Here is a 72,089-nt window from a genome sequence, read left to right as displayed (position 1 = left end):
GTTTATTTGTGAACCATTCCATTGTAGATTTTGCTTTATGTTTGGGATCATTGTCTTGTTGGAAGACAAATCTCCGTCCCAGTCTCAGGTCTTTTGCAGACTGCAACAGGTTTTCTTCAAGAATGGTCCTGTATTTGGCTCCATCCATCTTCCCATGAATGTTAACCATCTTTCCTGTCCCTGCTGAAGAAAAGCAGGCCCAAACCATGATGCTGCCACCACCATGTTTGACAGTATGGATGGTGTGTTCAGGGTGATGAACTGTGTTGCTTTTACGCCAAACATACTGTTTGGCATTGTGCCCAAATAGTTCGATTTTTGTTTCATCTGACCAAAGCACCTTCTTCCACATGTTTGGTGTCTCCCAGGTGGCTTGTGGCAAACTTTAAACAACACTTTTTATGGATATCTTTGAGAAATGGCTTTCTTCTTGCCACTCTTCCATAAAGGTCAGATTTATGCAGTGTACGACAAATTGTTGTCCTATGGACAGACTTCTCCCACCTCAGCTGTAGATCTCTGCAGTTCATCCAGAGTGATCATGGGTCTCTTGGCTGCATCTCTGATCAGTTTTCTCCTTGTTTGAGATGAAAGTTTGGATGGCCGGGTCTTGGTAGATTTGCAGTGGTGTGATACTCTTTCCATTTAAATATGATCGCTTGCACAATGCTCCTTGGGATGTTTAATGTTTTGGAAATCTTTTTGTAACTAAATCCGGCTTTAAACTTATCCACAACAGTATCACAGACCTGTGTGCTGTGTTCCTTGGTCTTCATGATGCTCTCTACTCTTTAAACAGAACACTGAGACTATCACAGAGCAGGTGCATTTATACGGAGACTTGATTACACACAGGGGATTATATTTATCATCATCAATCAACATTGGACAACATTGGATCATTCAGAGATCCTCAATGAACTTCTGGAGTGAGTTTGCTGCACTGAAAGTAAAGGGGATGAATACAATTGCACGTCCCACTTTTCAATTATTTATTTTTTTAAAAGTTTAAAATAAGCAAGAAATTTTTTTCAACATCACAATTGTGTCCCACTTGTTGTTGATTCTTCACCATAAAAAGGGAAAAGGTGGGAAAAGGTTAAAAAGGGAAGCCAAATACTTTTGCAAGGCACTGTATGAAAAGAGCCAAGAAGTGAAGGACTTGTTTTTATTTATTATCCGAAACGTGTAAGGTGCGCTTATGCGTCCTCTCTCAAGTTTTGGATCCGTTGGATTTTTAATACCCAATAAATTTTCAATATTTTAATATACTGGATTGTGTTGCTGGGTCCACCCTTCACTTCTTCTCAGCTACATACCAGCCTGGCCGGTCTGGAGGACCACGAGCACCTGCAAGTCCTGGAACTCCGTTGCCTATGGAAAGCTGAAGTCTCATTACTTTTTTCTTACTGTATGAAAAGATCATTCACTGGAAAAGGAAATCATGGTCAGAAGAATATAAGAGACAAGGCAAAAAAAAAGACAAGCAACCAGATGGCTTGATATAATTAAGAACATGGTGCAGGAGACCATCTTGGACCTATCTAGGTTTGCACAAGATCAATCTTCCCACAGAGCATTCATACATCAAGTTGCCATGTCTCAAGATCGAGCTGAAAGCTGTTGTATACATTTTTTTAAAGCCACTATCATCTTTAATCTGGAATTATTTTCTTTTGGTTTCTGCCCCTTTCCATTCCGGAGATATGATCCTCTCAAATTGTATGAAAATCTAGTCTTTTTAGACATGCCTACAGAGTAAAACTGAGGACCACACCTAACAATTACATTGACAAATGAGGAAGAGGAATCCATTTGTCAGAAATAGAGAGCCACAAGAACAAATGGAAAAACCACTCCGGATTCAGAATAACTTGGTTAACAAAGGATTTCAAAAGTAAAAAAATTAAATATTTTTGAAAATATTAGCTAAAAAGTGAGACAAGTTATAAAGAACCTTTATAATACAGAGTTTCATCATTACTGAGACTGATTTATAAAGTGTCTCGTTACTTTTCTAAAAGCAATTTTTACCTCTCTATTTCTTAAAGTATAAATGAATGGGTTTAGTAGTGGTGTAACCACAGTGTACGTGAGGGCAAGAAACTTGTCATAGTGACTGCCTTTAGGTTTCACATATACAATTATGGCTGAGCCATAAAACAGAGATGCTACGATGAGATGGGACGAGCACGTTGAGAAAGCTTTTGATTTACCCTCTTTGCTGTCAATCTTCAACACGGTATGTATGATATTGATATAAAACCCCACTATAACAAAAAATGGCATAACTATTGAGAAAAAAGCAGCCACAATTGTAGTCATATTACTAATAAAAGCATCAGAACATGCTAAATTTTGCAGTGGTGCCAGGTCACAGAAAAAATGGTTGATCTTGTTTGGTCCGCAGAAGTCCAAAAGAAAAGTTTCAACTGTAGGAAATAACGATATAGTAAAACCAAGTAACCAAGGCAAGACCGCCAACTCATAACAGAATCGGCTGTTCATTATAGCGGAATAACGTAATGGGTAGCTAATGGCTAGATGTCGATCAAAAACCATCAACGAAAGAAGGAAGCACTCTGTCTCTCCCAAAGCATTGAAGGCATACAACTGCATAAAACAGCCAAAAAATGAGATGGTCTTCTTAGCCTGAATGAGGATAGCCAACAATTTGGGAACTGTTACAGAAACAAACATTACTTCCAAAACTGTAAATGTGCTGATGAAAAAATACATTGGAGCATGAAGAGAGGAATCGGTCTTTACTAAAAGAAAGATAGTGATGTTTCCTAGAATACATATAACATATGCCAGAAGAACTATACAAAAGAGAAAGGTCTGAAATTTAGGAAAACTGGAAAATCCCAAAAGAACAAATTCCATTGATAAAGTTTTGTTGACATTTTGCATTTTGAAATAATGGCAAAATAACAAAAAGTTACAAAGTATATTAGTGCCACAAGATGCATCTACCCATGTTACTTTGATGTGTCATCAATGACTTCCATATATGATCTGTTCCATACTTTCAGGAAAGTTAAGGAATTTTCCATAGCAAATTAACAAAATCAATAAATCTAAACAATTCTCAGGCATTTTACCAGTACTTTTTTGGATTTGTTGAATTGGTTTTCTACTGCAGTCTAGAACAACATTGAAACAGTATTAGTTAGTAAATCAGTAATAATTAGGAATGAAATAACATTTACAGCATGAGTTTTTTGTAAGGTAACTCATTTTGTTAGTCTGTGTTGATCTTGCATTTTGCAAATACATTCTCAACATGAATCAGGGAAGGTTCTCAATATGGTTGAGTGATTCAATTCTAAATAAATCAAGCTAATTGAAAATTGCCTAAGATTTTTAGACTTTAGCAAGCCCACAACTTTGAGAATTAGATTCACGTAAATCCAATTTAATGTATGCCATATTTCTGCCAATAAATACAATAAAGTATCATACTCACCTTGCTCCTCTCCTGTCTTTGCCACCCCGGCTCCTTGCTGATTCTCTATTAACTTCCTAAGGCACCTGCTCTAGCTCCAGTCTTTTCTTCACTCTTTTCCTATCACTTACATTGAAAAATAAGTGATTTTTTTAGCTCCTTTTATGACAGATGAGGTACAGTTATATCATATGTCTTGTCCATGAATTTGATGCTGGCTGCCCACATCTTTCGCCTCTAACAACCATATGTGGATTGGAGCTCTGCCCATGGCTGTTAACCTATTAAATACTGCTGTGAATCTGTGAGAGTAGGATTTAATGCGTGCCAGCAGGGGATCACATCTAAAGATGAGTGAACCTGTAGGCTTGAGGCTTGGAGCTCGGGCTCAGATAAGGACATGAAAATCCCGTGGTAAGTATGACGCTGTGATTCTGGCTATCTGATGCCCCACATTGTCCACACTGCAGGATGTGTTTGTTCTTCTCAAATTTGACTTACAGTCAGCATTCTAAGCTGTATTTTTCATGGAGAATAAAAAACAAACAAACACCGCCCATCTACCTCTGGAAGTGTTTTGTTGTTGGCACATAGCAAAACACTTCTGGAGTTGGGTAGGCAGTGGTTTTTTTTGTTTGTTTTAGTTTTAATTATCTATATACAATACAGCTTAGAACACTGATTGTAAGTCAAACTTGAGACGAACAAACACATCCCACAATGTGGAGAAAGTGAGGCATCAGACAGAAGCACAGCGCAATACTCATCAAGGAGATTTTCACATCTATTTTCAAGCCCATACCCAGAGCCTCGAGCCTATAGTTCACTCATCTCTAGTCACACCAATCCACACGCCTGTGACATAGTTGCAGAGTTCCGACTGATTGCCATGACAGCCAAGGGTCTGTTGAAGACCATTATGTTTGTCATGATGGTTCTCCTGCAAATCAAAAAAGGTCCTTGGAGCCTCTCTTAGGAGTCTCTACACTGAAAATAGCCAGATATACCTCTGGGAAGGATAGCACCTAGGATTTCACTGTGTTGAGCGCCTTTGTTGGCTGCTGGTAGTGTTTTGTCTGGCTGGTCTCCCCGAGATCAGTGACTGTTTTGTCATGATGGTTCTATATTATAGAATATATATAGAATATGTATAGTACAAGCAATTGGATGTTCACATATTCAAGTTCCTTAAGGATTTAATACAATAAAAAATTAAAAATGTTTTAAAAATGGAATTTTTTAAAAAAATTAAAAGTTCAAATAACCTTGCTTTTCCCATTAAAATGAAAAAATGCACAAATTTGGTATCATATCCATTCACAAAAGATCAGTATATCAAAATATAAAAAAAATTAATCCAATCAGTATATGGTGTAATGAGAAAAAAAGAGCTGCCTCGACACTGCTCAACATGAAATTAAATAAAAGGCGATCAAAGCATCTACCCGAAAATTGTATCACTAAAAACATAAGCACAGGGCACAAAAAGAAGCCCTCACACTAACCAACATCCTAAAAACTGAAAAAATATGGGTTTCAGAAAATGGTGACACAAGCAACATTTTATTTCTTAGAATTTTCACCATCTGAAATAAACAAAACACCGATAGATGTTTGGTATCTGTGTAATTGTACTTACCTAGAGAATAATATTGCCAGGCCAATTTAACCAAATAACGAACACATAATAAAAACTTAAAATGCAATTGTAAAGTTGAATTATTTTTTTTGCAATCTCTACAAAATTGGATTTTTTCACACTTACCAGTGCATCACATAATAAAATAAATGGAGTCGTGTAAAGTACAACTTGTCCTGAAAAAGAAAAAGTATTATATTGTTGCGTGGATGAAATATACAAATAATATGACTCTTGGAGAAAAAAAAACAAAAACCAAAACATAAAATAGCAAGGTCATGAAAGGGTTAAAAAAAATCAAGGCATTTTTGATCTACTTAGTAAAAATATGATGTCAGTTGAATTCCCTGCCAAAATTTGAGCAAATACGTTTAATTCTAATTGTGTGATAACTCAGTCAGGCGAGTAACTTCTCCTGGCCTTCACCAAACATAGACTTGTTCATCAGATGCCAAATTGAAAAGTGTGATCTGTCACTGCGCAAAACACTTTTCGCTCCAATGGCGGTGGCTTTACACCACTTAATCCGGCACCTAACATTGTGCTTGTTGAGGTTCGTCTGTATGCATTTGCTCAGCCATGAAGTCCCCGTTGTGTGCTGTGTTTTGTGATGATGCTTACGATCCAAAAGTAATGATAATCGGTTATTTCTATTGAACACAGAAATTAAAATAAAATGTTTTCTTCTCTCTTAGGTACCCACTAGTCCAGGAAAAAAAATCACTTAAATAGGCCACGATTCCCGGGAGCTACATTCATTTGAATATGAATTGCCGAGGAGTGAACATCAAAATGGAAAAAAACGAGCTCAGAGCTGTCATCAAATACCTCTGCTTGAAAAAAATGACTACCAAAGACATACACAGCGACTTGGTGGAAACATTGCAGGACTCTTCTCATCCATATTCCATAGTTGCACGCTGGGCCAAGGAATTTAAGCTGGGAAGAACATTGACGGAAGATGAACATTGTGAAGGACGCCCATCCACGTCCCTCAATGAAGAAAACGTGAAAAAAGTTGAAGAAGTTGCATTGGCAGATCAGAGAGTGACTATCAGGCATGTAGCTGAGGTCACAGGGATCTCATATGGCAGTATTCAAAGAATCCTTGCAAAAGAATTGCATATGAGAAAGGTCTCCGCGCGTCGGGTGCCAAAAATGTTAACCGACGAGCAAAAGAAGAAACGAGTTGACATTTCAATAGCAAATCTCGAAAAGTTCCAAGCAGACAAGGAAAATTTTTTGTCACGTTTTTTTGACCATGGACGAGACCTGGATCCACCACTTTGATCACGAAACTAAACAACAATCGATGACATGGAAATGAGCTGACGAACCGACGCCGACGAAATTCAAAGTGTCAAGCTCAGCAGGGAAGGTTATGGCGTCCGTTTTTTGGGACCCTGAAGGAATTATTATGGTGGACTATTTGGAGAAGGGAGCCACTATTACGGGCTCCTACTACGCAGAACAAATAAGAAGATTGCGGGAGACTATCATGGAGAAAAGGCGCAGCAAACTGCGGGCTGGAGTGCTGTTTCACCAAGATAACGCGACGGCTCACAAAGCTACAGTTGCCATGGCAACCATTCAAGAAGCGGGCTTTGAACTGGTGGAACAACCCCCCTATTCGCCAGATCTAGCCCCCAGTGACTTCTTCCTCTTTCCTCGCCTCAAGGAACACCTCCGGGGCAAGAAATTTGACGACAATAGCGACGTGATAACCGCTGTTGGGGATTTTTTTGAGGGTCAAGATCAAGAATTTTTTTCGAAGGGAATTCTAAGTTTAGAAAAGAGATGGACTAAATGTATAGACTTGTTAGGAGACTATGTAGAAATATATATATATTTTTTTAATATATTCATTGTGTTTATTATTGATTATCATTACTTTTGGATCACCACTCGTATACTAGAGGAGGTTTTCAGACCTCCAGTTATTGGGTCAGCCGAGCGTTTGTGACTTTTATACTCCTCAGTACTTGACAACCCCTCCTTGTAGCTTTATGTGATCTCCAATTCAAGGTTTAGGTACTGCTTTTCTTAAATGGTTCCACTTTTCAATGATATCACTCCCGTTTGAGCATGAATATTTAGGAAAAAAGAAATGTCATAAATTGCTTTGTTACAATGGTGGCTTTTATTACACAGGTCTCAGTGAGTTTTTTTTTACCACCGCAATCTCTCACATATTGGTGAAAGCAGACGGCATGAAAAGGGGGCTGGATTTTAAAAATGTGGCAATGGGACAGAAGGACAAACCTTAGTTTAAAGATTAAAAGGGTGTGACGCAATGTATTTTACCATTCAAATCCAATTCACTTTCATGGCTTGGGGTCCCAATTTTGCAAAAATAACGTGCATTTATTACAATGGAATGGAATAAAAATAAAGAACCTTGTTGAGTGTGTAAATCCCTACTACAAGAGGTATTATTGGTAGAATTTAAATAAGGGCTGGATAGTGATGAGTAAGCATGCTCACAACGCTCATTACTTGTTCGAGCATTGGGTGCTTGAGACACTCAATCAAGTATGGCAGATGCTCGATCACAATGCTCAAGGCCCTGCACTGCATGTTTCTCATGTCTCTCATCTTCCGGAAGAATGGTTGAGTTTCCTATTGACTTGCATTATACTCTTTGCTCGATTAGAGCCCATCCAAGCATCTGACCTGCTCGATTTGAGTACTGAGCACTTGAGCATTTTGGTATTTGCTCATTACTAGGGCTGGATGCTTTTCTCACAACAAATATCACTGAGGGTAATACATAACCCAGCAATAGATAATGCAAAACTGGAGGAGAAAGCTGGAGCTTGACTGACCTATATCTTTTCTCCACACATATACTTATTACTAAGACTGAAAAATGAGAAATGTTATAGTTTTTATACTTACATAATTAGTTTAAAAATAAATTTGCACAGTACAATTTTAGGAAAGCTGATTTCAACAAATTAATGCAAAAGCTTAATTGTGTAGATTGGGTCAATATTATGTAACTGGGGATACTGAACATAAATGGGGCAAGTGTAAGGATATACTGCTAGAGTAATGTAAGAAACCATAATATCACCATAATAAAAAAACTATACTTACTTGTTTTGGTGATACAAAGTATATATTTAATTACCTCCTCACATACACATATCGCAGCCTCTTTATCCTCTCGCATCACATTAGACGAGTTTACAACATAACAAAAATGATTTATATATTCTGCTATTGGAACAGAAGGGGAATTAAGACAAAAGGGAATACAATCCTGGTGTAATACTAATTATAATGGAAATATGACATCAGATTAATAATACTGTAGTAAATTGAGACCAGAAAATTAACCAACTCATGATACTTTAGTTTACTTTTTGTTTGAACTATTTCATTCTTCTATAGTTTTATGCAATTAACCCAAGGACTGGGTGACTCATTAATTTCTCCCTTGTTGTAGGCATATGAGGACTTGTCTTTTTAGTAAAATAAGTTGTTGTTTTACTGACACTATGTATTTTTACATACAAGGAAATATGAATGGAAAAAAAGGTTTTTAAATGGGGGAAAAAAAAGTAAAAAAAGGAAATATTTTAAAAAATATAGACTTTGCAATCTCTTGAAACTCTTAACTGTTGAAAAAACTTTAGGGCTCATTCACACATACATTTTATACTGACAGGAAAAAATTATGTCAGGGCCTTCCCAATTGTAAAACTAAAAAAAGTCAAAACACTACGTGTGAACAAATGCTAAAAGGGATATATTTTTTTTCTCTGGTTTATTCAGCCGTATATACAAGTGATTATGCAGGAACAACTGTTTGTTAACCTTTTTAGCTTGTAAAATCCAATTTAGGTTAGGTTTGGTAGGTGTTCTTGTGCATCTGTAAAAGTGGCGTATTACTGTGACATCCTTATTCCCACAAACCATATGTGAAACAGAAATGCATGCAGGCATATTCTCCAGGCTCCCCCCATTCAGTTCCATCACTTTCCCATCCATTTCATCCTTTTTCTCAGATCCCCAGACCTCTTTGTTGGTTCCAGCACAAAAATTCTCGGATTTCTGTACTCAGAGGGCCTTCAGGTGTCAGGAAACCTGAGTTTGGTGAGGGTCCTGAGGTGGCCCAGTAACATACATTTGGGAGGGACTGCTCTTACTTATCCATTTTGGCAGTCCCTCCCTCATTGAGACTCAGATAGTTGAATACATATTCCATTGCAGTTTACAATGTGCCCATTGTAGCATTGTACTTTATCCTCCTCCTCCTCATATTCTCGGTCTGTAATGTAAATGTGTGTGTAAGTCAGAAGATTGAGAGCAGATTTTGTCTTGAATGGCAGACAAGGTCTCTTCGTATTGTTCAAGCAGCAACAAATCTTCCACGACCACAGAGTCTACTGTGGATACACAGAAGGCTGGCCCATCCAATCCTCAACCAGGTCCTCCTTCCTCCTCCCTTCATGAGTCACAGGAGATAAATGACCCCAAGCTTGGCTACTCTGAGGATCTGTTTTGTACGTATCCATTGCCTGGCTTTGGCCTCTTGCCGTGCAGCATGGAAGAGAGACGTGAGGAGGTGGCATGTATTGATGCTCAAGTATTTGAAGACCTACCGCCAGAAGAAAGCCACTTTGTGAAATCTGATTTACTGTCTCCAGAAGCAGAGGCTGATAAGGATGAGACACAGTTGCCATAAGATCAGCCTCAATCTCAACTGGGAAGGAGGATGAGATGGAAGAAGAATTGGTCGATGATGACTCCATTGATCTGACCTGGACCGTTGACATGCATAACCAGCACAGCAACACAGAGGAAAGTGGATATGTAGCACCAACACAGGTACCAAACAAAAATAGTGTGGCCAGAGGGAGAACTGGATCAACTCTTCTGAAATCATGACACGTCTGACGTGGGCAGGTCGTGGTGACATCAGACGCCAAAGCCGGCGATCACGGAAGTGGAGCGGGATGAGGGAGTGCTACCGTCATCATAGCGACCAGTGAGTATATGTGGCGCCCTGGACAAGCCAGGACATCACAGGTACTACAACAACACACCCCACACCCCGGCTAGGCACACCGAAGTCAAACACAAATCCTTGTTTCCTCCCTCCAGGGGCTGATGTCCACACCAGGGGGTGGGCCAGGCGGTTGGCCCCGCCCACCGAGGAGTTCACAGTCCTGGAGGCGGGAAAAGGAAGGGAGAACAGATCAGTTTTGAGAGGAGTGAAGTGAGGAGTGAAGTGGCAGTAGAGGAGACTGAAGGCGTCCAGGTGTGTGGCCCGGACGGAACAGCAAGGTTGGCAGACGGTGGTGACTGTCTGCAGGAGAGGCTAATTGAAGTGAACCGTAAGGACCGGGGACGGGCGGTGGCCCGCCGGTACCGGATCGGGGAGCAAAGAGAAGCCAGCACCATTCGGCAGGGCTTACGGACCCTGACCAGGCTAGGAGTCGCCGTAAAACCGGTCAAATCCATTAGCGAAGGAAACCTCCGAGGTTTCCCAGCAGTCAAGACCCAATTGAAGCCAACAGCTCACAATGTGAAGGGGAAACACAGTCACCGCCAAGGCTACAGTTCCCAGGGCCAGAGCCTGCGGGCAAAAGGGGCTCCCTCAGCATTCATCCAAGCTGGGGAGCGGGTTACCGGTGGGAAGCCATTGGAACCATGAACAGTACACAGGTGCAGGGAAAGGCAGTCACCACCAACCTACCGGGAGAGCTACCGCAGCCGTCTGTGGGACCCGTCCATCCAGCCGTTTGTTTTACCGGAGACTTTGCATTCATCATTGGCTGAGTGAGTACCACCGTGCCGTGCGGCACAGCGCTGCCCCGCGACCCTGCACCTCACCAGGCCCCGTAACCCGCCTGCCATCCCTAACCCTCAACGGGCCACGGGACAACCAACCCCCCTATCCACAGAAGGGAGAAACAACATCCAAGCTGCTCTCTGTCATCGCTCCCGGGATCCCCGTCCAGAGCAGCGGTGGTGTCACAACCTCACCACAACCATGGGTGGCGTCACGGACAATAAACCCCCAAAACCATCCCCCCTTTCACTCACGGGCGAGGAGCGCCGCTCGAGTCCCCGGGATCCGGCCCACCGCTCGAGCCCCCACAGAGCAGCAGCAGCAGCCGGACCCGAGCAGTGGGTGAGCGCAGCGTCCCCTCCTCCGCCCGCGACATATACACATAAATAGTCAGGGTATACACCATTTCTGCACCCCCCTGGGAGAAGCTAGATGCGAAACGCGCGCAGAGGTACTTCTTTAGGCTTCTCGGCTGTCCCTCTATCCGAGCATACGTACTTCCACAGGTATTATCCTGGTTGATCTTCCCTCCACAACTGGCTTTAACTTTGCTTTGCCACAACGCCATTTTGGTGTTACCCTCTGTAATTCTATAATCTTTTTGATGGTATTTACTCTTTACTTCTGAAGTTATCTTTGCAGCTGGTCTGCTGGTTCAAAAACGCCAATTCGGTGTGTATATATGTATGGACTAAAACTCCTCTGTGGCAGCAAGGACTTTATATATTAACCCTTTGACAGCTATTTCTCATATTTGATTGGGAATTATTTTGATTCTATTTTGGTCTGCTTTTATTCCAGCCATCACATATTTAATATTCCTCACAGGATCATAAAGATGTGAATTCTTAAAAATCTCTGTGGAAATTTTCATATTAATATTGGCATTATTGGTCTCTCTTGGGGTAATCCCTTCAGTTGCCTTTTTGGCATTACTTATCTAATCTTGTTATAAGGAGGGTTCATTCCTTACACTGGTGTATGTTCAGCAGCATTTTGCTTGTATACCTTTCTTCCAGCATTTGTTTGCATTTTTTTTCTTGAATATACACCCTTTCCTTCTAGTGAGAGATATATATGTATTTTTCTATATTCCATACTTAACATCTCTTTGAATTTTGCTGTGTGCTTGGATAATATTTGTGCAATATCTGTAATTGGAACATATCTTGTTTTGACAACCTTGGACTTTCTGTCAGTGTCCTCTTCTTTTTAAATTTTTGTTTTTAATAATATGTGTAATAAAGATTTCTATTTTATTGTATGAATTATTTGTTGCGGGCGGAGGAGGGGACGCTGCGCTCTCCCACTGCTCGGGTCCGACTGCCGCTGCTGCTGCGGCCTGCTGCTGCTCGGTGGCTCGAGCGATGGGCCGGATCCTGGGGACTCGAGCGGCGCTCCTCGCCCGTGAGTGAAAGGGGTTTGGTTTTTGGGATAGTTTATTGTCCGTGACGCCACCCACGGTTGTGGTGATTGTAGGGACACCACCGCTGCTCTGTATGGGAATCCCGGGAGCGGTGACAGGGAGCAGCAAAGTTGTTAGTTCTCACCTCCGTGGGTAGGGGGTTGGTTGTCCCGGGGCCCAGTGATGAGTTGGGGGATGAGGGATGGCAGGGCTTGGTGGGGTGCAGGGCTTGGTGGGGTGCAGGGACGCGGGGGCAGCGCTGTGCCTCACGGCACTGTGGTACTCACTCAGCCTGAGACGGTGACACAGTTCTCGGTAAAACACACGGCTGGAGAGACGGTTCCCACGGATGGCTGCTGTTGCTTTTCCCCGGTAGTTGACGGTGACGGTCCCTTTTCCTGCACCTAAGTCTATGTTGGTAGCGATGGGTTCCCACCGGTAACCCGCTCCCCGGCTTGGATATGTGCCGGAGGATTCCCTCTTTGCCCGCAGGCGCTGGCCCTGAGAAACTGGTGCCTTGGCGGTGTCTCTCTCTAACGGTTGGACTGTTGCCTTCAATCGGGACTTGGTTGTTGGGAGACCCAGAGGTCCCCTTCACTGACGGATTTGGCAAATTCATGGCGACTCCTAGCCTTGCCGGGATCCGAAAGGCCCCTGCCAATGGTGCTGGCTTCTCTTCGTATACCGCTCCGGTACCGCCGGGCCACCACCCGTCCACGGTCCTTTCGGCAACCTCCAAGCAGCCTCTCCTGCAGACGGTCACCGCCGTCTGCTGACCTTGCTGTTCTCAGTCCGGGGCACACACCCGGACCAACTTCAGGCTTTCTCAACTGACACTTTCTCTGTCACTACTCTCACTGTCCTCCTTCTCCTTCCTCTCTTGCTCCTCTACCACTTCACTTCAACTTCACTAACTGTTCTCCTCACTCCTTCACTTCCCTAGCTTAACTGCCTGGTTTTCCCGCCTCCAGGGCTGTGAACTCCTCTGTGGGTGGAGCCAACCGCCTGGCCCACCCCCTGGTGTGGACATCAGCCCCTGGAGGAAGGCAACAAGGATTTTTGTGTAGCTTTGGTGTACCTATCCGGGGTGTAGGGTGTGGTGGTGTCATGACCTGTGACCCCTGGCTTGCCCAGGGCGTCACATATTCGGCTCCTTATACTCATTCTGCATTATAGGTTTCTTCTGAAGATTACCCTCACTGTTGCAAAGTCAGGGCTAGTGGCATTCAGACGCTGTCTGGAAGTTTTTTTTCAGAAATTCCTTCAGAGTAAAACATTGTAATCTGTAGCATCTGCCATACCAAGTTGAGGAGAGGCCAGGGCAAAGGCAACCTGAGCACCAACAGTTTGTGGAATCACATGGCAGCCATGTAGCCCAGTAATCATAATATTAAAAATAATCTTTATTTCTATAGTGCCAAAATATTGTGCAGCACTTTACAATTCAGAGGTTCATATACAAGCAAGTAACAGTTATAAAAAAAGTACAATAATTATAGCAAAAAAGACAACCCTGTTCATGAGAACTTAGATTTACAATGTGGTGGGGGGGGGTATAGGTGCACTGATTTTTTAAATGACAATACAGCCATCTCAAAGAAATGGGGGATAGATAAAGGCTGCCTGAACCAGTCAGCCATTTTTTTAGATGATTTTCTGTGCACTGGAGTTTGATGGAGAGTTATGTTGTGAGAAGTTCTGGAGGGACTATGTGAATTCATTTTAATTAGAGAGTGTGATAGGCCACCCTAAAAAGATGTGTTTTTATGGAGCGTCTGAAGCTGAGTAAGTTGAGTAAGTTGTGGGTCATCCTGGTTTCTTGGTCAGAGCATTTTAGAGGATTGGTACGGCTCAGGAGAAGTCTTGGATCCGGGAGTGGGAGGTTTGGATTAGTGTGGATGTTAGTCAAAAGTCGTTTGCGGAGCGTAGAGAATGGGTAGGGTGATAGACAGAGAAGAGGGTGGAGATGTAGTGGGCTGCCGCACTGTGGAGAGCTTTGTGGGTGAGAACAAGCAATTTGATTGGATCCAGTCATATATGAGCAGCCAGTGCAATGACTGGCACAGAGCAGAAGCATCCAAGTAATGGATAGCCAGATAGGTGACCCTGGCTGCAGCATTAAGGATGGACTGTAGAGGAGAGAGTCTAGTTAGGGGGAGACCAATTAATAGAGAATTGCAGTAGTCAAGGCGGTAGTGGATGAAGGCCATGGTGTGGGTTTTTGCAGTTTCTATGGTAAAAAAGGGGCAGATTCTAGAGATGTTCTTGAAGTGAAAGTGCCAGGAGCGGGCAAGAGATTGTATATTGGAGGTGAAGGAGAGATCGGTGTCAAGCATAACCCCCAGACAGTGAGCCAGCTACCTAGAAGTTATTATCATGGTACCACACACAGAGAGGGAGATGCCAGATTTAAGGAGGTTAGAAGACGGAGGAAATAGAAGTAGTTCCATTTTGGAAATGTTAAATTTCAAATAGAGAACAGACATGATGTTGGAAACTGCAGACAGACAGTAGTCGGGCAGAACTCAGGGTACCAAATTTGTGTCTGCAGATCAAACCAATGCTGTGTTGCCTATGCTACGTCCTTCACAATTTTTCTGTCCAGGAAGCAGGCGCTCATACATCCTGTCCACAAGGTGCAATTGCACAGACACAGCAAACGTCAGCCATATCCCTTCGCTTGTCCCAGCGAAGCATCCAGTTATCCAGGCCTGACTGCTTGGAAAGGAAGCGGAAATCTCGGCCACGCACACACAGGCACAAAACCTAAACTTGCGCATTGCCAAATTGCGAGCCGTGGGGATGTTGCCGTTTAGGCTTGTGGAAACACAGTGCTTCCAAGATCTCTTGGCTGTGGCTGCCCCACTTTACAGTGTTCCCAGCCACCACTATTTTGCCTGGTGTGCCATTCCCGCGTTACACAAGCATGTGTTAAACAAACTCAGCCGTACTTTGACCAACGCTGGAACCGGGAAGGTCCACCTAACAACAAACACCTGAACAGGGAAAATACATGTATTTCACAGCAAACTGGGTGAACCTGGTGGAGCCTGGGACAAGGTCGCAAACGGCCAAGAATAGCGGGCCCAACTTCTATCTGGGTTTCCACCTCATCATATGCCACTTCCTGTCTCCCCTCCTTCTACTCCTCATCCTCTGGTGTATTAACCTCCCCATCACTGACAACCAGGGAGCTGTGCAGCCACGCATCAGCAAAACAGCAACATGCTGTGCTGAAGCTGCTTTGTTTAGATAAGAAACCACACTGCAGCAGAGCTGTAGCAAGGTATAAAAGAACAGACCAATCAGTGGCTCTCCCTGCTGCACCTCCAACCCGATCTAGTTGTATGTGATAATGGGCGTAACCTGGTGGGCGCTTTAAAGGTCAGTCATCTGGTACATAGGCCATGCATGGCTTACATGCTGAACCTAGCTGTTCAGAAAGTTCTTAAAACATAACCTGACTTGCCATACCTACTTTAGAAGATGAATAAAAAACAAAAAACAAAAAAACTAAAAAAAGTGAGCCACTATATGATTTGGCGTACATGCAATTTGCAAACTTATTTTCACTTAAGAATGTTTGCCATATTAGTTCCCATTTCCGTCATTCCTCTACTGCTTTTGCTGGTCTTACAGTGCTGCAAAAGTGCTTGAGTTTGCCAAGTCACTGACTCATGTGCGACCTGCTCATGCAAGGGAACTCTACATATCATCTGCTGGGGAGAATTAGTGAGCAGTAGAGGGCATTAGCTGAATACCAGCTTCAACATGCCCATCACACAGAGAGTCAGCCACCACACATAACTGTCGAGTTGATGTGGACCATTTACAATTGTGTGGTTCTTGAGAACTTTGCATGCTGCACCAAGCTCGTGAGCAATGATCAGGCCATTATCAGCTTAACCATCCCACTGCTGTGTCTGTTGAAACAATCACAACACAATGTCAAAGAGGAAGCTTTGAGTGCCCAGCATGGGGCTATAGAGCCAGGTTTCCCAATGGGGGATACTACCCAGCCCAGCCAATATTCTCAGGCAACATTGGGTGATGACGAGGAGGATGAGGAGGGAGAGGACTTGTTTTTCTGTGCTACCAAGGGAACTGCCAATGCTACACATAGGACTCTCAACTCCAGCTTCATGTCTGTCCAGGATAGGCTGGAGCGGAGGAGGTGGAGGAGGCGAGTCAACATGAGGAGCGGATATGTATTGTTTTATTGTTTGTCCTGGTGGGGACACAGAGCCTTTGCCTGTTTGCAGTTTGTCCTACATAGCACAGTTCATGTGTAACTGTCTGTGTCAAGAACCTCGCATGATACACATTTTATCCAACAACCTGTACTGGTTGGCCACCTTTCTGAACCCACAGTACAAGGAGAATTTCCTTCTCTCCTTTTGGAGTCACCAAAGGGTTGCACAATGGAAGCCTTCAAGAGGGTCATTGTAGATATGTTGCTGAAAACATCACCCTCAAACAACGCTGGTGACAGAGTTACTGGCTCTTTTCAAAACCAAGGAATAATGGCGACCAACACCAACACCAGGTCCAACAGAGATGGGGGAAAATGTGTGCAAACTGGACCATCTTCAATAAAACAGCACATAAGCAAGGGTTATCTGTGCTAGTAACAATGCCAAGGAGAGAAAAGTTACACAACATGGTTAAGGGGTATATAAGAGACCATACCTGCGTCCTTTCTGATGCTTCAGTTACCTTTAATTATTGGGTTTCCAAGCTGAATACTTGGCCCTACCTCTCCTTATACGCCTTGGAGGTGTTACGGGGGGACCGGCAGATTAGGACCAGGGAGTATATATCCTAATCGCTAGTCGGGGCCCACCGTGCTCCAGATGACAAAGGAGCTGCTGGCACCTGAGGGTTAGGCGGAGACTATAGAGCTGGATGGCTCTGAGATAACCCAGGAACTCTGGGAACCGGTCACGTGTGTTGGGACACGTCAGACCGGACGACAACCAGATTAGCGTTTTGGTGCACCTAGCGCTACACCAACCACGTGTGCAGGAAACACGTCAGGCCGGGTGGTAACCAGGTAGCGTTGACCGGAAGACCGCCATGAAAGCGCCCTGTCGGCCACGTGTGTAGGACATGTCAGGCCGAGCGGTCCTCCGATTAGCGTTTCTGGCCACCTCTCGACTGGCCACGTGTGTGTAGGACACGTCAGGCCAGATGGGTACACCAGTAGCGTTGACCGGGAAGCCGAGGAAAATAAGGAACACCCTGTTAACTCCACAGGGGTCCTGGAGTACGCTGTCCGTGCGCGTAGGGGGCACAACCGGACAGGTGGCGCAGCACGTGCGTTGTCCGTGTGCGTAGGGGGGCAGAATCGGACAGGTGGCGCAGCAGGTGCGTTGTCCGTGTGCGTAGGTGGCACAATCAGACAGGTGGCGCAACAGGTGCGTTGTCCGTGTGCATAGGGGGCACAATCGGACAGGAAGCACAGCAGCCGCAGCCCAGTAAACGCCACTGGGCTGCTATAGCAAGACTGTAACGGCAGGAGGGAAGCACGGCGCCTGACCCTGATGTGCCGAGCCACGAATCTTGGCGTGACAGGCACCGTTCGCCTAACCCTACCTACCGCTTCCCAACATAGGCTTATGCCGCAATGAGGCTCTAACATGGAGGTGTGCTCTGACTGAGCAAAAGTGAAGACTGCGCACCTCCATGGTGTCTCCAGCCCCTTTTATAACCTGGGTCCGCCCCAAACCCAGGGTGGAACCACCAAGGTCCAATAGCAGAGTGCCATGTCATCAGTGACGTCACATGCGACCTATCCGGAACCGCCACGTCATTGATGACCTCATGGCAGCCACGCCCCAAACACTTCACCAGTCATCGTCTGACGACCAATACTGAGGTGCCAGATCATAGGGGCGGGCCTCTGCGAGCCAGTCCGGAGTTGCCACGTCATCAGGACACCTGACACCCTCTGCCCTATCAGGGCCTGCCACCTCACGGACATGCTCAGTGAGGTCCTTACCGGACCTAGCCTCTGGTGCACTAAGTGGCTGAGCATGCCCAGTAGCCTGAGCAACAGGCTCAGAAAGCAGACTATCAGTTTGAGCATGCTCAGTAGGCACATCCCAGAAATTATGCACAGCACGAAGTCCAAGTACCTGTGCAAAGAGGCTGTTAGGGTTAATTGTGGGAGCATGCTCAGTAGCCTGAACTGAGGACTTAGTCTCAGACATAACACAATCAGGCTGAGCATGCTCACTAGGCAAAACACCGGGCTTAAACTCTGGCTGGGGTAAATCGGCGCACGCATGCGCACTAGCCGCCTCTCCACACTTAGACGTGGTGGAAGGAACAGCCAACTGGACGACCCGAGGCACGGCCAAGAACGGCAGCCGGCGCCTGGGCGCAACAGGAACCACAGCAGGCTGCTTGCGGCTATGGCGGCGCCGGTTCGTAACAGTACCCCCCCCTCTAGCGGCCCTCCCACTCGAATGGTCTATAGTCGCCACAGATACCACTGAGCGACGGACGGAAGATGGAGACATGCAGTGGGAGCTACAAGACTCGCTCCACCGCGTAATCACCCCAGACGACCAGTCGATATGTGGGGAATGTTGCTTCAACCAAGGAATACCCAGCAGAATATCATCTGCACCCTTAGGGAGAACCAGAAATGAAATGGTCTCCCTATGCCCAGATGACATGGCAAGGGTAATGGGCACTGTCCGCTGGTGAATTACCTTGGGCAACAAGGACCCATCCAATACACGGACTCTCACTGGCCTTGGCATTTGCACCAGTGGGATGGCATGCCGCCGGGCAAAAGAGGAGGAGATGAAACTATCCCCAGCACCTGTGTCCACACTTGCCCTTGTGGACCATGTTGACCCCTTAAAGGAAATGGACGCGGGAAACGTCACCCTAATGGATGACACAGAGTCCAGTCTACCTTCAGCTATGGTCACCAATCGTGGTCGCTTATCCTGATGCTTTGGGCAACGGTTGGCATAATGACCATACTGCCCACAAGCGAAACAGGAAATGCCCTTGCGACTCGAAGACCTAGCAACACCAACCCTAGAGATGTCCATAGGGACAGAGATATCCTCTAAGGGAGGTGCAGTAGGAGAGACCACTACAGTGGCTGAACGACCCTCTGACCTGCGCTCCAGCTGACGTTCGGAGGTCCGCAGGTCAATGCGGGTAGCCAGAGTCATGAGGCCCTCAAGGGTAGTTGGTACCTCACGCGACGCTAATGCGTCCTTCACGTGCGAGGCTAATCCCCTCCAGAACAGTGGAATGAGAGTCCTCTCTGACCACCCCAGTTCTGCAGCAAGTGTCCGGAAACTCACAGCATATTGACTTGAGGAGGTACGCCCCTGCTCCAAAGTCAGTAGCTGTAGGGCCGAGTCGTGAGTGACCTGAGGCCCCAGGAACACTTGTCGCAAGGACTCCAAAAACTCCTTAGAGTCCTGTACTACGGAGTCATTCCTCTCCCACAATGGTGTAGCCCACTCCAGTGCTCTATCAGAGAGCAAGGAGATGATAAACCCCACCTTTGACCTCTCTGTAGGAAACCGTGCAGCCAACAGCTCTAGATGGACTGAGCACTGGTTAACGAATCCCCTACATGCCTTGCTGTTCCCCGTAAACTTGTTGGGCAGCGAGAGGTGAGGGAGGGTTGGAGTAGGCTTGGTGACTGACACCATTGCAGCCGCTTGAGCCACCACATCATCCATATCAGCAGCAAGAGCAGACTTCTCCAGAGACCTCACTCTGGCATCAAGCTGCAGCATGAACTGACGTAGCTGCTCCATCTCCGCCATGCCAGCCAGACCCTGGCGCAGTCTTACTGTTACGGGGGGACCGGCAGATTAGGACCAGGGGGTATATATCCTAATCGCCAGTCGGGGCCCACCGTGCTCCAGATGACAAAGGAGCTGCTGGCACCTGAGGGTTAGGCGGAGACTATAGAGCTGGATGGCTCTGAGATAACCCAGGAACTCTGGGAACCGGTCACGTGTGTTGGGACACGTCAGACCGGACGACAACCAGATTAGCGTTTTGGTGCACCTAGCGCTACACCAACCACGTGTGCAGGAAACACGTCAGGCCGGGTGGTAACCAGGTAGCGTTGACCGGAAGACCGCCACGAAAGCGCCCTGTCGGCCACGTGTGTAGGACACGTCAGGCCGAGCAGTCCTCCGATTAGCGTTTCTGGCCACCTCTCGACTGGCCACGTGTGTGTAGGACACGTCAGGCCAGATGGGTACACCAGTAGCGTTGACCGGGAAGCCGAGGAAAATAAGGAACACCCTGTTAACTCCACAGGGGTCCTGGAGTACGCTGTCCGTGCGCGTAGGGGGCACAACCGGACAGGTGGCGCAGCACGTGCGTTGTCCATGTGCGTAGGGGGGCACAATTGGACAGGTGGCGCAGCAGGTGCGTTGTCCGTGTGCGTAGGTGGCACAATCAGACAGGTGGCGCAACAGGTGCGTTGTCCGTGTGCATAGGGGGCACAATCGGACAGGAAGCACAGCAGCCGCAGCCCAGTAAACGCCACTGGGCTGCTATAGCAAGACTGTAACGGCAGGAGGGAAGCACGGCGCCTGACCCTGATGTGCCGAGCCACGAATCTTGGCGTGACAGGCACCGTTCGCCTAACCCTACCTACCGCTTCCCAACATAGGCTTATGCCGCAATGAGGCTCTAACATGGAGGTGTGCTCTGACTGAGCAAGAGTGAAGACTGCGCACCTCCATGGTGTCTCCAGCCCCTTTTATAACCTGGGTCCGCCCCAAACCCAGGGTGGAACCACCAAGGTCCAATAGCAGAGTGCCATGTCATCAGTGACGTCACATGCGACCTATCCGGAACCGCCACGTCATTGATGACCTCATGGCAGCCACGCCCCAAACACTTCACCAGTCATCGTCTGACGACCAATACTGAGGTGCCAGATCATAGGGGCGGGCCTCTGCGAGCCAGTCCGGAGTTGCCACGTCATCAGGACACCTGACACCCTCTGCCCTATCAGGGCCTGCCACCTCACGGACATGCTTAGTGAGGTCCTTACCGGACCTAGCCTCTGGTGCACTAAGTGGCTGAGCATGCCTAGTAGCCTGAGCAACAGGCTCAGAAAGCAGACTATCAGTTTGAGCATGCTCAGTAGGCACATCCCAGAAATTATGCACAGCACGAAGTCCAAGTACCTGTGCAAAGAGGCTGTTAGGGTTAATTGTGGGAGCATGCTCAGTAGCCTGAACTGAGGACTTAGGGGTGCTTCACACACAGCGAGCTCACTGCCGAGATCGCTGCTGAGTCACGGTTTTTGTTACGCAGCAGTGACCTCATTAGCGATCTCGCTGTGTGTGACAATGAGCAGCGATCTGGCCCCTGCTGCGAGATCGCTGCTCGTTACACACAGCCCTGGTTCGTTTTCTTCAAAGCCGCTCTCCTGCTGTGACACACAGATCGCTGTGTGTGACAGCAAGAGAGTGACAAATGAACCGAGCAGGGAGCAGGAGCCGGCGTCTGACAGCTGAGGTAAGCTGTATCCAAGATAAACATCGGGTAACCAAGGTGGTTACCCGATATTTACCTTAGTTACCAGCCTCTGCAGCTCTCACGCTGCCTGTGCTGCCGGCTCCGGCTCTCTGCACATGTAGCTGCTGTACACATCGGGTTAATTAACCCGATGTGTACAGCAGCTAGGAGAGCAAGGAGCCAGCGCTAAGCAGTGTGCGCGGCTCCCTGCTCTCTGCACATGCAGCTGCATTACACATCGGGTTAATTAACCCGATGTGTACTGTAGCTAGGAGAGCAAGGAGCCAGCGCTCAGTGTGCGCGGCTCCCTGCTCCCTGCTCACACTGGTAACTAATGTAAACATCGGGTAACCATACCCGATGTTTACCTTAGTTACCAGTCTCCGCAGCTTCCAGACGGCGGCTCCGTGCAAGCGCAGCGTCGCTTGCACGTCGCTGCTGGCTGGGGGCTGTTCACTGGTCGCTGGTGAGATCTGCCTGTTTGACAGCTCACCAGCGACCATGTAGCGATGCAGCAGCGATCCTGACCAGGTCAGATCGCTGGTCGGATCGCTGCTGCATCGCTAAGTGTGAAGGTACCCTTAGTCTCAGACATAACACAATCAGGCTGAGCATGCTCACTAGGCAAAACACCGGGCTTAAACTCTGGCTGGGGTAAATCGGCGCACGCATGCGCACTAGCCGCCTCTCCACACTTAGACGTGGTGGAAGGAACAGCCAACTGGACGACCCGAGGCACGGCCAAGAACGGCAGCCGGCGCCTGGGCGCAACAGGAACCGCAGCAGGCTGCTTGCGGCTATGGCGGCGCCGGTTCGTAACAGGAGGTGTTGGCCTGCCTGGCTGCTAGTGTGATGTCAGAATGTGTTTTCAGTTCTGCTGGGGCAACCATCACCGATAGGCGCTCACGCCTCTCCACAGAAAATGCAGACAGAATTACTCTGATTAAATTCAACAAGGACTAGATTTCTCCACAGATTCTATTCCCTCCAGGTGAGAGTAAGCCAAATGAAATTCCCCCAAAATGTTGATTTTGAATACTGCTGTTAATGTCCACCCCTTCCCAAATAAAGCCGTTTACTCCCTTTGTCAACCATGACTCAACCCATAGGGCTACTTTTTGTTAACACTATACATATTGTGCAGTGGTGGACTAACCAGGACAGTAGTCCTACCAAACTAATATTTGTCATTGGAGACCCTTGTCACGAGTTGTCCTACATTGTGACTGAGATTAGGGATACATATTCAATAGCAATTTACAATGACTGTTGATGAACAACTGATGGACCTCTGAAAAATTGAATTGAGGGCTGCAGAATGACATGGAGGAGGAGAGTAAAGCTCAACTCTACCATGGGTGCATTGTAAACTGCTGTGGAATATGTATTCCATTATCTGAGTCTCAATGAGGGAGTGACCACCCAAATGTATTATTAATTGTAGTCCCTCCCAAATGTATGTTACTGGCCCACCTATGGACCAGCTGAAAACACGCTCTGACATCACACTAGCAGCTGGGCAGGCCAGTACCTCCAAGATGTATAAAGAGAGGTTTGTGTAATGTATCAGGCAGCACAAAATGCTAGTAGTACTGCTTTGTATTTGGCAAGCCCACTAGCAATGTAGTAATGTGGCTGATGTGGATGGCACAACCAGGCTATGTCCCCCTAAATATGTGGAAACAGGACCGATGCGTTTAGTGTATCAGGCAGCACTAAATGGTAGAGTCCTGCTTTGTATTTGCAAAGGCCACTAGCAGCCTATTAATGTGGCTGATGTGGACGGACTGCACACAAGTTAGGCAGTGAACCCCTAAATATTGTGGAAACACGGCCAGTGCATTTAGTGTATCAGGCAGCAGTAAATGGTAGAGTCCTGCTTTGTATTTGCAAAGGCCACTAGCAATGTATTAATGTGGCTGATGTGGACGAATGGCAAGTCAGGCTGTGAACCCCTAAATATTGTGGGAAAAGTACCAGTGAGTACTATGTATCAAGTAGCACAAAATACTAGAGTCCTGCTTTGTATTTGCAAAGGCCCCTATGAACGTATTAATGTGGCCGATGTGAACATAAAGTGTAAACTCTTTTTGTCAGCAGGGTCCTTTCTCTTGTCCATACAGTGTAAGCTTTTATGATCAGCAGGGTTCTCTCTTTCTCTTGCCTGTAGAGCATAATCTCCTATGATCAGCAGGGTTCTCTCTTTCTCTTGCCTGTAGAGCATAATCTCCTATGATCAGCAGGGTTCTCTCTTTCTCTTGCCTGTAGAGCATAATCTCCTATGATCAGCAGGGTTCTCTCTTTCTCTTGCCTGTAGAGCATAATCTCCTATGATCAGCTGGGTTCTCTCTTTCTCTTGCCTGTAGAGCATAAACTCCTATGATCAGCAGGGTTCTCTCTTTCTCTTGCCTGTAGAGCATAATCTCCTATGATCAGCAGGGTTCTCTCTTTCTCTTGCCTGTAGAGCATAATCTCCTATGATCAGCAGGGTTCTCTCTTTCTCTTGCCTGTAGAGCATAATCTCCTATGATCAGCAGGGTTCTCTCTTTCTCTTGCCTGTAGAGCATAATCTCCTATGATCAGCAGGGTTCTCTCTTTCTCTTGCCTGTAGAGCATAATCTCCTATGATCAGCTGGGTTCTCTCTTTCTTTTGCCTGTAGAGCATAATCTCCTATGATCAGCAGGGTTCTCTCTTTCTCTTGCCTGTAGAGCATAATCTCCTATGATCAGCAGGGTTCTCTCTTTCTCTTGCCTGTAGAGCATAATCTCTTATGATCAGCTGGGTTCTCTCTTTCTCTTGCCTGTAGAGCATAATCTCTTATGATCAGCTGGGTTCTCTCTTTCTCTTGCCTGTAGAGCATAATCTCCTATGATCAGCTGGGTTCTCTCTTTCTCTTGCCTGTAGAGCATAATCTCTTATGATCAGCTGGGTTCTCTCTTTCTCTTGCCTGTAGAGCATAATCTCTTATGATCAGCTGGGTTCTCTCTTTCTCTTGCCTGTAGAGCATAATCTCCTATGATCAGCTGGGTTCTCTCTTTTTCGTTCTGTAAGGTTTAGGTGCTTATGTTCAGCAGGATTCTCTCTGTTTTCTCCACACCCCAGCTTGTTTTTTTGGAGCGATTTCAAGTTGTCCAGCATTGAGATTTGTGCAAAATGATTTGCTGTATATTAAATTTTGGATAAAATTTGACAAAATTGGTGAATTTGAATTTCAAAAGATCCAATCATCTCTACCATTGACTGTCTTGAAAAAGGGCAGACGGTGGCTGACATTTTGCAAGAAACATAATACAAAAAAAAAATCTGCATTTTGGCTAAAGTGGAATTCCGTAATATTCAAGTAGAATTAACTTCCAGTTGAATTTATTCAGTCATCTCCAGTTCTTTCTTTAGATGAATAAATAAAAAAACACACCCTGGGCCATTCCAAAAACGACAAGACAAGAAAAGCTAGATTGCTTGACATCCAAAAAGCAATCACCTACAACACACTGCTGGCATGTATAGTTATACCATTGGACAACTACAAGAAATCATGCAAAAAATATATATAGATTTAAATAACCCCCCCCAAAAAAAAACAAGCACACATTGTGAGGTAGATTATTGTGCGTACATTTCTGGAAATTGGAGTTTTTTCTTTTGTCTTTAAAACTAAAAAAATATGGCCTTCCTGTCTCACTATGAAGGAAGCAGACTTTCGTTAACACACAAGCCTTGGTTTCAGAATTTTTTATTTAGTACCAAAATTTGTATAGGTGGTCATCTAACTATTTTTTTCTGGTCCTTTTACTAGAATATATCAAAGATCAATGAATTCACATTCACTCTGACTCTGTAGGTACAGCACCTCCCTATATCACTTAAACCTTTGGATTAGTATTTACAGATCAGTCTAATTTTTCATTTACAATGTACTTCAGCGATGCAATAGTACAGCAAAATCAGATATAGGCATTTTTATATCCCAATGTTCAATGAGCCGTGTGCTCTTACCTTCTATATTCCTACACTGTTCAGGCATAAAATGTTACTTTTGGCTAACTCCTCTCTTTTATGTACTCTATGATATCCTCCTTGATTGCATGAGCTAGACAAAATAGTTGAGGAAGACTGCCCGGCCACACCTAAGACCATTCATTTTCTTTAAGGCTAGGGTCACACAACCGTGTTTTTCCTCTCATCCAAGAAAACCTTTTTGATTATGTTAATCTTTGTCTGATCAAACTCTATTCAGAGTTTGATACAATTTTTTCGAATGTAGACAATAAAAAAATCTTCAGCTTCTCCACTCTGTAAGTCCATGTTAAACAGACCGCACTCGGATATCAAGTAAAGAGTACTTTACACACTGCGATATCAGTACCGATATCGCTAGCAAGCGTACCTGCTCCCGTCGGTTGTGCATCACGGGCAAATCGCTGCCCATGGCGCACAACATCGCTGACACCAGTCACATGGACTTACCTTCCCTGCGACGTCGCTGTTGCCGGCGATCCGCCTCCTTTCTAAGGGGGCGGTTCGTGCGGCGTCACAGCGATGTCCCACGGCAGCCATCCAATAGCAGAGGAGGGGCGGAGATGAATGGCTGGAACATGCCGCCCACCTCGTTCCTTCCTCATTGCCAGTGGACGGAGGTAAGGAGATGTTCGTCGTTCCTGCGATGTGTAATGCCACAGGAACGAGGACTGAATGAGGACTGACCAGACACCGATTTTTCATAAATAAACAACCTCTCTCAGACAAACAATTTTTGCCTCTTTTGTGATCGTTTAAGGTCGCTCCAGCCTGTTACATGCTGCGATGGATGTGACAGGCTGGAGGAGTCAAACACTGTGACCCCACAGCATGTCACAGCATGTAAATGGCCCTTAAGTGTGGTCCAATTTTTTCCATGAGCCCATTGATATGAATGGCCAAGTGTAATATGAGACTAGGAGGTAAATAGTGCACATTTCTATAAAAGAACTTGGGCAAGAATGTTATTAATCAAAACTATGGAGAGCATTGCTCTTATTTTTCCGGTTGCATGCACAAGTTCTGAGTCTTCAGCAGAGTGGAAAACGGCACTGTCTTTTTTTTTCCTCCATGAATCGATATTCAATATATATAAGATACAATGTTCAAGTAGAATTAAGCTGCAGCATGAACTGACGTAGCTGCTCCATCTCCGCCATGCCAGCCAGACCCTGGCGCAGTCTTACTGTTACGGGGGGACCGGCAGATTAGGACCAGGGGGTATATATCCTAATCGCCAGTCGGGGCCCACCGTGCTCCAGATGACAAAGGAGCTGCTGGCACCTGAGGGTTAGGCGGAGACTATAGAGCTGGATGGCTCTGAGATAACCCAGGAACTCTGGGAACCGGTCACGTGTGTTGGGACACGTCAGACCGGACGACAACCAGATTAGCGTTTTGGTGCACCTAGCGCTACACCAACCACGTGTGCAGGAAACACGTCAGGCCGGGTGGTAACCAGGTAGCGTTGACCGGAAGACCGCCACGAAAGCGCCCTGTCGGCCACGTGTGTAGGACACGTCAGGCCGAGCGGTCCTCCGATTAGCGTTTCTGGCCACCTCTCGACTGGACACGTGTGTGTAGGACACGTCAGGCCAGATGGGTACACCAGTAGCGTTGACCGGGAAGCCGAGGAAAATAAGGAACACCCTGTTAACTCCACAGGGGTCCTGGAGTACGCTGTCCGTGTGCGTAGGGGGCAGAACCGGACAGGTGGCGCAGCACGTGCGTTGTCCATGTGCGTAGGGGGGCACAATCGGACAGGTGGCGCAGCAGGTGCGTTGTCCGTGTGCGTAGGTGGCACAATCAGACAGGTGGCGCAACAGGTGCGTTGTCCGTGTGCATAGGGGGCACGATCGGACAGGAAGCACAGCAGCCGCAGCCCAGTAAACGCCACTGGGCTGCTATAGCAAGACTGTAACGGCAGGAGGGAAGCACGGCGCCTGACCTTGATGTGCCGAGCCACGAATCTTGGCGTGACAGGCACCGTTCGCCTAACCCTACCTACCGCTTCCCAACATAGGCTTATGCCGCAATGAGGCTCTAACATGGAGGTGTGCTCTGACTGAGCAAAAGTGAAGACTGCGCACCTCCATGGTGTCTCCAGCCTCTTTTATAACCTGGGTCTGCCCCAAACCCAGGGTGGAACCACCAAGGTCCAATAGCAGAGTGCCATGTCATCAGTGACGTCACATGCGACCTATCCGGAACCGCCACGTCATTGATGACCTCATGGCAGCCACGCCCCAAACACTTCACCAGTCATCGTCTGACGACCAATACTGAGGTGCCAGATCATAGGGGCGGGCCTCTGCGAGCCAGTCCGGAGTTGCCACGTCATCAGGACACCTGACACCCTCTGCCCTATCAGGGCCTGCCACCTCACGGACATGCTCAGTGAGGTCCTTACCGGACCTAGCCTCTGGTGCACTAAGTGGCTGAGCATGCCTAGTAGCCTGAGCAACAGGCTCAGAAAGCAGACTATCAGTTTGAGCATGCTCAGTAGGCACATCCCAGAAATTATGCACAGCACGAAGTCCAAGTACCTGTGCAAAGAGGCTGTTAGGGTTAATTGTGGGAGCATGCTCAGTAGCCTGAACTGAGGACTTAGTCTCAGACATAACACAATCAGGCTGAGCATGCTCACTAGGCAAAACACCGGGCTTAAACTCTGGCTGGGGTAAATCGGCGCACGCATGCGCACTAGCCGCCTCTCCACACTTAGACGTGGTGGAAGGAACAGCCAACTGGACGACCCGAGGCACGGCCAAGAACGGCAGCCGGCGCCTGGGCGCAACAGGAACCGCAGCAGGCTGCTTGCGGCTATGGCGGCGCCGGTTCGTAACAGGAGGTGTTGGCCTGCCCGGCTGCTAGTGTGATGTCAGAATGTGTTTTCAGTTCTGCTGGGGCAACCATCACCGATAGGCGCTCACGCCTCTCCACAGAAAATGCAGACAGAATTACTCTGATTAAATTCAACAAGGACTAGATTTCTCCACAGATTCTATTCCCTCCAGGTGAGAGTAAGCCAAATGAAATTCCCCCAAAATGTTGATTTTGAATACTGCTGTTAATGTCCACCCCTTCCCAAATAAAGCCGTTTACTCCCTTTGTCAACCATGACTCAACCCATAGGGCTACTTTTTGTTAACACTATACATATTGTGCAGTGGTGGACTAACCAGGACAGTAGTCCTACCAAACTAATATTTGTCATTGGAGACCCTTGTCACGAGTTGTCCTACATTGTGACTGAGATTAGGGATACATATTCAATAGCAATTTACAATGACTGTTGATGAACAACTGATGGACCTCTGAAAAATTGAATTGAGGGCTGCAGAATGACATGGAGGAGGAGAGTAAAGCTCAACTCTACCATGGGTGCATTGTAAACTGCTGTGGAATATGTATTCCATTATCTGAGTCTCAATGAGGGAGTGACCACCCAAATGTATTATTAATTGTAGTCCCTCCCAAATGTATGTTACTGGCCCACCTATGGACCAGCTGAAAACACGCTCTGACATCACACTAGCAGCTGGGCAGGCCAGTACCTCCAAGATGTATAAAGAGAGGTTTGTGTAATGTATCAGGCAGCACAAAATGCTAGTAGTACTGCTTTGTATTTGGCAAGCCCACTAGCAATGTAGTAATGTGGCTGATGTGGATGGCACAACCAGGCTATGTCCCCCTAAATATGTGGAAACAGGACCGATGCGTTTAGTGTATCAGGCAGCACTAAATGGTAGAGTCCTGCTTTGTATTTGCAAAGGCCACTAGCAGCCTATTAATGTGGCTGATGTGGACGGACTGCACACAAGTTAGGCAGTGAACCCCTAAATATTGTGGAAACACGGCCAGTGCATTTAGTGTATCAGGCAGCAGTAAATGGTAGAGTCCTGCTTTGTATTTGCAAAGGCCACTAGCAATGTATTAATGTGGCTGATGTGGACGAATGGCAAGTCAGGCTGTGAACCCCTAAATATTGTGGGAAAAGTACCAGTGAGTACTATGTATCAAGTAGCACAAAATACTAGAGTCCTGCTTTGTATTTGCAAAGGCCCATATGAACGTATTAATGTGGCCGATGTGAACATAAAGTGTAAACTCTTTTTGTCAGCAGGGTCCTTTCTCTTGTCCATACAGTGTAAGCTTTTATGATCAGCAGGGTTCTCTCTTTCTCTTGCCTGTAGAGCATAATCTCCTATGATCAGCAGGGTTCTCTCTTTCTCTTGCCTGTAGAGCATAATCTCCTATGATCAGCAGGGTTCTCTCTTTCTCTTGCCTGTAGAGCATAATCTCCTATGATCAGCAGGGTTCTCTCTTTCTCTTGCCTGTAGAGCATAATCTCCTATGATCAGCAGGGTTCTCTCTTTCTCTTGCCTGTAGAGCATAATCTCCTATGATCAGCTGGGTTCTCTCTTTCTCTTGCCTGTAGAGCATAATCTCCTATGATCAGCTGGGTTCTCTCTTTCTCTTGCCTGTAGAGCATAATCTCCTATGATCAGCAGGGTTCTCTCTTTCTCTTGCCTGTAGAGCATAATCTCCTATGATCAGCAGGGCTCTCTCTTTCTCTTGCCTGTAGAGCATAATCTCCTATGATCAGCAGGGTTCTCTCTTTCTCTTGCCTGTAGAGCATAATCTCCTATGATCAGCTGGGTTCTCTCTTTCTCTTGCCTGTAGAGCATAATCTCCTATGATCAGCAGGGTTCTCTCTTTCTCTTGCCTGTAGAGCATAATCTCCTATGATCAGCTGGGTTCTCTCTTTTTCTTGCCTGTAGAGCATAATCTCCTATGATCAGCAGGGTTCTCTCTTTCTCTTGCCTGTAGAGCATAAACTCCTATGATCAGCAGGGTTCTCTCTTTCTCTTGCCTGAAGAGCATAATCTCCTATGATCAGCTGGGTTCTCTCTTTCTCTTGCCTGTAGAGCATAATCTCTTATGATCAGCTGGGTTCTCTCTTTCTCTTGCCTGTAGAGCATAATCTCCTATGATCAGCTGGGTTCTCTCTTTTTCGCTCTGTAAGGTTTAGGTGCTTATGTTCAGCAGGATTCTCTCTGTTTTCTCCACACCCCAGCTTGTTTTTTTGGAGCGATTTCAAGTTGTCCAGCATTGAGATTTGTGCAAAATTATTTTCTGTATATTAAATTTTGGATAAAATTTGACAAAATTGGTGAATTTGAATTTCAAAAGATCCAATCACCTCTACCATTGACTGTCTTGAAAAAGAGCAGACGGTGGCTGACATTTTGCTAGAAACATAATACAAAAAAAATCTGCATTTTGGCTAAAGTGGAATTCCGTAATATTTAAGTAGAATTAACTTCCAGTTGAATTTATTCAGTCATCTCCAGTTCTTTCTTTAGATGAATAAATAAAAAAACACACCCTGGGCCATTCCAAAAATGACAGGACAAGAAAATCTAGATTGCTTGACATCCAAAAAGCAATCACCTACAACACACTGCTGGCATTTATAGTTATACCATTGGACAACTACAAGAAATCATGCAAAAAAATATATATAGATTTAAATAACCCCCCCAAAAAAAAACAAGCACACATTGTGAGGTAGATTATTGTGCGTACATTTCTGGAAATTGGAGTTTTTTCTTTTGTCTTTAAAACTAAAAAAATATGGCCTTCCTGTCTCACTATGAAGGAAGCAGACTTTCGTTAACACACAAGCCTTGGTTTCAGGATTTTTTATTTAGTACCAAAATTTGTATAGGTGGTCATCTAACTGTTTTTTTCTGGTCCTTTTACTAGAATATATCAAAGATCAATGAATTCACATTCACTCTGACTCTGTAGGTACAGCACCTCCCTATATCACTTAAACCTTTGGATTAGTGCTTACAGATCAGTCTAATTTTTCATTTACAATGTACTTCAGCGATGCAATAGTACAGCAAAATCAGATATAGGCATTTTTATATCCCAATGTTCAATGAGCCGTGTGCTCTTACCTTCTACATTCCTACACTGTTCAGGCATAAAATGTTACTTTTGGCTAACTCCTCTCTTTTATGTACTCTATGATATCCTCCTTGATTGCCTGAGCTAGACAAAATAGTTGAAGACTGCCCGGCCACACCTAACACCATGAATTCTCTTTAAGGCTAGGGTCACACAACCATGTTTTTCCTCTCATCCAAGAAAACCTTTTTGATTATGTTAATCTTTATCTGATCACACTCTATTCAGAGTTTGATACAATTTTTTCGAATGTAGACAATAAAAAAATCTCCAGCTTCTCCACTCTGTAAGTCCATGTTAAACAGACCGCACTCGGATATCAAGTAAAGGGTACTTTACATGCTGTGATATCAGTACCGATATTGCTAGCAAGCGTACTCGCCCCCGTCGGTTATGCGTCACGGACAAATGGCTGCCTGTGGCGCACAACCTCACTAACACCCGTCACACGGACTTACCTTCCATGCGACGTTGCTGCTGCCGGCGAACCGCCTCCTTTCTAAGGGGGCGGTTCGTGCGGCGTCACAGCGATGTCACACGGCAGCCGTCCAATAGCAGAAAAGGGGCGGAGATGAACGGCTGGAACATGCCGCCCACCTCCTTCCTTCCTCATTGCCGGTGGACGGAGGTAAGGAGATGTTCGTCGTTCCTGCGGTGTCACACATAGCAATGTGTGATGCCGCAGGAACGAGGAACAACATCGCTATTGACCAGACAACGATTTTTCATAAATAAATGACCTCTCTCAGACAAACGATTTTTGCCTCTTTTGCGATCATTTAAGCTCACTCCAGCCTGTCACATGCTGCGATGTCGCTAACAATGCCGGATGTGCGTCACAAACACAGTGACCCCGCAGCATGTTGCAGCATGTAAATGGCCCTTAAGTGTGGTCCAATTTTTTCCATGAGCCCATTGACATGAATAGCCAAGTGTAATATGAGACTAGGAAGTAAATAGTGCACATTTCTATAAAAGAACTTGGGCAAGAACGTTATTCATCAAAACTATGGAGAGCATTGCTCTTATTTTTCCGGTTGCATGCACAAGTTCTGAGTCTTCAGCAAAGTGGAAAACGGCGCTGTCTTTTTTTTTCTCCATGAATCGATATTCTATATATATATAAGATACAATGTTCAAGTAGAATTAATTTCCAGTTGACTTTATTCTGTCATCTCCAGTCCTTTCTTTAAATGAATAAATAAAAAAATAACACCCCGGGCCTTTCCAAAAACGACAGGACAAGACAAGTTAGATTGCTTGACATTAAAAACACCTGCAACAAACTGCTGGCATGTACATGTCTAACATTGGACAATTACTACAAGAAATTCTGCAAAAAATATATAGATAAATTTAAAAACAAAAAAAACACATTGTAAGGTAGATTATTGTGTGTACTTTTCTGGAAATTGGAGATTTTTCTCTTGTATTAAAAACTAAAAAAGTATGGCTTTCCTATCTCACAATTCAGGAAGCAGACTTTCATTGACACACAAGCCTTGGTTTCAGGATTTGTCTTATTTTTTTCTCCATGTATAAATCCTTTAATCTCTACAATTTTATTGTAGGAGTTATCAGAACACAATTTTTTGTAATATTTTAAGTTGTTTGTGTTTTTCTTTTTGCTCGGTCTTCCATTTATCAATATCTAGAATGGATTAAGTGAATTTGGCTCAACCTAATCTGACCAAGAACTCTTAGTAGCTTCGATTTTCTTAAAGCTGTTTTCACATCCTTGTTTCTTAAGGTATAAATAAATGGATTTAAAAATGGGATAATGACTGTGTACATAAGGGCAAGAAATTTGTCGTGATGACTGCCTTTAGGCTTAGCATATATAATAATGCCTGAGCTGTAATACAAACAGGCTACAATGAGGTGGGATGAGCAGGTGGAGAAGGCTTTCTGCTTGCCTTTAGTGCTTTTAATTCTTGAGACAAGGGCAATGATGTGAATATAAAATCCTAAAATGATCAGGAATGGAATAAAACTGGCAAATATAGCTGTTGAACTTGTGACCAGGCTACTGACCGTAGGATCAGAACATGCAAGATTTTGTAATGGAGCAAAATCACAGAAAAAATGGTTGACTTCATTGGGTCCACAAAAATCCAATTCAACTGTAAATATTGTAGGTATGGCAATGATGACACATCCAATAATCCACGGGGCAACTGCAAGTTCAATACAGTGAGCTTGGCTCATTATTCTAGAATTGTGCAAAGGGTTGTTAATGGCTAAATCTCAATCAAAAACCATAACTATTAAAAGATAACATTCAGTTATTCCCAATGAAGCATATGTATACAACTGGGCAAAGCATCCAACAAATGATATCTTTCGACTTGCTTGTATTAAAGTGCCTAGAAGTTTAGGAACAGAGACAGATACAAATATTATTTCCAAAAGAGCAAAGATGCCAATAAAAAAGTACATTGGTGTATGAAGCGAGTGGTCATATCTTACTAAGACAAGTATGACGCTGTTCCCCATAACACACGATATATAAGTCAAAAGAATAAAAACAAAAAGTAAAATCTGTACATTTTGTAAATCGGAAAAAGCCAGAAGTATGAATTCCGTTACTGTGGTTTTATTGATTTCATGGATTCTGTAAAGAATAAATCCCTGCAAAAATAACAAACATAGTTAGTAAAACTGCAAAATTAAGTATTTTTAACTCGATAATTTCTTAGTAAACCAGTAAAGCTCCGATGATTTACTGATAATGCTGACATTTTTCAGTAATGGGGAGTTGGCAAGATGTTTTTACAACTTCTGGAGATTGTTTGCCATTTTGACCCAGCTACGCCTAAATGGACTGAGTTTGGTTAGGTATAGTGATGGGCGTTTTGCCCTATGGACGGGATCGGGAGCCTCGCCCAATAGTTTGGTAAAGATCAGGATCGGGATTGAGATACCGTGAACTTGCGTCCGATCACTGAACACAGGCTTTACAGTTATGGGATGGGGCAAGGGGGCTGGAAAATAAAGAATATAGTTAATATTAAACCTTGTCATTATACTTACAGGTCCCGGGCCGCGACGCGTCCTGCAGACTCTGTCTCCCGGACACTTTTGCTTCCGAGTCCAATCATTGCTGTCCCCCGGGTTAAAGAACCTTGCGAGTGTCAAATATTTAAAAAAGTTAGGAACCAGAAATATTGAGATTTACCTTGCCGTTAGTTTCCGGGCTTACATGCATTGGCCAATTCATAAACTAAAAATCTCATTTTTTCATATAGCAGTAATGCAGTACCAAAGTTCCCTTATACATTGATGGCATTTAGTGTGCGGCTGTATCCATTTTGTATGTGCAAGTGTCGACTCACGTCAAGGTGCACAATCTCCCAACAGGAGCGGTCGGCTGCATGTATTTCCATCATACCCTCACTGTCAGCCTGCTTCTCGTTTTGACAGAGCGAGGAAGCAGAGCTGAAAATGCTCTCTGCTTCTCTCACTGTAGAGCCGCTTATCTTTACAGAGTGATGAAGCAAAACTGACATGGCCCTCCCTGTGGACTACCTCGGACTAAGGAGCTTTTTCTAATAAAGATGGAGTCTAATTTTTTTTTATTTCTAATAAAAAAAAAAAAATTCTGCGTGTTGTGAGTGTTTTTACTGTTTATTAAAAATTCATGGTGGCCATGTCTAATTTAGCGTGACACCATGAATTTCGGGTTTAGTACCGTCTGAGAATACAAATCTAGTATTAACCCCTTTATTACCCAGCAAACCACCGCCACCAAGGCCACTGGACGAGTCGGGTAAAGCACCTGGAAATGGCACTAAAAAACAATGCGCCATTTCTAGGGGCGGCTGCGGGCTGCCGAGAATCCCAGCCTCAAGCTGCCTAGTTTTACCTGACTGGCGATCAAAAACGGTGGGAGCCCACGCATTTTTTTTTATTAATTTTTTAAATAATTAAAAAAAAATTGGCTTCCCTGTATTCTGATTGCCAGCCAAGGTAAAGCCAGGCAGATGGGTTAGTAGTCTGTAGCCATCCGCTTTATCTGCGTTGAGAATCAAAAATACCGCGGACTGCTACGCCATTTTTTTAAATTATTTATTTATTTTTAAACAACTATATTATATATATATATATATATATATATATATATATATATATATATATATATATATATTTATTTATATCTGGCAAAAATTAAGAGGCCACTGCAAAATGTTCAGTTTTTCTGATTTTTCTCATTATAGGTGTATTTTTGAGTACAATGTAAATTGTTCTTTTATTCTATGCCATGTCAGCTTTACAGAGCGAGAAGCAGGCTGACAGTGAGGGTATAATTGCACTTGCATCTCGCATTGCATCATCCCATGAGGACTGACGCTCTCAGGACAGGACCACCTCAGCTGCATGAAAATTTCTTGTCGGGAGATTGTGCACCTTTATGCAATGTGACACTCGCACAGTGACAGTCAAAGTTCAGTTAACAGGACCTTCGATGACATCATAGTCATGTGACCAGTCTGTAAGCCAATATCTGTACAACATTCATACCAGATTGGTCACATGGCCATGACATTATGCAAGGTCCTTTAGGCAGTGGTGCTTACCGGGAGGAAACAGTAACGATTGGACGCAAAAGCAGAAGCAACCAGGAGACAGAGTTTGCAGGACACATCGCGGAACCTGGAAGTATGATCATGTTTTTTAATAATGTGCTTTTTTTTACAGCCCCTGGACCCAATCTGTAACACGAGCTTCCCAAGAAAGCTCATTATCGGGATCGTGTACACAGTTTGGGATCGCCCATCACTAGTTAGGATGTAGCAGACATGCACAGGTGTCAGTTTAATAACATTACTCTCAACCAAACAGTCTTGTGTAAGGCAATGTGCTTAATGGTTTAACAGTCTCTGAAGAGGTAAACAATCGCCACTTACCATAGTGGGTTTCTACATGCGAGAATTTGCTGCCACAAAAACAATACTAGTCGTCTCCTCAGCAGTTCTTTGTTCATTTTATAACAATCTCTGTTTTTGTCCCAGAAGTTCCCATTCATGGTCCCGGTCACAACCCTTTTTGCACTCACATCTCTTTAGCAGCAAGGAAGTCTAATTGCTTGTCTAGAACATTGCAGACACTTGCAGCCTACCCTTCATAGTTACTGAGTCATTGTAGCAATTCCTCCGTACAGTGCTCAGTGCACTCACTGATCAGTTGGGTGAGTGACAACTCTGTCATCCAACCTGGAGCTGGGGTGGTCTGAGCGGTCAGTATTTTGAGTGATAGCTCAATTGTCCAATCTCATACTGGTAGGTGTTGGATTTCTGCCGGTGTTCCACTTTCAAAGAAATGTTATTAGAGTTGAGCGCGGTTAACGGTTCGTGGTTCTCCAGTTCACGGCTCGAGTGATTTTGGGGGCTGTTCTAGATCAAACTAGAACTCGAGCTTTTTACTAAAGCTCGATAGTTCTAGTTACGTTCAAGAACAGTTCTACCAGTAAAAAGCCAAGCTAATTACTAGTTGCCTTTCCGCTGTAATAGTGTAAGTCACTTTGTGACTCACACTATTATGAAATATGCGGGAACAGTGCATTCAGATCACTGCTGCTGCGATTTTTTTTTCCTTGTCTTTCTTCCCTAAGTGCGCGCGTGTAGTGGGGCGGGCCAACATGTCAGCCAATCCCAGACACACACACAGCTAAGTGCAACTTTTAGCCAGAGAAGCAACGGCATGTGTGATAGAATGTCCATGTCACATGTCCCTGCATTATAAAAACGGGTATCTGCCCGTCAGGACGCCATTATCTGCCTTCTGCGTCTTGGTGTCAGTCACCGCTGGCGTAGCTCCTGTCTCCGATACTGCTGTGTACGCTCTACACACAGCGCTATACAGAATAGGGATAGAAGTTTCTATTAGCCCTTGTAAGGGCTAATAACAGCAGGTTCAGAGCCATAGGTGACAGTCAGGTCCGTGGAAACAGATTTTAACAGCTACAGATAAGAGCGTCTGTGTAGCTAAGGTCAGAGACTTCCTTGCTGCATTTTCCCATTAGCAGGGATATAAAGTGAGGCTTCCTTTCCTCTACACAGACCCACAACCCTGCCACTGTACCCTCCAGCCCTTTGCACACTCAAGCTCATTTTTACTAAGCCATTATACTAGCAAACACTGAGGAAACTAAGTGGCATCCTAAAAGTGGCTGTTGTACTCCATTTGTGCCCCACTGGTGCCAGGCTATTTGCAGCACCTCTGCATTGCACACTCAAACTCATTTTTACTAAGCCATTATACTAGCAAATACTGAGGAAACTTAGTGCATCCTAAAAGTGGCTGTTGGACTTCAGTATTGTCCAACTGGTGCAAAGATATTTGCGGCACCTCTGCATTGCACACTGAAACTCATTGTTACTAAGCCATTCTAATAGCAAACTATGCTGCCAGTTTAAGGGTCATAGTTGCATTGGCAGGGATAGTCAGTGTTGTTTATTCTGCTGTTAATAAAGCTAGACCACCGCTGAAATCTACACCACCTCTCAATTTTTACTACCACATTTTAAGTGCATAATCTTGTCGCAATCAAAATAAGTGGCAAAATGACAGATGCTGGTGGAAAGGGGAAGAGGCGTATTGGAAAAGGAAATAAAGGGTTTGTCCGTGGGGAAGGTGGCAAAGCTCCATTAACATCTGCTGAAGATAGACCATCTTCCAGCAAAAGTAAGATGTCTACTACTTACCGTGGACAATCCGATGTGCTACCTTTTTTACGGACACGAACAACTGGAACAAAGGTAGATGATGGCCAAAAAAGGAAAATGCTTGAATGGATCTCAAGTGGTCCAACAAGTGCCCTCTCCGCCACCGCATCCAAAAAACACCAGTCCTCTGAATTGTCATCCCAATCACACTTGCTTTCTTCCAGCTCTGAAGTCTCCATCCGCCCTGCACAGTATGGTGGAACTGAGATGGCTGAGTCTGCAGAGCTGTTCAGTCACACTATAGCTATCTCTGATAGTTTGTGTAAGGGACACATGTGTCCTTCTGTCTCGCCTGTGGTTGCTGGGTTCTTTTTTCTTAAGAAAAAAGATGGTGACCTACGCCCATGCCTCAATTTTTGTGAACTTAATGATATTATGGTGAGAAATAACTATTCCCTTCCATTCATCCCGAATCTCTATAATCAGTTACCTGGAGCTAAATGGTTCTCCAAACTAATTCTCAGGGGAGCCTATAACCTCATTCACATTCAGGAGGGTGATGAGTTGAAAATTGCATTTATCATCTCAGAGGGCCTGTTTCAAAACTTAGTCATGCCTTTTGGTCTTACTAACGCGCCTGCAGTTTTTCAGAATTTCATGAACAAAATTATTTCCGATTCCATTGCTCTTTTTATTGTCGTTTACCTGGTTGATATTCTCATATTCTCATCTGACAAACAGTCTCGTATTGATCATGTCCATTTAGTACTTAGTAGGTAACAAGACAATTCCCTATTGGCTAAACCTGAAAAATGTCCCACTGTACTTAAAGAGATGATGAAGCTACAAGCAGTGTAGCTTCAGAATGCAGTCAGCAGGCAAACCACCACAGAGCAGTAGAGTAGTCAGCCAGGTCAGCAGCAGGAGGTCTTGTCAATAGCACAGAGATAATCAAATCATGGTCAGGTGATAGCCGAGTGTCGGAGACGGAAAGTCACGTATGCAACAGAGGAGAGAGATGGAGCCAAAGTTAGGAATGAAGATACAAGTCAGATGCCGAGAAGTCCAAGTACAAACAAGGGAGGAGAAGAAACAGGTCAGGACTGGGATAAGACAGACAGGCAAGGGTACACAATAGACAGGAGCGGGTAGTCAGGAACCGGGGCAGACGGACAAACAAGGAGAGTATGGGTCAGAACAAGAAAGCTGAAATTCAGGACAGATCAGCTAACTCACCAGAGCCAGTAACACATGCTGCAGAGCTTAAACTATCACTGGCACTGAACCGGAGGTGGAGCACCAGGATATAGTGCCCTGGAAATAGGAGTGAGTCAAGGAGGAGTTAACCCCTGACATGGCCAGGCTGTATCTGTGTGAAATAATCAAACCACAGTGGTCGATACAGACCTGGATCATATGTCATGGGATGTTCAGGTCTGCAAGCGCTTGGTGGCACGGCGTCATTGGACTCTGTTCACACTACAGAGCCAGACAAACAATCTGAGGATTCTGAATTGTTCAGCTAGAGCTGGGTGTTGGCTGATTCAGGTTCACTGGTCTTCATACCTGCAGGAGTTAATTCCAACAGACTGGTGAGCAGAAGCTAGGAGCTCAGGTTTCTAATTGCCACGTGCAGCTGTCTCCTTCCTATGTAAGGTACTAGTTTCTTCCATAATAGCTTCAGCATAGCTCCATTGATTCTGGTCTTAATGGTAATCCTGTTTAGTGTGATCAGTGTTGCGATTTTGAGTGGTGTGCAAGTTCTCCTAATGTGCATTACTTCCTTCCCATTTCTTTATTCCCGTGTACACATATTGTCTCCTTTGTGTTTCATGTGTACAAGTTTTCATTCTCCCTTATCCGTGTTCTTTCTGTGGGGTTTTGTTATGTTTCTGGCCAGTCCCAAGGGTAGAGGAGAGGGGGAGTAAGATCAGAGCTCGGACAGGAGTCAGGGTCATGCTGGGGGCTCAGACCTGGTTACCATTAAGCCTACCTCCAAGATAAGGATCAGCGCAAGGTCTCAAGTCTGAGGGCCAGCCTAGGGACACCTGTTCCATCATTACACACCCCATGACAGATTTTAATTTTATGTAGTACTGGTGTTGACATTTTCCGGAGGTCTTTATGATGAATAATGTTTTGTTATTATGATGTATGTGCTGTATTTCACTTGTAATATATATGAAACATAAATATTTGAAGTATGTAACTAGTGATCTGTAAGTTTATTTTAAGATTTGAAATGAAAGAATACAAAAGGGCACAGCTGTGTGTATCTGGGGATCTGAATAAATCAAACAGGTAAAATACACTCACGTATGATGGGTGTGCTGACAGGTTATGCAAATCCCTTCGGTCCTTGATGGTATAAATCAGGAACCAGGATCCTTTTTCCCCGATGGCATGGCAGCTCCAAGGCGACAGGTATGTCCCAAGAGCCGCTCCATCGTCAGCTGTCGCGGAAGGCACTGACTCCGTCACCGTTAGAAGATCAGAGTGGAGATGAAGGCCACTGCACCCAGACCAGGCACACTGGACTCTGTGGGAATCGCTGCACTCAAGACACTCCTGGGGATCAGGTGTTGCCATGTCAAAAACACCAGCAACCTGGGGAGATTGGTGCTTGTCCCGGCTGATAAAACGCTGGCAAAGATTATTAGATGGGGTGGGGAATGGTATTGGCTGCTTCACCAGTCGCACGCACCCACAGGAAGTGTAAATACATGATAAAAAAAAATAAAATGAAAAAATTGTGAGATGCCTGGGGATCGCACCCTTTTTTCTTTTTTAGCATATTTTAATATTTGAACATTCTGGTGTGTTTGGTAATGACAGATTAATAAAGATTGGTGAATCATTTGAAATTTTAATTTGCTGACTTTGCTGAATTTTCCCAAATAACTAGATTTTCATCAATTCAATTTGCGCAAATCTTAATGACAAAGCTTTTAATCACTCGGAAAATACATGTAGATGAGAGAGGATACCACTGATCATAAGAGCTTACACTCTACAGGAGAGAAAGAGAGACGGTCCTACTGACCATAAGAGCTTACATTGTACAGGAGAGAGAGAGAGACGGTCCCACTGACCATAAGAGCTTACATTCTACAGGAGAGAGAGAGAGACGGTCCCACTGACCATAAAGAGCTTACACTCTACAGGAGAGAGAGGACCCTGCTGATCGAAAGAGCTTACACTGTACAGAAGAGAGGACCCCGCTGACCATAAGAGCTTACACTCTACAGGAGAGAGAGGACCCTGCTGACCATATGAGCTTACACTGTACAGGAGATAGGACCCTGATGACCATAAGAGCTTACACTCTACAGGAGAGAGAGGACCCTGCTGACCATATGAGCTTACACTGTACAGGAGAGAGGACCCTGCTGACCATAAGAGCTTACACTCTACAGGAGAGAGAGGACCCTGCTGACCATAAGAGCTTACACCCTACAGGAGAGAGAGGACCCTGCTGACTATAAGAGCTTATATTCCACAGAAGAGAGAGGAACCTGCTGACCATAAGTGCTTACACTCTACAGAAGAGAGAGAAGACCTCGCTGACTGTTATGAACAGCTGGGGGAGTCACTAAGATATCCCACCGCTGCCACCAAATATGTCAAGAACCAGGGGGAAGGAGTGGAAGAACACCCCTCCTTTCAACCAGACAGACCGAGCACGTGACTCGCTCTCTAGCGCCCCTCTTATAGTCAGGCCAATTATGGAATTGCCCAACAATAAGCAAGGAGGCCGCAATTCTACTATGCTGATGATTGAAGGGTTCCCGGTGAGAGTAAAATATATGTTCCCCCGACCTCTGCGGACGGAATATATCTAAACCTCCCCAGATCTCACTGGTTGCCCGACAATGATCCTTGGCATAAACTCGCTGTCACGAATCGATTACGATAACTATTACGCCGAGCACACAGACGTGGAATTCAGGATCGAGATAACAGAACAGCCCAAGATTAAATTATATATTAATCGGCCTAAGGCACACTAGAAACTACAATATATACAATATGGAATTTAGAGAATATATATATATATATATAGATATACTGTATATATATATATATATATATATATATATATATATATATATATATATATATACTGTATATCTATATATATATATGTCAGAATACATTTACAGGTAAGTTATGGATCACAAGCAGGTATACAGATGTATCAACTACCTTATTCCCTAGCGGACACAGGGAAGCGCTGTGTGGCCACACGGTTCCTGGATCTTCCCCCACGTGCACCACACGAGACTACCCGAAGAAGAACACCGAAAAGTGTCCGTACTGTGTTTATCAAACTGGTTACAATCCTGCCCCACCCCTGTCCTGGGTCTGAAGCAATATCCCAAAGTGATTATTGGCCATAACTTTGCCTGGGAATGTCGTAGGCGGACGACAATGCTTTCATACTTACAGTTATGATTTTATCTTCACGATGATAGGACATATGATTAGTCTGCTGGTACCCCACTGGACAATATCAAGTTTGTGATACCTATAGAGGTCCCACACCTATATAAAATATGTGCTAGAATCGTCGGGATGTCTGGATGCGAAATTTCTGCTTGACATGTTTATAGGAAGCACGGCTCATGAGATATTATACATTTATTCCTAGTGCCTGTCTGTCTCAGGTGTACAGGATGCCTCTAATTAGTTTGTCACTTCTTCTGCAGCCTCTACCTTCCCTTTACTGTTATCAAGGACTAATCAGCTCATCTAATTTCCATATTATAGGAGTTTGCCTTGGGTCACACCACTGCTAACAGACAATTTCCTCAAGTTAATTAGCATACTCATTGAAGCTTCCTTAGGCCTTACGTACCTTGACAGGATGGCGGCTATAGGAATATGGCTTAATAGCTCAGAATATATCCCTATTTCCTCACACTGACCATAAGAGCTTACACTCTACAGAAGAAAGAGAGCAAGAGAGAGGAACCCACTGACTATAAGAGCTAGCACTCTACAGGAGAGAGGACCCCACTGACCATAAGAGCTTAAACTGTACAGGAGAAAGTGATAGAGAGAGGACTCAACTGCCATGTATTCGCTTAGTTTACTTAGTGCAGACATTTATAAAGAATCTCAATTTTCTCTGCTGTAGATGTAGCAGAGCTTTGAATGCTGAGCCCTGTAGAACTCCCATCCGAACCATTGATTTCAGGTTTTATTTTTATACACTGTATATTGACAGATAGCTGCTAATCAGTGAAAAAACCTATAGTCTGATTGTTACTTAATCCATGGTAGACGTTTAGGTGCACTAAACTTTTTGTACATTGTAGAGAGACTATAGGGCAGGTGCCACAGCTCCTCCAGGTTTGTATGTGTTCCCTCTTGGAAGGTGGCACTAGTGCCACTTACTTGCACACATTCATCTCCTAGTGTTCTTCAGTACAATGGTGCCAGAGACAACACATGCACAGATTGACCTCTGGCGATCTTCAGCAAAATGCCACTTTGGCAACACATGCACAGATTTAGACCTTGGCTCAATGACTCGCAAACATCTCAATCTGCGCATGCACTACAACAGAGACATTTTGCTGAAGACTGCCAGAGGTCAGTCTGTGCAAGCGCCACCCTCGGCAAGGATAATGCTGGCGCAAACTCTAAAAAAGAAGACACATACAAACTTGGAGGAGCTGAGACAGAGCTAAAAACACTACCTACTGACCTGCCCCAATGCATGAAATCCTATTGCACCAAAACTTCTAACAGGGATTAAACAACAAGAACAACCAGGCTGCGAACAGGTATCTATTGAAGCAAAATAACAGAAAATTATGGCCAAACCTTTATTCTACATTGTAAATTGTAATGGCAGGTTCTCTTTAAGAAGCAATTAATTTTCTGTGTAAATTCCACACTACAAATTGCATAAAATTGAACAGGAAATATAGAAAATACCATTTTTTTCAATTGATCATTAGTAGTGAAGAGTGATCGTGCTCGGCGCGGCTTGGAACACGATTGAGCATGGGGTGCTCGGATCGCTTGGTGCTCAATCAAGTACCATGAGTGCTCAAGCTAAATGCTAGAGTTCCTGTTCTGTTACCTGCCATGACAGACCCCAGCCACTACGTACTCATCATCCGTGTGCAGCAGACATCACTTGGTAAACTCTGTTCCATCTTCCCAGCCACCACAGTCCCCATCATGCGCATGCAGGAGGCAGCACACATTGCCAAACAACCTCCATTCTGTCTTCTCAACCACCACAGTCCCCATCATGTGCATGCAGCAGGCAGTAGACATCGCATTACAACCTCCATTCTGTCTTCCCACCCACCACAGTCCCTATCTTCCACGTGCAGTTGGCTTTACCCGACAACTTCCTTTTTGTGTGTGCCATACAAATGTTCCACCTGGCCAAAGTAACTATGTGGTTAGTTTGGCTTGAGTCCCCGTTCTGGAAAAAAAAATTGTCTCTCTTTTCTGGAATTCGAGCAAAACTAACCGAACAGTTATTTTGGCTGAAGGGAATATTTAGACGGCGTACAAGGAAAGTAAGTTGCATGGGCAAGCCAGCTGCACGTGGATGATGAAGAGTGGGGAATGTGGTGGCAGAGAATATAGAATGAAGCTTGCCAAGCAATATCTTCTGCCTACTGCATATGGATGATGGGGAATGTGGTGGCTGGAGGCTGTATTAGGACAAGTAATAGAATGGGGACTTGGAAAAATGTGCTCACGTCACCCACTGACTCCTATTGTTATTGGTACTCAAGTCAAGCATTTCCAAGCCCCTGACATGCTCAACTTGAGTACTGAGCACCCGAGCACTTTTGTGTTCACTCATCACTATACTTTACTCCTCAGTACAAGCTATCCTTAGAACTGCAAAAAGAAAAATCCATTGGAAAATTGATGCCAAAATCTACACATCACATTCTACAAAAATATGATAGAGGAAAGTAACAATTGTATTTACCTCTGATTTATTCCCCATTATTATGTGTGGATAATGTTGTTTGGTGTCATCACATTATCTTCTCTTAGTTGATGGATGAATAAAGGCTAATATCAAATACAACAATGATCTGCGCTATTTATAATGATGTGAATTGGAAGAAGAGTCGTAGGAACAAATCCTTAGGGGAAGATTTGTCACTTGAGATTTGTCGGCCTAAATTAAGACTTTTTAATGAAGTAATAAAAAGTGTAATAAACCCTTCATCTGGAAAAATGAATTGACATGTTTGTCAAGGTTACAATTCGGTAAGATCTTGACAAATATATTTCTGTTTGCTTCTATGTAATATCGGAGACACTATGATGCACATTATTGGCCTAAAGTAGGCAATGGAGTAACTATTTAAGATCTATATTATTAAAATGTTCCAATACAGTATGGCTGTGTTTTAATAGTTTAGCCTTAGGGCATTGCATGTGGCACCACACCTAAAGGATTGATGCTTGTGTGGCGCCCGTGAGGCTTCAGCTGCCACAGAGTATTGCACTCAACATTGCGTGTAATGCTAAACCCGGTTCCTGAGGAGGTCAGTCCCGGTTTCATCATATTACACACTCAATACATATCAGGTTGCCCTGTTTCCACTGGGGACTGGGCTAGGGTCTGGTAATAAAGGGGTCGCTGACAGATAGGCATTTACAGGATGCCCTCAACAGGGGCCACAGTCCCACTAGCTTAAGACCTGGGGGGGAGGTGCAGCAAGTAGGGGGAGTCAGGAGCCAACACAACAGTTAGGAGTTCTCAAGCAGGAGAGCAGCGGAGGAGACGTGCCTCACAGGTGCTCCGGTTGGAAGGAGGAGAAAGTTCACACAGTCGCTGCGGGGAGATGGATCTCTGCTCCCCACGGAACCGACGCCACAGGACCCTAGGGAAGATCATACTTCACATTGGTTTTCCAGAATCTGCCTGGGAGGGGAAAGTTTCAAGCTTCTGTGTCGCCCTGGGCAAGCCAGGGGACACAGGTCACACACCACCACACCCTACATCCCAGGTAGGAACATCTCAGCTAACCAAAAATCCTTGTTGCCTTCCTCCAGAGGCTGATGATTCACACCAGGGGGTGGGCCAGGTGGTTGGCTCCGCCCACCGAGGAGGTCACAGCTCTGGAGGCGGGAGAAACCAGGCAGAAAGCTCAGGGAAGAGCTAGAGTGAGGAGCTAAGATGAGCTAAGGAAGTGAAAGTAGTGGTAAAGTAAAGTAGTAAAGGAGGAAAGCAAGAGTTGTGACAGAACAGAAAGAGCGTGCAAAAGCCTGAAGTAGTCCAGCTGTGTGCAGGACAGGTCAGCAAGGTCAGCAACGGCGGTGACTGTCTGGAGGGGGACCGTTTGGAAGTTCCTGGAAGGACCCCGTAGGCTGTGTGCCCGGTGGTCTGGAGCAGTGTTCCGAAGGACAGTCAGCACCAGGGCAGGGGCCTCTCGGACCCCGGCAAGGCTTGGAGTCGCCATAATTTGCCGAATCCGTCAGTGAAGGGGACGTAGATCCCCCAACAACCAAGTCCCGATTGAAGGCAACAGCCCAGCCAGTGTAAGAGAGACACCGCCACCGCCAAGGCACCAGTTTCTTAGGGCCAGCGCCTGCGGGCAAAGAGTAGAGCTTCCCCGGTCTAGCTTGAAGCCGGGGAGCGGGTTAACGGTGGGGACCCATCGCAACCAAAAAGTACACAAAGGTGCAAGGAAGAGGGACATCACCGTCACCTACCGGGAGAGCAAGTGCAGCCGTCCGTGGGACCGTCTATCCAGCCGTTTGGTTTACCGTAAAACTGTGTCCACGTCTCAGGCTGAGTGAGTACCACAGCGCCGCAAGGCACAGCGCTGCCCCCGCGTCTCTGCTCCCACCAGGCCCTGCACCTCCCAAACCATCACCGGGCCCCGGGATCACCAACCCCTACCCACGGAGGGGCAACACAACACCTGGATGCTCTGCATCACCATCCCCGGGAGCCCCGTATAGAGCAGCGGTGGTGAAATCACCACCACCGTGGGTGGCGTCACGGACAATAAACAATTCCCACACCCAACAAACCCCTTTCACTCACGGGCGAGGAGTGCCGCTCGAGAAGCCCCCGGGATCCGGCCCACCGCTCGAGCCACCACTGAGCAGCAGCCGCCGGACCCGAGCAGAAGGGGTGAGCTAGTGTGCTGACACCCTCCTCCCCGCCCGCGACAACTTGGCGTCACGAACAGGATCTTACCGCTCTGCCGTCTGGTAGAGGTGCGCCTTGTTACCGCCGGAGGTATCCGGCAGAAAAATTTCAGAAGCCGCCATCTTTGGCGCGAAAAGTTCCCGCTCGAGCGTCTTCTCGAGCAGTAGAGATGCGAAGGCCAAAACCCCGCCCCGAGAGAGGAGGGGCCGGAAAGAGCTAAGGGGGACGGAAACAAGATGTCTGCGCCCGACGGAGCCGCTGGAGGAGCGGTGGTCGCAGCCGCAGCGGCACCCGCGGATGGGAATGGGCCTGCCCAGGTCCCGGCCGTACCGGCAGGAGGTGCCGCGGCCCCCGCGCTCGCTCAGGCGGCCCCCGCGCTCGCTCAGGTCATGCCGTTCTCCTTGCCCTATGCGCCCGGAGCTGCCTGGCTACCGCAGTATGACGGGAAACCGGATGCCCTACAGGCCTTCCGGAAAAAGCTTAACCCGTTGCTAGAGCTGTACCCCCTGACTGATAAGCAACGTGCAGCGATAGTGCTAGGCCAGTTAACCGGTGCGGCGGAGAAGGAAGCGGAGACCTGGGCCGAGGGGGACCGGCTCTCTGTAGCCACCATCTTTGAGAAGCTACAGACTGCTTTTGAGACCCGGACTGAAGCGGAGCTGAGGATGCAGTTTTACCAGTGCCGGCAACGGGCTGGGGATAGTATTCGGGACTATGCTCTACGTCTGCAGACCACCCTCCGCACGCTGAAGCGGGTGAACCCTATTAATGAGGCGGATAGCAACAAGATGTTAGTGGAGCAATTTGCGCAGGGGATGAGGTCCCCTGAGGATCGTAAACAACTCCGGCTGTGGGCCCTGGAACACCCTGATGTGGACTTTGCTGTGCTAAAGGAGCGGGCCATTAAAGCACTACAGCCCCCAGCTGCCGAAGTTCTGGAACCCGCCCCGTGGCCCGTCGAGACGGCTCCCGTGGTGGCGGCCTCAGCCAAACCAACCTCTCCAATACCTGCAGCCCCGAGCAGCACAGTGGAAGAACTGGCAGCCCAGGTCCGTCGCATGGACGGAGACCTTGCCAAGATCCTTGCTGCACTCCAACTTCTGACCAGATCTCAGCCTCCAGCACAGATACAACTTGCTGACAGTCCCGAGGATGTTCCCTGGATGCAGCGGAGAAGTGCTAACAATCCGCGGAGCAGACCCCCAATCTGCTACAAGTGCCGTAAGCCGGGTCATTACTTCCGACAGTGCCCGTTAAACGAGCAACCCCTGGGGCCCCGGGCCAATCCTCAGGAGTAGAACATCGTGGCCCCCCGGACTGGCGGGACCGATACATCGGGGCCCGCCCCATTATCCCCGTGGCGGTGGACGGCATACCAGTGATGGCTCTCTTGGACACTGGATCACAGGTAACTACCATACCGTACACGTTGTACCAGCGGTATTGGGCCATAGACGAGCTGGCGCCCCCAGACAATAGTATAACGTTGATTGCCGCTAATGGACTTCCATTGACCCAGGTGGGGTATAAACAAGTGGCTATGACAGTGGGGCAAGCTGAACTGCAACACCAGGGTATGATTGTGATCATGAATGAGCCCAGTGATCATAACCCGAAAATAGTGCTGGGAACCAATGTGATGGAGCACTGCATGGCTGATGTGTTAACCCTATTACAGCAGCTGGCCGCCACAGCGGCAGGGAGCCGGCAAAGGGCTGTGCAGCGTGAGATCCGAGCCCTGATGTACCGCCAGCATGTAAGCTCAACAGGAGGGGAGATTGGTGGAGTGAGAGTGATGGATGTTGCTCCATTGACTGTGCCCCCTAGGAGTGAGATGATGATCTGGTGTAGGGCAGCAGTAGGGCCTCAGGGGCGTGACTACCCTGCGATGATGGAGCCCATGCCTTCCGAGCACTGGCCCACTGTAATGGCCGCCCGAGGGGTGGTGGATGTGAAGAAAGGGAGAGTGCCTGTGAGAGTGCTGAACTGTGGAGAGGAAGAAGTCAGGCTTCCCCGGTATGCCACCATTGCCAAGCTGCTTACCCTGGACCCTCACACTATCCAGGAAGCCAGTCCATCCACACTCCCACCTACCACCAGCACTTCCCCACCCCAAGAGGAAACAAAGGAGTGGCATCAACAGCTACATGTAGGCACTGATGATACCCCTACACATCACAGGGCAGGGGTATACAGGGTGGTGCAGGAGTACGAACAGGTTTTCAGTAAGCACCCCCTAGACTTTGGGCAGATCAAGGGGGTCCAACACCACATTCCCACCGGTGAACACCCCCCTATCAAAGAGAGGTATAGACCTATTCCCCCTGCACATTACCAGTGTGCCAAAAATATGTTAAGGAATATGAAGGAGGCAGGGGTTATTCGGGACAGCTGTAGTCCCTGGGCCGCTCCGTTGGTATTGGTCAAGAAGAAGGATGGTACCATGCGGATGTGTGTGGACTACCGGAAGATCAACCAGATAACCCATAAAGATGCCTATCCATTACCTCGTATTGAAGAGTCTTTGGCTGCACTGAGAACTGCAAACTACTTCTCGACCCTTGACCTCACCAGCGGATACTGGCAAGTGGCCGTGGCCCCAGAGGACCGGGAGAAAACCGCCTTCACCACCCCGATGGGGCTCTGCGAATTCAATAGCATGCCGTTTGGGCTGTGCAACGCCCCCGGAACCTTCCAATGGCTGATGGAGTGCTGTCTGGGACATTTAAACTTCGAGACCGTCCTGTTGTACTTGGATGATGTGATTGTTTATTCCCAGACGTATGAGGCCCATCTGGAGCACCTGGCCGAAGTGTTCGCGTCCCTTGCCAAGTACGGGATGAAATTGAAGCCCTCTAAATGCCACCTGCTGAAACCCAGGGTGCAGTATCTAGGGCATGTGGTGAGTGCGGATGGTGTCGCCCCCGACCCTGAGAAGATTACTGCCATCCAGAGCTGGCCGAGACCAACTACAGTGAGGGAAGTAAGGCAGTTTCTGGGTCTGGTGGGGTACTATCGGCGCTTTATAAAGGGGTACACGAAGATTGCTGCCCCCATGCAAGACCTCCTCGTGGGACAGACCAAAGGTGGCAGACCCATTGGAGCCTCACTGTCGTGGGAGGACAAGCATGAGGAGTCCTTTTGCCAGCTGAAGGCGGCCTTGACCGGAGAAGAGGTCCTGGCGTACCCTGATTATGGGCGCCCGTTCATCCTCCACACGGACGCCAGTAACGTGGGGCTAGGAGCGGTCCTATCCCAGGTCCAGGATGGAAAGGAGAAGGTGATTGCCTACGCTAGCCGAAAACTCCGGCTGACCGAAAGGAACCCTGAGAACTATAGCTCCTTCAAGCTCGAGCTATTGGCGTTGGTGTGGGCTATCACGGAGCGGTTCCGCCACTACTTGGCGGCAGCAACATTCACCGCGTTTACGGACAACAATCCGCTGACTCACCTGAACACGGCCAAGTTGGGCGCGCTGGAGCAGCGGTGGGTAGCCCGGCTAGCCAACTATGATTTCACCATAAAGTACCGAGCTGGTCGTGTCAACATAAATGCTGATGCACTCTCCCGAATGCCCCATTTGTCAGAAGAGGGGTGCGAGGATGACGACCTCGAGGAGATCGAGTTGCCTGCGTTTCACCAGCCGCCTACTGAGAGGGTACAGGTACATCAGCAACGGGTGGATCTGGACCCACGGCCCAGTCAAGAGTGGCAGGAAGCTCAGGACCAAGCGCCGGCTGTTCGCCTTGTCAAGACTCTGGTGGAACAAGGCGCTACAGGAATAGATCCTGCCGCTCCGGCCGAAGCCCAACGCTTGTGGAAAGAACGGAAACGGCTTTACCTACACCAAGGGAGGCTGTACCGTGAGCTGATCAACCCGAAGACCCATGAGAAAATATGCCAGTTGGTCATTCCTCAAGCTGACGTCGCTACTGTCCTGCGGGCATACCATGATGGTGCTGGCCACTTTGGGTGGAAGAAGCTGGAGATGCTGTTGAGGGAGCGGTTCTATTGGAGTGGGATGCGTGAATCGGTGGAAGCCTGGTGCCGAGAATGCGGTCCTTGTACGCTGAGGAGAAAGGACGAGACTAGCCAGAGGGCACCCTTACATCCAATAGTCACCCATCAGCCGCTGGAGCTGGTCGCCCTAGACCATGTCAAGCTCACCCCTAGCCGAAGTGGGTACACCTACGCATTGACCATTGTAGACCACTACTCAAGATTTATGGTGGTAGTCCCCGTTAAGGACCTGACTGGTCGAACTGCTGCTCGAGCGTTCCAGGCTTATTTTTGCCGACCCCATGGGTACCCCGAAAAGGTGCTGACCGACCAAGGCCCGGCCTTTGAAGCAGAGGTGTTCCACGAATTCTGCCAGTTGTACGGCTGCAAGAAAATCCGGACCACTCCGTACCACGCCCAAACCAACGGCATGTGCGAGAAAATGAATCACTTGGTCCTGGGGCTTCTCAAGACGTTACCCCTGGAAGAACGGAACCTGTGGCCGGAAAAGTTACCCGACTTGGTCGACATGTACAATAATATCCACTCTAGCTCGATGAGGTGCACCCCAGCGTATCTGATGAGGGCTCGGCCTGGCCGCCTGCCGGTGGACCTGGAGATGGGGTTGGAGGCCCCAGAAGCACTCCCTTCGACGGCGGAGTGGGAAAGTCGGAGGAGAGCACAATACCGGCAAATCCAGGAGTATGTGGAGAAAAACCTCAGTCGAAGTCGAGAACAGCAGGAGCACCGGTTCAACCAGAAGGCGTCCGCAGGTCCTTTCCAGCCAGGAGATGTGGTGCTGAAACGGAAGAGGAAGGCCCACAAGCTGGATGATCAGTGGGAGCAAGTCCCTTACGTCATACAACCCACAGAATGGGAAGATGGGAAGGCCTACCAGATCAGTCGTGACCAAGGGGGCACCCTGGCCACAGTTTCCCGGGACCATCTAAAAAGGTGCCCCCCAGCGTTGAAGGCAGAGGCCGAACTACCGGTTCCTCCACCAGCGGAGAAGGCAATCCACACTGTAATGGGTGACTTCCCAGCAAACTGGCCTACACAGAACGGCGTGGTGATTCTTCCAGTGATACTGTTCCCACAACCCGTGGATGAAGAAGTAGTGGAAGCGGTTAACCGTGAGCCAGAACCAGTGCCAGTGCCCAGGGATGAACCTGTACCCAGCTCCCCTACACCTCCGCCTGCTCCACACTATAGCAGGGAGGAGGAACCGATTGTTTCCTCTACCCCACTGTCTAGCACCACTGACACCGGGCCCCGAAGGTCCACCCGTTCCAACCTAGGTAGACCCCCACTTAGGTAAAGGGAGACCGTTCTGTAAATAAAGGGGGTCAGGGAAGGTAAAGAGTGGTTGTTTGTTGTTTGAAAAAGTTTGAAAGAATGATAAGAAAATGATACCGAAGTTTCATCTAATTTGCTTTGTGATTTGAAACCGGCTGGAGCCGGCACCGTTGTCCCCGTGGGGACCGTTAAAAAGTTTTTTGCATGGGAACTATCCATGGACAAGCTTGTGAACTTGCAGGGCAACCACAAACGTTAAGTGGCTTGTAAATAAGTTGTTTACCGTTACCGTTTTCCGCAATGCCGCCTCCGGAGAGGCAGGTTGGAGGGAGGGCCCTCAGCAGAGCAGGCTGGGGCCCAGCCACCAAAGGAACCGGTGGCTACCCTCTGGAGGGGAAGGACAGATCCCGCTCGGGTAACTTGTGCTGGACTGTGGGTCAAGGGGTGCTGCTGGGCTTTAGGGGCAGCATCAGGGCCAGGTTGCTTGGGTGGGAGAGAGCGGAAACCGTAACCGTAAACCGTTTGCAACGTTAAAGAAATGTGCCTCCTGTTTTGGGAAGAGTTATTATTAAAAATGTAAATATGTTATATTACTATGTTATCTTTTTCAGAAAAATAAAACCGGTGTTGGACGGCAGCCCGCGGACGGTCTGCATTTTGCTAAGGGGGAATGTGTCGCCCTGGGCAAGCCAGGGGACACAGGTCACACACCACCACACCCTACATCCCAGGTAGGAACATCTCAGCTAACCAAAAATCCTTGTTGCCTTCCTCCAGAGACTGATGATTCACACCAGGGGGTGGGCAAGGCGGTTGGCTCCGCCCACCGAGGAGGTCACAGCTCTGGAGGCGGGAGAAACCAGGCAGAAAGCTCAGGGAAGAGCTAGAGTGAGGAGCTAAGATGAGCTAAGGAAGTGAAAGTAGTGGCAAAGTAAAGTAGTAAAGGAGGAAAGCAAGAGTGGTGACAGAACAGAAAGAGCGTGCAAAAGCCTGAAGTAGTCCAGCTGTGTGCAGGACAGGTCAGCAAGGTCAGCAACGGCGGTGACTGTCTGGAGGGGGACCGTTTGGAAGTTCCTGGAAGGACCCCGTAGGCTGTGTGCCCGGCGGTCTGGAGCAGTGTTCCGAAGGACAGTCAGCACCAGGGCAGGGGCCTCTCGGACCCCGGCAAGGCTTGGAGTCGCCATAATTTGCCGAATCCGTCAGTGAAGGGGACGTAGATCCCCCAACAACCAAGTCCCGATTGAAGGCAACAGCCCAGCCAGTGTAAGAGAGACACCGCCACCGCCAAGGCACCAGTTTCTTAGGGCCAGTGCCTGCGGGCAAAGAGTAGAGCTTCCCCGGTCCAGCTTGAAGCCGGGGAGCGGGTTACCGGTGGGGACCCATCGCAACCAAAAAGTACACAAAGGTGCAAGGAAGAGGGACATCACCGTCACCTACCGGGAGAGCAAGTGCAGCCGTCCGTGGGACCGTCTATCCAGCCGTTTGGTTTACCGTAAAACTGTGTCCACGTCTCAGGCTGAGTGAGTACCACAGCGCCGCAAGGCACAGCGCTGCCCCCGCGTCCCTACTGCCACCAGGCCCTGCACCTCCCAAACCATCACCGGGCCCCGGGATCACCAACCCCTACCCACGGAGGGGCAACACAACACCTGGCTGCTCTGCATCACCATCCCCGGGAGCCCCGTATAGAGCAGCGGTGGTGAAATCACCACCACCGTGGGTGGCGTCACGGACAATAAACAATTCCCACACACAACAAACCCCTTTCACTCACGGGCGAGGAGTGCCGCTCGAGAAGCCCCCGGGATCCGGCCCACCGCTCGAGCCACCACTGAGCAGCAGCCGCCGGACCCGAGCAGAAGGGGTGAGCGTAGTGTGCTGACACCCTCCTCCCCGCCCGCGACACTTCCCTGTCCACACAGTGCCTGACAGCACAGTGCTATATATCATCCGTGGACTCGCTTCAAGCCGGACTCCACATCGGAACCGCGGCACCTGCAGAGAGGGAGAAGACTACATCTCATGAACCTCAGGGTCCCATCTTAGCTTCAAGCCAGGGGATCCACAGACAGGCATTACAAGGAGAAACCCACCGAACACTAAACCGAGCTGATCTCTAAAGGGATTTTGGGTTCGGCGGAGCCCATCATAGCAAGTGACTGGTATTACCTGGGTAAGCGGCATCATACAAAAGTGAGTAAGAAAACCTGGCACCGCAGCCATAGGCTCTGACTCTTTATTACCCACTCTGCCGCTCCCCGCCACCATTACTACTCCCCTTATCATCCTCCATGGGGCCCACTCTACCTGTGCAGAGTGATACCATCCCTGGCTGCTACTACCATCTGCCTTGGAGGATAGCGACAGTAGTGGCGGCCCATTTCCTGGCCACAAACCACAGGTGGCATCACGACAAACACCTCACTACTACCCCCATTATCTCTCCCCTGCCATATTTCTGTATGCCTTGGGGCAATGGAGCAGGGCTAGGCCGCCCGTGACGACGACAGTCGACGGCCCGGCGACAAGTAGGTTAATTGCACCTGCCCCATGGGGCGCTACACTTGACTGTCTGACGACTCAGTATGATGGCTCTACATCTCATTCTAAGCCTCTTTTGAACCTGATGAGGTGAAGCTATTTGAGGCTGGTCAACATGACATTACATCAAATTGCCTGACAGGTTTTGGTGCAATTTCTGTCTTCCTCCTTATTTTGTCATGAGTATGTGGCGCCCCTGAGGCTTCAGTCGCCACAGGCATCTCAGCTGAGGTGTGGTATTCCATCCCAGGTACGGAAAAGGTCATCCACCGATATGCACACATTGTTTTCAACGCTCACTTTAGCAGCTCTTCCACTGGGACTGGGTTAGGATAGGATGCTGGGGGTGCCATCGTTTGGTATCGGACCTTCTACCCACTAGTCCAGCCTCCCGGAGGTGGAGTGTAGTTAGAAAGAGCAGCCTGTGACATCAGGGCAGAACAACAGAGGCACGAATATGGACAGGACAGAGGAGGACACGGAGGAGTCCAAAAGACCCGTGGTCTGGGGCTTGGGCAGCTCGGGCCAGGTATAAGGAAGAAAAGAGATTTTCGGGCTCATGGGGAGTGTGTCAGGCACCCATGAACCATTCCGCTGACAAAGCATTTGGGTGGAGGGACCACGAGCAGTAAGAACACACAGAACGGTGCACCGGTCTTGACCTCCGAACTATCCGGGATAGGCTGGAGCCCATAACAGCGAAGTTGAGTACTCCAGAGGCAGTCACGTATCATCTATGTGTACCAGGACCGGATAACTCAGTAAGTAAAAGAACTTTGACTGCAACCCTCAGGCGTCCTATCATTCCTGTGTCCCCAATCTCACATCCCTGAACAGCAGAGACTACCACTCTCAACATCCCTGGGGATCTCAGCTCTGCCTGTGGAAAGCTATACCAACTAAGCTGAGCCATCATCTTCCCCAGCGGGCACCTCTCACAGCAGTGGCTCATAATTGTCCGCATACCACAGGTGGCATTACGAATAAACTACTACTCCCCTGTAAATATTTCCATCCATCCATCTTTATTGACACTGCTGGGGTCACAAAGCCAGGCCTGGCTGCTGTGACATCCCTTCATAGACCGACCCGGTAACGAGTATCTCCCACGGCCCCAGTGAGGGCGTGTCAACTTGTCATCATGAACAGGATTTCATGCCCGTTACGGATGGGTACTGTGCGCCTAACAGACTGTATGTTACTACGTTGCACACTGGCGTCCATTGAAGGAAAGCAGGCGCCATGTGCAATCATGTGGCCTGGGTGTGTCCGCCCTTAGTGGGCTGGGTGGTGGTATGGTGCGAAAGGCTGTATCCACCCACTGCAACAGCCGACCAGAAACAAAACTTTCTTGTTGTACGGAGCTGGCAGGTGTCGATGATGGAGGTCGTCGAAGAAGTACAAGCCCTCACTAGACCAGCAATGCTAACCCCAGTAGAGGAACAAGCCCCCATGAGACCATCGATGCCGACCCCAGTGGAGGAGGGAACCAGCATCAGAGAGTTAATGGCCGAGAAAATCCCCATTAGCCCGGTAGCTGATGAAGCTCTGTTGGGACCCTTGGCCATGGAGATCTGCAACCTTGCCACCAATCAGCGACTCCGCAATTCCAGGCTGTCAGAGCGGGCCCACGTGTCGTGGGTTGGTGATCTCGTGGATAGCTGACATTTGTGAGGTTCTTGAGAACTTTGAGTACTGCACCAAGCTCATGAACGGTGATAAGGCTATTATCAGCTTAGCCATCCTACTGCTTTGTCTGTTGAAACAATAACTGCATAATCTCAAAGAGGAAGCTTTGAGTGCCCTGCAAGTGGCTATGGAGCCAGAATTACAATTCCAATGAGTGATATTACCCAGCCAATATTCTGAGGCAACATTGGGTGATGATCAGGAGGATAGGGAGGGAGAGGACTTGTATTTCTGTGTTACCAAGGGGACTCCCAATGCTACACAGGGGACTCCAACCCCAGCTTCATATCTGTCCAGTATGGATGGGCTGGAGAGAAGGAAGTTGAGGAGGAGGCAAGTTAACTTGAGGAGAGGATAGGTATTATTCCTCCTGGTGGGCACACAGAACCTTTGCCTGTTTACAAATTGGCACACATGGTGTTACGGGGGGACCGGGAGATTAGGACCAGGGAGTATATCCCAATCGCCAGTCGGGGCCCACCATGCTCCAGATGATAATGGAGCTGCTGGCACCCTGTGGGTTAGGCGGAGACTATAGAGGTGATGACTCAGAGATAACAGGAGACCTTGGTACCGGTCACGTGTGTAGGGAAACGTCAAACCGGACGACAACCCAGTTAGCATTTCGGTGGAGCGGGCGCTACTCCGACCACGTGTGTAGGGAACACGTCAGGCCGAATGGTAACCAGTTACCTTTGACCGAGAAGGCTGCTGCGACAGCGCCCTGTCAGCCACGTGTGTAAGACACGTCAGGCCGAGTGGTCCTCCGATTAGCGTTTCTGGTCACCACTCGACTGGCCACATGTGTGAAGGACACGTGAGACCAGGTAGTCATACCAGTAGCATTTGACTGGGAAGCCGAGGAGGGAAATAGGGTTCACACACCCAATCCAGGAACACCTTGTTAACTCCACAGGGGTTCTGGAATACGCTGTCCGTGTAGATAGAGGGCACTCTCGGACAGGTGACGCAGCAGGTATGCTGTCCGTGTGCGTAGAGGACACAACCGGACAAGTAACACAACAGGTATGCTGTCCGTGTGCATATGAGGCACGAATGGACAGGTGACACAGCAGCCGCAGTCCAGTTAACGCTACTGGACTGCTATAGCACAGCTGGAATGGCAGCAAAGAAGCACGGCGCCTGACACTGATGTGCTGAGCCACGAATATTGACGTGACAGGCACCGTTCGCCTAGCCCTACCTACCGCTTCCAACAAAGCTTATGCCACCATGAACTCTAAGTGAATATGAGAAGACTCCATGTTGTCTCCAGCCCCTTTTATAACCTACATCCGCCTCAAACTGAGGGTGGGACCACCAAGGTCCAATAGCAGAATGCCATGTCATCAGCGGCCTATCTGGAACCGCCACGTCATTGATGACCTCATGGCAGCCACGCCCCAAACACTTCACCAGTCATCATCTGACAACCAATGGTGAGGTGCCAGATCATAGGGGCGGGCCTCTGCGAGCCAGTCCGGAGTGGCCACGTCATCAGGACACCTGACACCCTCTGCCCTATCAGGGCCTGCCACCTCATGGACATGCTCAGTGAGGTCCTTACCAGACTTAGGCTCAGATGCACTAAGTGCCTGAGCATGCTCAGTAGGCACATCCCAGAACTTAGACACAGCACGAAGTCCAAGTACCTGTGCAAAGAGGCTGTTAGGATTAATTGTTGGAGCATGCTCAGTAGCCTGAACTGAGGACTTAGCCTCAAAAATGACATAATCAGGCTGAGCATGCTCACTAGGCAAAACACTGAACTTAAGCTCTAGCTGGGGTGAATCGGCGCATGCATGCGCACTAGCCGCCTCTCCACACTTAGACGTGGTGGAAGGAGCAGCCAGCTGAGTGACCTAAGGCACGGCCAAGAATGGCAGCCGGCGCCTAGGCGCAACAGGAACCGCAGCAGGCTGCTTGCGGCTATGACGGCGTCAGTTCGTAACACATGGCACAGTTCATGTGTAAGTGTCTGTGGCAAGTCCTTTACTTGATAAACATTTTATCCAACAACCTATACTGGTTGTCCACCTTTCTGGACCCACAGTACAAGAAGAATTTTTCTTCTCTACCCTTCGAGTCAGTAAAGGTTTTCACAATGGATTCCCTCAAGAGGGTCATTGTAGATCATTTGCTGAAAACATTTCCCTCAGACAACCCTTTAGACAGAGTTACGGACCTTTTTCAACACCTCTCCTTATACGCCTTGGAGGTGCTGGCCTGCCCGACTGCTAGTGTGATGTCAGAGCATGTTTTCGGTTCTGCTGAGGCAATCATCACTGATAGGCACACACGACTCTACACAGAAAATGCAGACATACCTACTCTGATTAAATTCAACAAGGACTGGATTTCTCCACAGTTTGTAATCCCTCAAATATAAGAGCAAGCCAAACTAAATTCCCCAAAATGTTGATTTTGACTACTGCAGTTAACATCCACCCCTTCCCATATAAAGCTGTTTCCTTCCTGTGTCAACCATGACTCAGTCCACAGGGCTAATTTTTGTAAACATTATGCTCATTGTGCAGTGGTGGACAATCCAGGACAGTAGTCCTACCAAATTAATATTTGTCACTGGAGACCCTTGTCACAGCTTGTCCCACATTGTGACTGAGATAGTGGATACATATTCAATAGCAGTTTACAATTACTGTTGATGAACAAATGATGAACCTCTGAAAAATTGAATTGAGGACTATACAATGATATGGAGAAGGAGGAGGAGGGTAAAGCCCAATGCTACAATGTGCACATTGTAAACTACTATGGAATATGTATTCCACTATCTGAGTCTCAATAAGGGAGGGACCACCCAAATGTATAAGTAAGAACAGTCCCTCTCAAATGTATGTTACTGGGCCAACTCTGGTACAGCTAAAAACAAGCTACGACATCACAATAACAGCCAGGCAGGCCATCACCTCCAAGGCGTATAAGGAGAGGTGCATTTACTGTATCAGGCAGCATAAAATACTAATAGTACTGATTTGTATTTGGCAAGCCAACTAGCCGTGAACTCCTAAATATTGTGGAAAAAGTACGGGTGAGTACTTTGTACCAGGCAGCACAAAATTGTAGAGTCCTGCTTTGTATTTGCAAAGGCCACTAACAATTTATTAATGTGGCTGATGTGGACGGATGGCACAATTCAGGCTGTGAAGCCCTAAATATTGTGGAAACAGGACCGGTGCGTTTAGTGTATCAGGCAGCAGAAAATGGTAGAGTCCTGATTTGTACTTGCAAAGGCCACTAACCACGTATTAATGTGACTGATGTGGACACCGCAAACCAGGCTGTGAACCCCCTAAATATTGCGGAAACAGGTCCTGATTCCCTACATAGTCCACAATCTCTCCCTCCCTGCTGTGACCTTGTTCAGTAGTTTAATCTCTTAAATTAGCTATTGTATTCTGGACGGTACGATTAAGGTAGTAACAAGCTGCTTTAAAGTCTGTCCCTGCTCGAAAATCTGTCCCTCCATACGCTACACTGACCTAAACATTGCAGGTAGCCCTGAAAGCATTATGTACTTTGCCAGGTAAGCATGGTTGAAATGAGATGACACATTCCTTCACCACCTTCCTTGCAGGTATATTTATAGAAAAAATGCTGCACAATTAAATTGAGGACATGAGCCATGTATTATGCCGATTTGAAAGGCAGACAGAATGCTCTGGAAATAGTCGCTCACAACATCTGAACTGGTCAATAGCAATTTATTTTTTGGTGAAGTTTTGTCAGTTTTGTTGTTTATTTTTGAGAGGCAATCTTGTTAGTTGAGTACCTTAGTCATATTAAAAACAACATTAAGGACTTTTCTAGCCTTTCTCCTAAAATTTAGACTTGAGTAAACTAGATTCTTTGATGAAATTTCTTGTCACTCCAATTGTTTCTCATCCACTAATAATGGCCTTAAGGCATATCGTGGATCCATTTGGGGAGATGGCTGCTTTTAAAACCCAAATAAATATTTACATTCACTTTTTTGAAGTGGGTAGATGTCACAATTTTTCCCCTCTGATCCCTGGAGATATGAAGATCTAGAAACTGAATATTAGTTTCCGAAATAGAAGAGGTAAAAGTAAGGCCCAAGGTTTAATTATGTGTTCATCACATGCATGCTTTTCACAATAAAATGTTCCATCTTGTTGTCAATACTAGCACCTAATGAAAGGGACAGTTGATCGCAGAAATGTGAAAATAAACCAATATAGTTGTGGTCTGCAGCGCCTGGGGTATTCCACCATCCTTTCTATCCTTCTGCACTCATTGCAGAAGGTGGAGATCGGTACAGAAACAGACCCTTAAGGCCCTGTCACACATAGAGATAAATCTGCGGTAGATCTGTGGTAGATCTGTGGTTGCAGTGAAACTGTGGACAATCAGTGCCAGGTTTGTGGCTGTGTACAAATGGAACAATATGTCCATGATTTCACTGCAACCACAGATTTGCCAAAGATGTATCTCTGTGTGTGATGGGGCCTTTAGGCTTTCACCTTTACACCTAGTAAAGGGTAGCATGGGTCCACAATGAGATTGGAGGTTCACAGCTCCATTGAAGGGATGCCTCAGACACAGCCCCTGTCCTGGAAAGTTCTGCATTCACCTAGACGTATGCTGATTACTGGTTTTGTGCGGGGGTGCACAAACTTCAAAGGTTAGTGCAACTAACACAGTAATGTAAGTCACACAGTAATGCTCCTTTTCTCTCTAAAAACTGCTGCATGATTGACAACAGAAAAGCAGATTTTGCCCTGATGATCTATTAGTCACATGATAGCTCCTCAGCATCTGTGACGCCCTGGCCTATCAGGTCGTCACAGGGTATTGTGCAATCTTCCCTTCTGCATGATATCCACCTCCTCCTTGGTTACGGGTCCCTGACTTTTGGTGTTGCTAAGAACAAACTAATCAAAACCCTAAGAACACTGCACCACACCTACCAGACACACCAGTGGACATCCTGAAGGGAATAGGGCTGGCCACTTGGGGGGTTGGTTAAGGGGAGGTCAGGAGTGTTAGGAGACATTTAAGTGTTGAGTGGTGAGTCTCAAGTGGAGAGGTCAGGAGCTGGGCTCTTTGTTTACTAGGTGGCAGACGTTGGTCTGGGCCTGGTAGGAGCTGGACCCCAGTCACAGGGGATCGTGACAAGGGGCACGGACTGTCGAGGAGGACAGCCGGCGGCTTTGTGCCATCACCGGGCAGGGGCCAGGGTACGACAGGGTACGTGGACCCCAGGCCAGGAAGTAGCTTCAGGTGTCCTGGTAATTCACCCGACAAGGATGGAGCCTTCAAGATCCGTTCTACACCCACTCCAAAATTGGGGTACTAGCGCAACAAGGGGGATAGGGCTTTCCCACTGCATAGTCCAGAAAACACCAAGCGTGACCCCTGAGAGCAAGCTCACTCCATTAGCCATATGGGTGAGCAGGACCCATTTAGTTTTAAGCTGAAAGGGACCAACTACAGAAAGAGGTGCCAAGGTCAAGGTCACAGGCTAACAAGCAACATCAACGGGCACGGGATCCAGGTGTACTCCCTCCTTGTTGCAGTGGCATCAAAAACTTTGGTTTACCGCAGGTGTCAGCATCAGCGTTTTTGGACTGAGTGAGTACGCAATTAATCCTTATTGGCCCGACGACACCTCCCCGACACCATCACCGAGTCCTGGGGCATCCCCCCTACCCGTGGAGGGGTTAAACACCTGGCTGCCCACACCATCGCCACTGGGTACTGCCAGCCGCAGCAGTGGTACTTTACCCTTACTACACACCACGGGTGGCGTCACAAACTTTCCACACCGTCCCCTGTACATATACCCCCTTTATTTGAGTGGTCGCATGACCCCCGGGTCCGGACGTCTCTCGAGCCATTGCGGATCCGGATCCGAGCAGCACGGCTGCTGATGCGTGGGCGGCACAAATCCATGTCTGGTTCCCAGGTGTTGTCCATCCTTGATTTGGTAGTCATTTACCTTTTTTTTGGATAATGGCTTCAGCTTCTTGTACCCTTGAGTTACGGCCATGGCATAAAGTGCTTGTGTAACTTCTGCCAGTTAGAGATAAGTAGATAAATCTGTAAACAATTAAGTTTTACTAAAATACAAGTTTTACCTGATAGAAAGCAAAAGTCACCACACTGGCATCTTTAATGATATGGTCCTCTAGGGTTTTCGAGAAATACAGTTGTGCTCAAATGTTTACATACCCCACCAGATTTTTTGTTTTCTTTACTTTTTTTGAGAGAGAATATGAAGACAGGTTGCAAAAATTCACAGTGTCAGCCGCGCTGCTTGGAGACAGGATGGATAATGTCGATAAGGGTTCAAAGGTTTATTTAGTTTAAGATTAATAGCCACAACATGTTTCGGGGGTGTACAATCTCCCCCTTCCTCAGGCAGCGATGAATGACAAGGTTGTTTGACACATATATATTTATATATATGGATACACACGTGTACAAAGGTATTTGGTAATTGGACTGAATCCAAAATGGAGTAAAATTAGTTAATACATACATTAGTTGAGCAACCAATTGATTATATCCTTATCTGTGCTTTTTTTTTTATATACATCCTTTATAGTAATAAAGGATTTGCAGGGATCCTTTAGGATAGATGATAACAGTTTAAATACTATTTGCATGGGAACAAAAATTAATTATACATATAAAATCATATATCATATAAATTAATCGAGTTGTGTTAGGGCTCAATAAGACAATTTTAGATATACAATTATATCATAAATAAAAATACACAGAATACAATTCACTCTTGCTCAAAAAAAATGTTTTGATAAAAGGACTTTTGATAAAATTATGGTGGTTAGATAATTAGAAATAATCAAACTATCATAATAATTTTTGTTGGGAATTATTCATAAAAGGTTTTTTTTTAATAAAAAATATACTATAATATATAAATGTGGGAATTGAAATGACCATATATATGGAAAAAAACAATATATCATATCAAATATATACGGTATATAAATATTTATGCAATTTTGCAGCATGCCATTTTCAAGCACTTTTTGTCCTTCAGCAATTACATTCTACATGGAGCCAAGATCTTGGTATTGAACATAGTCCTGACACGCATGGCTGCCCTGTTTTTTGTCTGTGTGTATTGATTTTATTTTCACTATTTTGCACCATTTGTGTGTTCCTGTGTCGCATTGCCAAATAAAATATATTTTGTACTTTTGTAAACCTTTTGGCACGTAGCCTTTATTCAATGAGTTATTGTATTTATGAACAGAGTCATTTGGTATAAATTAATTGCTGCTTTGGTGACTTTTGTCAAGCTATATGCATCTTTGATATGGATCAGAGTATTCTTCTGTGCTTAACATTATGTCTCCGCCTGCACTTTCCTCACAGACCAGCAGTTTTCCAGGGACACCCTACTCAACGCCGTCTCTGCACAGCAGCCAGATCTCGGTCCCTCAGATCTGGACAATTAAAAGACCATTTCCTCCTAGCCATGACAAAGCTAAGAGGTTGACTTTCACCCTCTGCAAGCTGTTGGCTACAGAAATGCTGCCTTTCCGCCTGGTGGATACAGAGGATTTTCGAGACCTTATGTCCGTCGCAGTGCCCCAGTACCAGATGCCCAGTCTCCACTACTTCTCTAAGAAAGGTGTGCCCGCGCTACACCAGCATGTCCACACAACATCACCGCTTCCTTGAGAAACTCTGTGTGTCAACGGGTGCATTTCACCACCGATACTTGGACCAGTAAGCATGGACAGGGGCATTACATGTCGCTGACTAGGCACTGGGTAACTACGGTGAGAGATGGAGAAGGGTCTGCTGTACAAGTCTTGCCGTCCCCACGATTTGTGCGTCAATCCTCTGTATGTCGAAGTTCCTCCACTACTTCTGCCTCCTCAACCTCGTCTGGGTGTGGTTCCTCCACCTCCACTCAAAGCCTGTCTGGTCATGTTACCCGCGTTGTAACTGCGCACAAGGAATCCCGCACACCTCCTTACTATGCTGGCAGCAGAGCTCAACGGCATCAGGCGGTCTTTACGTTGAAATGTCTGGGAAATAAGAGTCACACAGCTGAGGAGTTGTGGTCAGCTCTGGAAACTGAGTATAGTAAATGGTTGTCTCCACTCAACCTGCAGCCAGGGAAGGCCGTGTGCGACAATGCTGCAAACTTGGGTGCGGCCCTTCGTTGGGGCAAGGTGACACACGTGCCTTTTATGGCTCACGTGTGTGTTGAACCTTGTTGTCTAGCAATTTTTAACCCACTATCCCAGCCTAGATGGGCTTTTGCACAGGGCACGGTCACTATCTGCTCACTTCCGCCGTTCAACCGGTGCATCACTCCAGAAGTATTTCGGCCTGCCGGTTCACCGCCTGAAATGCGATGTGGTGACTAGAGTTGAGCAATGCTCGAGGTTCGCCAATTTCATGTTCGAGTGGTTTTTGTGGGTGCTCGAGATCGAACGTGAACGCGAGCTTTATGCTAAAAGCTCGATAGCTCGAGTTACGTTCGAGAACGGTTCGATCGTCAAAAAGCCTAGCTATTTACTAGCTGGCTTTTCACTGTAATAGTGTGAGTAACTCTGTGATTTACACTATTATCTAATTTCAGTGTATAGCGTGCAGGGGCGGCGCGTTTAGATCAGTGCTGCTGGGATAATGGCGATCGCCATTTTTTTTTTTTTTCTTAAGCGCGCGTGCAGTGGGGCGAGCCAGCATGTCAGGCAATCCCAGACACACACAGCTAAGTGGTCTTTTTTTGCCAGACAAGCAAGGGCATGTGTCATAGGCTGTCCATGTCACATGTTCTTGCATTATAAATATGGCCATTTTCCCTCACGGCGCCATTATCTGCTTTCTGTGTGTAGGTGACAGTCACCGCTCACCCAGCTCCTGTCGCCGCTCCTGCTGTGTACGCTATACACACAGCGCTCTACAGATTGGGGACATAAGTTTATTTCAGCTCTTTTCAGGACTAATTTTCTCGGGCTCAGAGCCATAGGTGACAGTCGGGTCCGTGGAAACGCTGTATACAGCTTCAGATAACAGCGTCTGTGTACCTAAGCTCAGGGAATTCCTTGCTGCATTTCACCATTAGGAGGGATAGAAAGTGAGGCTTCCTTTCATGTCCACTGACCCAGAGAACCCGGCCACTGTACCCACCTGCCCACTTTTGCCATGGTATTTTTATATCATACAGTGCTGAAACTTAGTGGCATCCAAACAGTGGCTGCTGTACTAATTTTGTGTCCCACTGGTGCCAAGCATTCTCCAGCACCTCTGCAATAAACCCTGATGAACATTTTGCTACGCTATTTTTATAGCAAACTGTGCTGAACATAAGTGGCATCCAAACACTGGCTGCTATACTAATTTTGTGTCCTACCGGTGCCAAGCATTTTCCAGCACCTCTGAATTAAACCCTCATGCACATTTTGCTACGCTATTTTTATAGCAAACAGTGCTGCCAGTTTTAGGGTCATAGTTGCATTGTCAGGGATTGTCAATGTTGATTCTTCAGCTGTCAATAAAGTTATACCACCTCTGAAATCTACACCACCTCTCAATTTTTGCTACCACATATAAGTGGCTAATCTTGTCGCTAACAAAATGAGTGGCAAAAGGACAGATGCTGGTGGAAAGGTTGAACAGGCGTGTTGGAAAAGGAAAAAAAGTTTGTGTCCGTGGGGAAGATGGCAAAGCTACATTAACATCTGCTGAAGATAGGCCATCTTCCAGCAAAAGTAAGATGTCTACTACTTTCCGTGGACAATCCGATGTGCTCCCTTTTTTACGGACCCGAACAACTGTAAGAAAGGTAGATGATGCACAAAAGAAGCACATGCTTGAATGGATCTCAAGTGCTCCAACAAGAGCCCTCTCCTCCACCTCAACTACCGCATCCAAAAAACACCAGTCCTCTGAGTTGTCATCTCAATCACAATTTCTTTCTCCCAGTTTTCAAGTGTCCACCCGCCCTGCATAGTATGGTGTACCTGAGATGGCTGAGTCTGCAGAGCTGTTCAGTGACACTATAGGGTGGGAATCAGAGGTCTGCTTCCAAGCTACAGTGAGTACAGACCAGGAAATGGTCTGCAGTGATGCCCAGAACATTTGTGACTCAGATTCAAACCCTGATGACCAAGTTTCTGAGCATAATGTTGACCCTTATTCCCAAACTGTAACACCTGTTGGTGGAGACAATGAGGAACATACTGATGATGATGAGACGCAGATACCAGATTGGGATGACAACTTAAATATTCGGTCAGGGCAGGAAGAGGCTAGGTCTGAGGGAGAGGGAAGTGCAAACACAACGCTTGATGATGAAGTTCTAGATCCCACTTACTGTAACCCACAGTCAGGCACTTGAGGAGGTCAAGAGAGGCGGGGGAGGAGGATGCAACTGACGACGAAGTTACCTTGCACCTTCCTGGATAGAGTCGGAGTACTGGTAGCACATCTACAACTGCATCCTCAGCCACCACTCTGCCTCTGAGCACAAGTCGGGGTGGCTCCGCAGGTCGCATATCCTCTAAGCCTTGCCTAGCCTGGTCCTTTTTTGACCTTGGAAAGTATCTCCCAAATCATGTGATCTGTAAAATTTGTCGGGAATCTATAAGTAGAGGTAAAAAGTTCACCAGTTTGACAACTTCTTCCACGAATCGTCACATGAATACCAAGCATATTTCCCAGTGGGAAGCTCACTGTGTTGCAATGCGGCCTAGCGTAGCGGCCCAACCAATGCCTGCCCCTTCCAGTGCATCCGCGCGCTCTTCATCTTCTATTTATGTGGGGACAGCTGTCACACCTGGTTTTCCATGCACAACTTCCACCACTGTAACCGCATCAGGCAGTTTGCTTGGTAGGTCATCAGTTGGTTTGGAAGGGGAAACAAGTGCGTGTGTACAGCTCTCTCAGACATCGAGAGCACCAATGTTGGGTGAAGGCAACATCATGCCTACGCCTGCACTTTCCTCACAAACCTGCATTTGCTAAAGAGGTTGACTTTATCCCTCTGTAAGCTCTTGGCTATGGAAATGCTGCCTTTCCGCCTGGTGGACACAGAGTATTTTCGAGACCTTATGTCCGTCGCAGTGCCCCAGTACCAGATGCCCAGTCGCCTATACTTCTCCAAACAAGGTGTGCCTGCGCTACACCAGCATGTAGCACACAACATCACCGCTTCCTTGAGAAACTCTGTGTGTGAACGGGTGCATTTCACCACAGATACTTGGACCAGTAAGCATGGACAAGGGCGTTACATGTTGCTGACTTAGCACTGGGTAACTATGGTGATAGATGGAGAAGGGTCTGCTGAACAAGTCTTGCCGTCCCCACGACTTGTGCGTCAATCCTCTGTATGTACAGTTAGGTCCAGAAATATTTGGACAGTGACACAATTTTGGCGAGTTGGGCTGTGCATGCCACCACATTGGATTTGAAATGAAACCTCTACAACAGAATTCAAGTGCAGATTGTAACGTTTAATTTGAAGGTTTGAACAAAAATATCTGATAGAAATTGTAGGAATTGTCACATTTCTTTACAAACACTCCACATTTTAGGAGGTCAAAAGTAATTGGACAAATAAACCAAACCCAAACAAAATATTTTTATTTTCAATATTTTGTTGCGAATCCTTTGGAGGCAATCACTGCCTTAAGTCTGGAACCCATGGACATCACCAAACGCTGGGTTTCCTCCTTCTTAATGCTTTGCCAGGCCTTTACAGCCGCAGCCTTCAGGTCTTGCTTGTTTGTGGCTCTTTCCGTCTTAAGTCTGGATTTGAGCAAGTGAAATGCATGCTCAATTGGGTTAAGATCTGGTGATTGACTTGGCCATTGCAGAATGTTCCACTTTTTTGCACTCATGAACTCCTGGGTAGCTTTGGCTGTATGCTTGGGGTCATTGTCCATCTGTACTATGAAGCGCCGTCCGATCAACTTTGTGGCATTTGGCTGAATCTGGGCTGAAAGTATATCCCGGTACACTTCAGAATTCATCCGGCTACTCTTGTCTGCTGTTATGTCATCAATAAACACAAGTGACCCAGTGCCATTGAAAGCCATGCATGCCTATGCCATCACGTTGCCTCCACCATGTTTTACAGAGGATGTGGTGTGCCTTGGATCATGTGCCGTTCCCTTTCTTCTCCAAACTTTTTTCTTCCCATCATTCTGGTACAGGTTGATCTTTGTCTCATCTGTCCATAGAATACTTTTCCAGAACTGAGCTGGCTTCATGAGGTGTTTTTCAGCAAATGTAACTCTGGCCTGTCTATTTTTGGAATTGATGAATGGTTTGCATCTAGATGTGAACCCTTTGTATTTACTTTCATGGAGTCTTCTCTTTACTGTTGACTTAGAGACAGATACACCTACTTCACTGAGAGTGTTCTGGACTTCAGTTGATGTTGTGAACGGGTTCTTCTTCACCAAAGAAAGTATGTGGCGATCATCCACCACTGTTGTCATCCGTGGACGCCCAGGCCTTTTTGAGTTCCCAAGCTCACCAGTCAATTCCTTTTTTCTCAGAATGTACCCGACTGTTGATTTTGCTACTCTAAGCATGTCTGCTATCTCTCTGATGGATTTTTTCTTTTTTTTCAGCCTCAGGATGTTCTGCTTCACCTCAATTGAGAGTTCCTTAGACCGCATGTTGTCTGGTCACAGCAACAGCTTCCAAATGCAAAACCACACAGCTGTAATCAACCCCAGACCTTTTAACTACTTCATTGATTACAGGTTAACGAGGGAGACGCCTTCAGAGTTAATTGCAGCCCTTAGAGTCCCTTCTCCAATTACTTTTGGTCCCTTGAAAAAGAGGAGGCTATGCATTACAGAGCTATGATTCCTAAACCCTTTCTCCGATTTGGATGAGAAAACTCTCATATTGCAGCTGGGAGTGTGCACTTTCAGCCCATATTATATATATAATTGTATTTCTGAACATGTTTTTGTAAACAGCTAAAATAACAAAACTTGTGTCACTGTCCAAATATTTCTGGCCCTGACTGTATAAGTTCCTCCAACACTTCTGCCTCCCCAACCTCGTCTGGGTCCTCCACCTCCGCACCAAGCCTGCCTGGTCAGGCCACCAGCGTTGTAACTGCGCACAAGGAATCACGCACACTTCATTACTATGCTGGCAGCATAGCGCAACAGCATCAGGCGGTCTTTAGCTTGAAATGTCTTGTAAATAGGAGTCACACAGCGGCTGAGTTGTGGGCAGCTCTGGAGACTGAGTTTGGTAAATGGTTGTCTCCACTCAACCTGCAGCCAGGTAAGGCAGTGTGCAACAATGCTGCAAACCTGGGTGCGGCCCTTCGCCTGGGCAAGGTGACACACGTGCCTTGTATGGCTCACGTGTTGAACCTTGTTGTCCAGCAATTTTTAACACACTATCCCGGCCTAGATGGACTTCTACATAGGGCACGAAAACTGTCTGCTCACTTCTGCCGTTCAAGCGCTGCAGCTGAGCAACTTGCATTGCTCCAGAAGGCTTTCGGCCTGCCGGTTCATCGCCTGAAATGCGGAGTGCCGACATGCTGGAATTTGACTCTCCACATGTTACAGCGACTGTGGCAGCACCGCAGAGCACTGGTGCAATACGTCATGACATATAGCCTGGGCCAACGAGATGCAGAGGTGGGGCAGATCACCTTGATGGAGTGGTCTCAGATCAAGGACCTATGCACCCTTCTGCACAGTTTTGACATGGCGATGAATATGTTTAGCACTGACAATGCCATAATCAGCATGACAATTCCAGTCATTTACATGCTGGAGCACACGCTAAACACTATTCGGAGTCAGGGGGTGGGACAACAGGAAGGGGAGGAAGTACATGAGGATTCATATGCACAAGGGATAACAACATCACCAAGGTCCAGACGTTCATCATCACCAAGGCGGCAGGCATGGGACGGTGGGGGAGAGGGATTAACAAAAACACATGGTAGCAGGCGAAATGTTGAGAAAGGTTCAGGAGAACATGAAGAAATGGAGGACGAACTGTCCATGGAAATGGAAGACTCAGCAGATGAGGGAGACCTTGGTCAAATTTCAGTTGAAAGAGGTTCGGGGGAGATGTCAGAGGAAGAAAGAACGGTTAGCACCTCTATGCCACATACAGCAAGGACTTGATGCGCATGGATGCGCAGACACATGAGCACCTTCTTGCTGCACTACCTACAACATGACCCTCGGATTGTCAAAATTAGAAGTAATGATGACTACTGGCTTGCCACACTATTAGATCCCCGGTACAAGTCCAAATTTTGTGAAATATTTCCAGCCATAGAAAGGGAAGCACGTATGCAGGAGTATCAGCAGAAGCTGTTACTCAATCTTAGCTCGGCTTTTCCACCAAACCCCAGTGGTGCACGGAGTGAATCTCCCAGTTGTAACTTGACAAACATGGGACGGACTCATCATCAACAGTCTAACCGTACTAGCAGCACCGTATCTGGTGCTGGTAACAGCAATTTTATTGAATTGTTTCATAATGTTTTTAGACCATCCTTTGCAAGGCCACCAGAGACAACAAGTCTGACACATAGTCAACAGCTGGAGAGGATGATACAGGAGTATCTCCAAATGAACATGGATGCCGTGACTTTGCAACTGGAGCCTTGCTCATTTTGGGTTTTAAATCTTGAAAAATGGCCAGAGCTCTCCACTTACGCCTTGGGGATCTTGTCGTGTCCCGCAGCCAGCGTTGTCTCTGAACGTGTCTTCAGTGCTGCTGGGTGTGTGCTGACAGATAAGCGCACGCGTCTGTCCAGTGACAATGTGGACAGACTAACGTTCATCAAAATGAACAAGTCATGGATCCGCAAAGAATTTACTACCCCTGTGTCATCCTGGGGAGAGTAAATGCTTGTGGATTTGGAATGTGCTTGATGCAAATGTACCTGTC

The 72,089-nt window shown here is 46.8% G+C and overlaps 1 protein-coding gene and 1 pseudogene across 1 annotated transcript; both read right to left on the bottom strand.

The window, feature by feature from the left end:
• Window positions 1-1,980: 1,980 nt before the first annotated feature.
• LOC142257645 (olfactory receptor 10AG1-like) lies at window positions 1,981-2,913 on the bottom strand. Its single transcript, XM_075329780.1, has one exon. The coding sequence runs from the start codon at window positions 2,911-2,913 to the stop codon at window positions 1,981-1,983; it is 933 nt and encodes a 310-aa protein (XP_075185895.1).
• Window positions 2,914-33,464: 30,551 nt separating this feature from the next.
• LOC142257643 (olfactory receptor 6N1-like) lies at window positions 33,465-63,198 on the bottom strand (annotated as a pseudogene).
• Between the last annotated feature and the right edge of the window lie 8,891 nt (window positions 63,199-72,089).

The sequence above is a fragment of the Anomaloglossus baeobatrachus genome, chromosome 12, assembly GCF_048569485.1.
Source record: "Anomaloglossus baeobatrachus isolate aAnoBae1 chromosome 12, aAnoBae1.hap1, whole genome shotgun sequence".
Classification (NCBI taxonomy): Eukaryota; Metazoa; Chordata; class Amphibia; order Anura; family Aromobatidae; genus Anomaloglossus; species Anomaloglossus baeobatrachus.
This window is presented reverse-complemented; position numbering and strand designations above follow the sequence as displayed.

Coding starts and splice junctions, on each gene's coding strand:
- LOC142257645 (XM_075329780.1), bottom strand. CDS start 2,913: ATGCAAAATGTCAACAAAACTTTATCAATGGAATTTGTTCTTTTGGGA.